Source organism: Populus euphratica, unplaced genomic scaffold (assembly GCF_000495115.2).
Source record: "Populus euphratica unplaced genomic scaffold, PopEup_1.0 scaffold15.1, whole genome shotgun sequence".
NCBI classification, from domain to species: Eukaryota; Viridiplantae; Streptophyta; class Magnoliopsida; order Malpighiales; family Salicaceae; genus Populus; species Populus euphratica.
In genome coordinates this window covers 1,546,843-1,617,730 of record NW_011499874.1, presented here as the reverse complement: position 1 = coordinate 1,617,730, position 70,888 = coordinate 1,546,843, and the positions used below count along the sequence as shown (strand labels likewise).

At 32.9% G+C, this 70,888-nt stretch overlaps 8 protein-coding genes and 2 long non-coding RNA genes across 13 annotated transcripts in view; 5 read left to right on the top strand and 5 right to left on the bottom strand.

The window, feature by feature from the left end:
• The first annotated feature begins 21,017 nt into the window (after positions 1-21,017).
• On the top strand, positions 21,018-28,309 carry LOC105128082 (uncharacterized). Its single transcript, XM_011029600.1, has 10 exons — positions 21,018-21,393; positions 21,512-21,688; positions 22,313-22,449; positions 22,586-22,638; positions 22,736-22,788; positions 22,883-23,035; positions 23,496-23,692; positions 24,966-25,031; positions 25,819-27,530; positions 27,615-28,309. The coding sequence occupies exons 1-10, from the start codon at positions 21,335-21,337 to the stop codon at positions 27,804-27,806; spliced, it is 2,799 nt and encodes a 932-aa protein (XP_011027902.1). The 5' UTR covers positions 21,018-21,334; the 3' UTR covers positions 27,807-28,309.
• Positions 28,310-30,547: 2,238 nt separating this feature from the next.
• On the bottom strand, positions 30,548-32,136 carry LOC105128078 (uncharacterized). The gene is made up of 3 exons (XR_842764.1): positions 32,049-32,136; positions 31,138-31,520; positions 30,548-31,049 (listed from the first exon to the last, which is right to left on the bottom strand). It is a non-coding gene; the product is annotated as an uncharacterized LOC105128078 (long non-coding RNA).
• On the top strand, positions 31,476-35,378 carry LOC105128080 (uncharacterized protein At4g04980-like). Its single transcript, XM_011029598.1, is given in 7 exon segments — positions 31,476-31,576; positions 31,675-31,804; positions 32,024-32,880; positions 32,883-33,409; positions 33,532-33,964; positions 34,058-34,210; positions 34,348-35,378. Coding segments are annotated over 7 exon segments (2,391 nt in total). The 5' UTR covers positions 31,476-31,486; the 3' UTR covers positions 34,549-35,378.
• On the bottom strand, positions 32,950-33,822 carry LOC105128079 (uncharacterized). Of its 2 annotated transcripts, XR_842766.1 has the most exons (4): positions 33,731-33,822; positions 33,272-33,612; positions 33,061-33,201; positions 32,950-32,964 (listed from the first exon to the last, which is right to left on the bottom strand). It is a non-coding gene; the product is annotated as an uncharacterized LOC105128079 (long non-coding RNA). The 2 variants fall into 2 exon arrangements; XR_842765.1 differs by lacking the exon at positions 32,950-32,964 and having other exon boundaries at positions 33,157-33,240; positions 33,320-33,612.
• On the bottom strand, positions 35,214-36,406 carry LOC105128081 (polyphenol oxidase, chloroplastic-like). The gene has a single exon (XM_011029599.1). The coding sequence runs from the start codon at positions 36,145-36,147 to the stop codon at positions 35,422-35,424; it is 726 nt and encodes a 241-aa protein (XP_011027901.1). The 5' UTR covers positions 36,148-36,406; the 3' UTR covers positions 35,214-35,421.
• A 2,167-nt stretch (positions 36,407-38,573) lies between these two features.
• Positions 38,574-41,953, top strand: LOC105128115 (uncharacterized). Its single transcript, XM_011029638.1, has 6 exons — positions 38,574-38,608; positions 38,864-38,996; positions 39,765-39,868; positions 40,150-40,321; positions 40,444-40,578; positions 40,700-41,953. The coding sequence occupies exons 1-6, from the start codon at positions 38,574-38,576 to the stop codon at positions 41,951-41,953; spliced, it is 1,833 nt and encodes a 610-aa protein (XP_011027940.1).
• A 2,079-nt stretch (positions 41,954-44,032) lies between these two features.
• On the top strand, positions 44,033-46,425 carry LOC105128077 (1,3-beta-glucan synthase component (DUF1218)). Its single transcript, XM_011029597.1, has 3 exons — positions 44,033-44,351; positions 45,512-45,711; positions 45,822-46,425. The coding sequence occupies exons 1-3, from the start codon at positions 44,259-44,261 to the stop codon at positions 46,066-46,068; spliced, it is 540 nt and encodes a 179-aa protein (XP_011027899.1). The 5' UTR covers positions 44,033-44,258; the 3' UTR covers positions 46,069-46,425.
• Positions 46,426-47,606: 1,181 nt separating this feature from the next.
• LOC105128076 (dof zinc finger protein DOF4.6-like) lies at positions 47,607-49,568 on the bottom strand. 2 transcript variants are annotated; one of them, XM_011029596.1, is made up of 3 exons: positions 49,209-49,568; positions 48,169-49,174; positions 47,607-47,894 (listed from the first exon to the last, which is right to left on the bottom strand). In XM_011029596.1, the coding sequence occupies exon 2, from the start codon at positions 49,086-49,088 to the stop codon at positions 48,174-48,176; it is 915 nt and encodes a 304-aa protein (XP_011027898.1). In that variant the 5' UTR covers positions 49,089-49,174; positions 49,209-49,568; the 3' UTR covers positions 47,607-47,894; positions 48,169-48,173. The 2 variants fall into 2 exon arrangements, with proteins under 2 accessions (XP_011027898.1, XP_011027896.1); XM_011029594.1 differs by having other exon boundaries at positions 47,619-49,174.
• Positions 49,569-60,340: 10,772 nt separating this feature from the next.
• On the bottom strand, positions 60,341-67,400 carry LOC105128075 (splicing factor 3B subunit 2-like). The gene is made up of 18 exons (XM_011029593.1): positions 67,056-67,400; positions 66,197-66,313; positions 65,952-66,077; positions 65,789-65,851; positions 65,567-65,674; positions 64,731-64,808; positions 63,637-63,729; positions 63,457-63,543; positions 62,761-62,862; positions 62,526-62,645; positions 62,353-62,415; positions 62,097-62,248; positions 61,700-61,781; positions 61,517-61,575; positions 61,364-61,409; positions 61,049-61,140; positions 60,897-60,966; positions 60,341-60,712 (listed from the first exon to the last, which is right to left on the bottom strand). Exons 1-18 carry the CDS (start codon positions 67,281-67,283, stop codon positions 60,641-60,643), a joined length of 1,758 nt encoding a protein of 585 aa, XP_011027895.1. The 5' UTR covers positions 67,284-67,400; the 3' UTR covers positions 60,341-60,640.
• A 3,446-nt stretch (positions 67,401-70,846) lies between these two features.
• The window catches only part of LOC105128073 (probable polyol transporter 4), a 2,951-nt gene continuing 2,909 nt past the window's right edge, over positions 70,847-70,888 (top strand). For both annotated transcript variants that reach the window (XM_011029592.1, XM_011029591.1), the window contains exon 1: positions 70,847-70,888. This exon is cut by the window's right edge. The gene's annotated coding sequence lies outside the window, so the exon portion shown is untranslated.

Here is a 70,888-nt window from a genome sequence, read left to right as displayed (position 1 = left end):
CATTATCAAAATGAAGTTGTTGAACTTTTGTATTGAATTGAATGTTAACATAATGAAAAAACTAACGGAGTAGAGTTTCTATCTCATTCTTATGACGTATTAAGAAAACTCATGTAAATCGAGAAAAATCATCCACAATAGTCAAGATATTAAAAGCATAAAAAAGATAAGGGGTTCTATAATGACCCCAAATATTATAATGAATAAGAAAAAAACACTTCGAAGTTGAAATTGAACCAGAAGGAAAAGTGAGTTATTTTTGCTAATGGAAAAGTATCATATTTATGACTGGAATCAAAATTGAATTTAAACAAATTATTAGCTAAAAATTGAACTAGAAGGAAAAGTGAGTTCTTTTTGCTAATAGAAAAGATGTCCTAATCGACGATACCAAAGATTGGATGAAATGATCAAATTTCAAGCAAAATGAGATGAAGAAGGAGTTTAAGCCAACGTCATAAGGTAAGATAGGTCGCCACGTCACTTACCTACACCAATCATCGTCTTCATAGCCAAGTGCTGCAGAATACACCAGGATGGAAAAAATATCACTAAGCAATGTAAATCATCGGCCATCTTTCCAACAAACATAACATCAACTTTAAAACTTGGCACACAGAAGATATTATTCATTTAAAAAGCATTGTTAAATTGAATTGAGCCAGTTATAGTAATTCTAGCCATGTCTATGCTAGGTAAGGAAACTAGTGTTAAAGAAGGATTCTTGTCAATATTTATTAATGATATATGAGAAAAAGAAATATGATAGGTTGCCCCACTATCGAGTATCCAATGATTGTGAGCAACAGGTAATAAACTTGAAGTATGTTTGAAGATTAAGCCAGCAGCGACATTAGCCTGTAGAGTGACGGGTTTGGGGTTCAAGGCATTAAGTATCTAAACGTATTAGTCCTCAATCAAGTTAGGTAGAGAGACCTGAAGTATCCAATGATTGAAATCCAATTGATTTATAGAAGGTTTACCAGAAGTTGAGTTTGAGTTATGTTTTGTCATGGCCTTAACATTGGTGTTATGCCTTTTATATACTCTTGGGATGACTAGAAGGGTAGCGAATTAACTTGTAGCAGATTGCCTTCCTATGATACATATCACCATAATAAGTGCACTAAAAAGGCTTCTTATTGCGTGAATTGTTGGATTGATTCCCATGAACTTGATTATTTTACTGATCCCTAAGCGTATTATAATTTTTACACACAATTATGGTTGCTGTATTTGATGGCATGGTGATAGTAGATCCTAACTCTCGTTGTTTTTCTTCTTGCACAATATATGTATAAGCTTGACAAATTGAGGATAAAGGATTCATTAGTAAAATCTAACCTCTTGCACTTGAATATAACTCATTGAGTCCCATAAGAAACTGTATAAACTTAGTGTGATCATTCTGCATACCACAAATATATGTTATTGAATTAAAGGATGCAAGGTCATCCTATAAACCCTTTAATTTTGTGTAATACGCCGCTACAGACATCTGAACTTGCTCAATCTTGTAGATGTCCTACTGAACCTAGAATATAAGAGGAGCGTTCCCCAAAGAAAACCTTTCATGAAGATCTTCCTAAATGGCATGAGACAGAATCAGCTAGTTCTAGTTCAAGAGAATTTAGGATCCAAGAAAGCACCATGTCATTGCAACGCTGCCAAAGAACATGTTTTTCAGGATTTGAAGCCTCATGGGGTTCTTTGATTTTACTAGTAATGAAACCTGTGTTATTCTTAGCACTTAAAGAAATCTTCATAACATAGTGCCAAGAGTTGTAGTTATCACCGTTTAATTGTTTCTAAACAAGGAGCAAACCAGGATGATTTGAGTGATGGAGGAATAAAAAGGAACCAAAAAGGCTGGAAAAAACAGAGGATGAATCCCTAAAATTGGAGAACTCAATATTTTTTTCAGCCATGATGTTAAAAGGAAAACAATCAAAGGCAATGTAAAAAGGCAACAGATAATAGATGTGTTGAAGAAATAGGGTTAGAACATAACCTACTCTGATACCATATAAAAAAAGATATTCAAGCGGAATGCATCGTTGTATTGATTATGTTCATTATATACACAGGGTACCTTAGGGTTCTCCTATAAATCAGGAGACTAATAAGGAATGATAGTTAATTGAATGTAAATTGATACAGTATATTCTAACCTATCTTTTCTAATTATATTAAAATACAACTTTCCTAAATATATCAAGATACGTTGTTAATATGAATTCCAACATATTTAGCTAAACATGTGGCCAAAAAGATGGAGTCCAGCCAAATATAGGAATAGCCTCTAGATGGACTGGGTAGCCTCCTACTAGCTAATTCTATATATGAGCATTGTGTTTCTTAGAGTATAGTTCTTCTGTTGAATTTTTAGTTGTAACAAAAAAAAATTATCAGTCACTTTGATAGTTGTGTTCATTAATTAGCGATGATTATACATAATAATCACAAAGACATATTCCAATAATATATATAAACATGGAAGATTCAGAGCCAAAAGGAATTATTTGTTAGTTACTTGAAATTAGTTGTTGAAAATAAGCTAATAATTTCTCCTAGAACATTTTATTCACCTTGAAAAATCAATTAAATTTCATTGACCAAAAACATTTAAATAGGAAATGACTATAATATAAACATAATAAATTAATAAAGAGAGATTAAAATCTCCACTCGTTTAGAAAGAATTATATGCATTCATTAAAAGAGGAAATAAAATATAATTTTTTAAGGGTCCGTGCAAGACCAATCCCTAGTGGCATGTACATGTATTGTGCACAATGAATTTTATAGGATAAGAACCAGGTTCCCTCCCCTTCTTCTTCATTTATGAACCAAAGATAAGTAATCAATGGAAGCCAATTTTAGTTACTTTGTCCTCCAAGCTTTTGTTTGAATACTTGGCTCATGGAGTTGACAACAAGTAGGTTATAATGGCCACTTATTGCCTTCCTAGAGGACTACAAAATTAATGAATTTACAGTTTATATTTAAGGGCCAATATTAATGATGTTTAATAACTATTTGTTAATTGAGAATTAGGATTACAACTTGATTATCAAAAACAAGAATATTCAAACTTTATGGGTGCCTCAAACTCCTTACTATGAATTTAAAGGTTTGTAGTGGTCAAATGCATAGTCTTTCAAAGATAAGTAACCAAAAAGGAATTGCATGAATTTTAGCAATTATATTAAGACTATTAATTGCATGTATATCATAATTTTCAATTTTATTTAATTTCTTCCTCATTTATTTTGGTTCAATAACACTATATGCACATATGAGATTATTTATGAAATAGACATCCTAATAAGTATTAAATGATGACTTTGGTTTACTATAGACATCGAGATCTTGTTTTAGCTCGGTAGAAACAAAATGCTTTTCCTAAGGATTCTTTCAAATAGAAATTGGGAACGAAGTAACTAGAAAGATTATTTGAATTCTCCGCCCCCGTCTAGAGGGATCATCTAGAAAGTATGTTGTTTTGAATGCATTAAGACAAAAAAAAAAGGTTGACATAGATGCTATGAGTTATTTTTTTTTTTCTGACATCTTATAGCTGAAATTTTTTTCATATTTAACAAAGGAGCCGAATGAAACCAAAGTTTCATGTTCGATTTTGAAATATATATGAGTTGGTCAGTTGTAAAGTAGGAGTCAAGCCATCCATGATGAAGTTATTTCTTTCATGATTATCTAACCATTTTTTCTTCTTTTTTTTCTAAATTTAAAACCAATAGAAAACATGGCATGTATCCCTCTTTTAGTGAAAAAAATTAAAATTAATAATAATAAAAAAGTATCTTGATCATAGATAAAAAGACTCATAATATCTAATGGACCAAACTATTTACTCAATTGTTCAAATGTCCAAATTAAAATGATATAAGTGTCTTTACTTAAAATAAATCATTCAAGAACAATTGATATAATTAAACCTATTAATTATTTGCTTATTACTTATTACTTATTAATGTTAATAATACATTTTATGATAAAGTTGAATGATTTACAAGATAACATGAGGAATTTGATATTTTATTTTTTATAGTAATAGTTTTAGAGGCCTAATATATAATTATTCTTATTAATTACTAGGACTTGGATCATAGGCAGAAGTTCAGGCCACTGTCAAATTACTGAGTGTGGTTATCTTAAATTATATAAGCAACTTTTCATATAAATTATACATGTGGTATCTACAAAGTAATTAAAGGACAAATCACTTAACAATAGTTGCTTAATAATAAATAAAATGATCTATGAGTAGAAAATCACATAATGGTTTTGATGAAGTTGTAAAAACCCCTAAGATAGAAATTAAGTTAAGCTTTTTTATTTCTGTTGTGTATTAGGTTTGTAGAGTAATAATATGGGTTTTCTTGAAAAACCAATACTTTGTTGAAATAAGATACCCTATAATACTTAAATAAATATGGGAAGAGAAAGTGATATATATGAAGATAAAAATAAAATAAATTTGTAAAGAGTGTGTATCTAGGTGTGATGGTCTGGAAAATTATATGACCTAACCTAATTCAGCTCTGACTTTATATGGTTGTGAATGCTTTGGCTTTGTATGGCTAAACTGATTATGTATGGCCAAGTATGGATTTGGACTTATATTTGTATTATGTACCAAAAACTTGTTGGGCTTAGCTTGATTTGGCTTTATACATATATAGACAAGGATGAACTTGTATATTGCTAGCTTTGTGTGTAGCTTTGGCTTGTTTTTTTATGATTGTCCATGCTCAAGAGTTGTTACATGGTGAATGAGTGTATATATGTACCTAAACTTTGAACTTGCTTCATAGAGAAACAGACAGATCATTGGTGAAGACATTAGTGTTATAGAGTTGGCAATCCAGTGAGAAAAAACATAATTATCAGTGTTGTTGTAAAATAATTTTGGCTCGTTGGTTTTTAATTTAATTTTTACAGGGTTTAATATATAAAATTAAAATATCAGAGATTTACTTCGATGAAAAATATAATTTATCAGCTTGCACGGAAACTAGAGACTATAATATGCTTTTGTCATTCTATCCTTATTTTCAAGATAATGCTTACCTTTAAGATAATAATAGTTGTTTGCTTTTGAATTCAATTTTAATTTGAACATAAAAGAAAAATAAAAGAGAATGAGTTTGATTTAGATTTTGCTTCTTGCAAACAATGAGACTCTTGTACTATAAATACTTATCTCACTGTATGCAAAAAACAGGGACAATCAAAAGAAACTTGGAGAGAGGCCATTAGGAAGAAAAAAAAACCTAAGAGGAGGTTATCATTAAAAAAAAAAACCCTAAGAAAAGACAAGATAAAAAGAATCCTATAGGGGGTAAACATAAAAAATCCCAAGATGAGGCTATTACAAGAGAACCAAAAAAAGAAAAGAGAAAAGAACAAAGGGAGGAGAGACTAAAGTGAGGAGGAAAGCATTCTCTAGTTGGTGCCTGCACTATTACCTTCTCCTTCAGCTTCACGGGGTAAAGTCTTCTTCTTCTCCTCTTTGTTTCTATGTAATTATTGCAAGAAAACAGTGCGAAGATAATTAGTGGGTCGGATCTGGGCTTTAGGCCTAGCCGACCCAAATTATGTGTTATTAAGGGTGTGTTTGGCAAAACACACCCTTATGCTTTGACTATAATTTTTATGTTCATTTTAGTTTGATATTTGGCCAAGCAAGCACCTTTTCAATATCAAAAAATTCTAAAAATATTTAGGGATCTTTGTTGATTTACTTGTGGGCCCCTTGCACTTTGATTTATTTTTTCTTTGGGTTTTGTAATTTTTTTAAGTTATGTGCTCAATCTGTGGCCTATTATTGTTAAATATGAATTTTTCGTGCAATGTTTTTTTTATTTCCATTGAAAAAGTACAAATAATAATAAAGGATAAACAATAAAAAAATAATATAGAAAATTTCTTCTTTAAATTTATTTTTTGCTAAAATATTTAATGATGCTAGAGTTAGGAGTGTCACACCTAGGGGTGTTCAAAAAAACTGAGTAACAAAAAAAATCAAGAAAACCGATGGAAAATTAATCGAAAAAACCGAACCGAGATAAAAAACCGATTAAAGTTCAATTTCTGTTTTACCACCAAAACCAGTGAACCAAACCGGCCACCCATAAAAATAAAGTTAGAAACGAGTAAACGACCTAGTATAAATAGTACAATAAACCTAAACCTAAATGACATTATAATTTACTTCTGAAGTCGCCGCTCACACCAAACGAGCCTTCTTCCTTTCCCCTTCAATTTTCATCCTCTCTATCTCTTGCCCCCTACATCTGTCTCTTCTATAGCCGATCAATAAGTAAATAATCCATAGCTCACACCAGACCAATCTCTCTCTTATGTCCTTACAGAAATTTAGAAAATCAAACCTCACTAGATCAAAGTAATTAGTCTCTAGGTATCGTTGACAGGTAATATTGTTTTTATTTTTTCTCTCTCGTCCTTCACTTTCTTGTTATGATTCTTGTATCTTGAGAGACAATTGATTAGATCAGGTTTGATTTTTACTTTTATCTGTTTTTTCTAGTTTGTTTTGTTGATTGATGTGAGTTTTATGCGTTGATTTTAAGTATGTATTCCAAATAACTAAAAAGTTGAATTTTTGTCTGCACTCTTCTTCTTATTCGTCTTTGTGTTATCCTTTGTTCTTCTTTATGTGTCTTTTCAGGAGTCGCTGCATCATTTTGCTTAGGTCTTGTTATGATTGTTTCTTTACAAGCGGACACCATAGATTACAAGAATGTGGTGATAGAGGGGAATGAATGTGAAGCAATAGCAGTACCAGCCTTCTAGGGGCAATCTCATTGACAATATTGATGTGGAGGATGGAGATGTTGTGGTTTTGGTTTTATATTCATATTAAATTTACAATTAGCTTAACATTAGTTTGCTTTAAAATTTAAAGCTTAATTTAATGTAAGGCTAAGCCAATTTAAAAAAAAAAAAACCAAAAACAAAACCCATGGGATTAGGCTTCCTGGTTTTTTCCTTAAAAAACCAGATTTAACCAAACCGGACCGGTTTGGTTTGAATCGGTTTCTGGTCCGGTTCGGTTAATTTTATACAAAAATACTATAATTCGGTTTGGTTGGTTTTTTTAGTCTAAACCGAACCAAACCGAACCGTTAACATCCCTAGTCACACCCGGATATCGCGACAGCCTTAAAAATATTATCGTGGAAAAAATAGATTTCTGGAAAGAACGGATTTATGGCATCTTGTTTTTTAATAGGAAATGGTCTTGTTTAAGGAGTCGCCATTTAGTATTATAATCACTAGGAACCCTGATTAGTCAGCAGAGATTCTATGGTATGAGACTGATTACGCAAAAAGAAAGATATTATCACCAACATCCTGCCTGAATCAGCCTGCATTGCTAATTCTGTCATAAATTGCTAATGTTTTGTTGTTTATGCTATGATAGTTTTCATATGATATTCCTGACTCTGACACCAGTAAATATTTAATTACGGATACTTCCAACTCTAGTATTGGTAAATATTATATAGTTATAAAACAAATTTAGATCAATATATTTATTCCTGACTCTAACACCAGTGAATAAACAAATAAAATAAATTTATTTTTATGCATGCATATATTTTTTTATTTTTCTAGCTAAATAGAAATAAAATACAATGAATAATATAAATTTAAACCGGTATTTTTATTTCTAACTATAACATCAATAAATAAACTAATAAATTTATATTATTTTTATTTATATATACATATTTTATTTATTTACTTTTTATTTTATTTTATTTTATTTTATTTTATTTTGTGTTAGACTGACCAGCCAATCACCCGACTGGGCAAGGGCACGCACAACGCGCGCGTGCTCAGTGAAGGGATAATTAAATTTACGGCAACAGTGATTGCAGAATGGGAAAGGATAGACTTACCTGGTCTGGTGTGCTTGACAACGAAGACGAAGCTGCGGGTGATTAGTGCACTGGTTAGGCAACGCCTCGTTCCTTCCTTCTACCTTCCTTCTGCCTTCCTTTGCTTTTTCTCCTGGTTCTGGAAACGCCGAGGGCAGTAGCAACGGTGACTTTCCTCAGCTTGTGTTCTTTTTTGCTAGATTTCATCTTTATTTTTTTTCTCTGTTTTTCTCCCTAACTGCTGAGGCCTTTCTCTGACCCTCCTTCTTCGCCCCCCCTCTATTTTCTGGGTTTTTCCTCTGGGTTATGCGTGCGTTTTTCTCCCCCTGGTTTTCGGTCCAATCCCCCCTGTTTTCTTCTCTGGTTCCTGGCCTCCCCCGCTTTTTCACCGAGGCCTTTCTCTGGCTTTTATAATGCCAGAGAAGGTCTTCTATCTCTGCCTCCAGAAACGGCGGGCATTGTGGAGGCAAGAGATCATGGGTATCGTGGGTATAGTGGCTGTGATTGCTGGATTTTCCCTGTTAAACCGGCTTCATCCGCGCACAGCGTAGGAGACGGTGAACAATGCTTCCAAAACGGCGCCGTTGTGTCCTTGGGCATGACTTTTTTTTTAATTTGGTCCCTAAGCAGTTTAAACTTAACAATTGGAATCCTAATCAGTAATAATTGATTTCTAATTGTGCCCTTGGATTAAACTTAATTGAATCCCGAGTTATATCACCATTTACACAACAGTTTTGGGTTCTTGGGCTATTCAATTTAGCTCTTTAATTTTAATTTTCTAGTAATTTTTTTTTGAATGAGCTCTAAATTTTAGTGTTTTTTTAATTAAACCCCTTATTCCTTTAATTAATTAAATTAAAGTTTAATTAAGCCCTTAAACTTATCAATTTTTTAAATTAAGTTTCTGATTTTATTAATTAAACTAATCTAAATTTTAATTAAAGTTTCCAACTTATTAATTCTTCAATTATTATTATTTATTTAAAAATTAGGTTATGACAAGGAGTATCATATTTTTTAGATTTGTGCGATATTTATCAATACCAGAGTTAGAAATATTCGTAAGAATTGTTCATTGACACTAGAGTTAGGAACATGAAAGGAAGAATAAAAAAAGAAAAAAAGGATAATAAATTCTTAGTAATTTTAAACAAAATCAGCAATGCAGTCTGTCTTAGGTTGGACGCTTAAGGGGTGATAACATCTTTTCTTTTGTATAACAAGTCTCGTACCATAGAATCTCAATCAACCAATTAGGGTTCCTAATGACTATAATACCAGGTGGCGACTCCTTGAACAAGATTTTTTTTTCCTAAAAGGACAAGATATCATATATCTATTCTTTTATTAATTGAAATATTTTTTAATTAGTTGTCGCGATATCCAGGTATGGCAAGTGTTATTTAATTCTTTTTATGGAGAGAAAACCATTAACTAGCTATAATTGTGTATTGTGCACAAGCCTTTGAGGTGTGTGCCATGATGGAGATATTAGCTAGCCATCCATTAAAAGTAAGCATAAAAGACATGTCAGCATGCCAAGTAGTGTTACAATTGGCATATAAAGAGTTGCGTGAGCAAGAAAATTGATTCGTGTACAATCGTGGAAAATTAAAAAAATGTATTGAGGAGTATAAGGACCAGGATTGGACAGCCCAAGTTGAAGATGTCTAGGTTAGGTGCTAACACCGCAGGGATTAAAATAATCTATTCTTGGGTTGCCTTGGAAGGCACCTAAGCCAACCCAACATTGCTTAGCTCAAACATCAAATGCCTTTAATGCCCTAGTGCTTATGGGAGCCAAGACACAATGTCACACATGGGTATAATAATGTTATGATTGAGCTTACTGAAAGAAAAAAAGTTTTAGGTTTAATCATAAAATTATAATTAAGGTTTAAAAGTCGCTACCTAGTATTATAGTTACTAGAAAACTTATGGTCTGCAAAAGTCTGGTTAAGAGACTGGTTATGTAAGGGGAAGACACATTACTTTCAGTACACCCTATCTAAGGTAAGTTGTGTTGTTATTTGATTATTTATTTTTCTAAGTCAAGTTTATATTCATTGGTCTTTTCTAAGGTTCAAGACAAATCTTTTTTCGTGAGGGAGTCTTTATCTCATAGGGTGAAATCATAACTATTCTAAAATTTAAATTTTTAGCATCATATTTATTTTTCACTTTGTATTTTTAATATATGAGCATGTATTATATTGTGTAATTTACACCCTACAGATATTAAAGTCTACATCCAAACACTAATATAAAATGAACAAAATGATTGGTGAAAGGTTTTTGATATTTTAGTCAAATTTTAATAGATAATCATAAACTAGTTATGATATTTTTTCTATTTTTTCTTTTTAAAACATGAGAAAGATGCATTTTTTTTTGTTTTTTTAATGAAAATATGCTTTGAAAACCTTTTAGGATCTAGCCGTATGCATGAAAATAATTTTTTTTATAAAAGGGGAAATTATTTTAAAAATTTTGAGATTTTAAAAAAAATTAGAAATATTTTAGAGAAAATCGAGTATTTTAATATTGGATCTGTATCTTACAGTGTAAAAATACAACTCAATATTAAACAAAATTAGTAGAAAAAACACATGAGAAAATAAGAAATATTTTGAAATGATACTTGAAAGTTTTTGGAATTTCTTTGTTTTTTATATAATATATAATATTATATTATTATAATTACATTATTATTAAATTTTATTGGGTTAAGCCAGACCCAGCTGAGTTGGGCCGACTAGGGACCCAACAGGTTGGGCTACCATCGACCCACAGATCCGGGCTTCCTTTTTTCTTTTTTGTTTGGTCTGGGTCATACTTGGCGCGGAGATTTGGGCTAAGTTGACATAGGTCCAACCCAAACTTAAAGGGAGGTCCCGACGCCCTACATGTAGAATGAATATCATACTGCATACTGGACAAAGAGAGGATGAAGGAGAAGAAGGAGGTCCCGACGCCCTACATGTAGAATGAATATCATACTGCATACTGGACAAAGAGAGGATGAAGGAGAAGAAGGAGGTGGGAGGGGATTATTTAGCGTTGGGAAGCTGCTGGTGAACTGTCAAATATGCGGCTTGTGGTGATTTTGGTGGAGGAGTTAACGAACGTGGTCGATTGTTGGAGGAGGAGGAACAATGTTTGTAGAGGAGAGAGAAAGGAGCTCGATGGCACACTCATTATATGAGGTGGTTGGGCGGTTGCTTGTGGTAGAGACGGTGGTGGTCAAGCTAGTGGTAAAGGTGTTGGTGGCTGAAAACCGCGGTAAAGAGAGAGAGAGGAGAGAGAAAAGTTCGATTGGTAGTAGAAATGAGGGGGGTAGATTGATTTTTTTTATTATTGATTTTAGACCTAATTTTTCTCTCTCCTTAAGACATGATATCCTCATCTATTAATAGGGTTAGAAGAAGGACAATTGGTCTCCATTAGTGCTAAATCTTGGCCCTTGCTTTAACCCAGAAGAATCCCTATTGTTGGTTCAAAGTAGCCATCATGAACTGTCAGGTTTATTGTAGAAAAAGAGCTGACCGAATTGGCTATTTTAGGGTGATGCCCCCACCATTATGGTGTCAATTAGGCAAAATTGACCATATTGGGGCATAGTCATATGTCAAGAGATCATTTTTGCGTAAATTTTGTTCAATTTAGTAGATAATTGAAATGTCAAATGCTTTGAAAAGTAGATCACTCGAGTAGCTTTTTTGAATAATAAGATGAATAGTTGCAACAAAGCGATAATGTTTTGGCCAATTGCACTTTAGTCCTTTGATTTATGATTTATTCCTAATTACACTCCTGATTGGTTTTAAACTTTAAATTTTTTACAATTATACCCCTAATGGACTATCAAAATTTTAATTTTTCTCAATTTAACCCTTAATTTAAGCCAATTAGGACCCCATAATTTGGCAACTTTTGTAAAATGATTCTTGGTTGTAAATTTCTTTAATTTAGCTCTTAATTGACCCTAAAACTTTGATTTTTTTGCAATTTTATCTATGATTTCATCCAATTGACTTGGTAAAAATTAAATTTGATCTCTTAAAATTTCAATCTTCTTAATTAAACCCAAATTAGGTTTCTAAACTTAACTTTTCACCAATTAAGTCCCTAATAAAATTAATTTGACTCATTTAAAATATAATTAAGTCCTTACACCTAATTAATTACTTCAATTAGACCCAATTAATTCTCAAACATAATTAAACTTTAATTTGGCCATCATTAAATTAAAGTTGCCTATTAAAAATCTAATTATGTCCTTAGGCTTAATTTTAAGCAAATTTGTTCAATAATCATTTAATTTAAACTTGAATCTATATTGTCTCTCCATTTTAGGTCAAATGAGGTACAATTAAGCTTCTAATTTTATTTGAAATTGCAGCCTGATTTTTCTTGTTTTTGCTAAAACACTAGCCTTCCTACTATTATTTTCTCTTTTTTTTTTAAAGGGAGAAAAAAGAAGGTGAATTTGAAGAATAACCCTGAAATGGGTTATGACACACAAAGACCCCCCAAGTATTTTAAATAGTCACGTGTGTAAGATTTTGACTAGAAAAAGTAGGAGTAGAAAACTTGTTTTATACAGGGGATGTTATCTTTTGTTGTATTGTGAATGTGTTTGCATGAGAGAGTAACATTTTCTTATAAGAAAGATAAGGGTTTAATTATTCTACTTATTAAGAGAAACAATCTATATAAAAAAATATGTCTAAAATTAAATGATATAGTATATGTTTACATTAATGAACATTTTTTTTTATAGGGAAGTATGTTATAAGCAGTAATAGGGACTAGAGAAGGATACTTGATCTATTTGGACATAAGTGATTTGGAGGCTTGAAGAATTCAATGGAGACATAAACAACTTGATATGAAGATTTATTTGTAGATATGAAGACCATTATGGAGGAATTTCCAAGTGATGAGCCACGAAAAGAAAATTTTTGTGATGGATTGAAATGAATGAACTAGATCTTATTCAGGATTCCACAAATAGTGTCAATGATGAAGCCACGTAAAAACTTCAAACATAAATTAGGCCTTCCCTTATTGTATCTTGGGCTCGTGAAGCAATTGTCTAGCTTGATCTTGTAAAACTAGTCCTTTGTTAGGATAGGGAACCTTTAAAATTAGTAAATATAGGAGGAGCAAATAATGCATAGAAAAAAAATAAAATAAAGTTGTAAAGAGTATGTATTTGGGTGTAATGGCAGGGAAAATCATATGGCCTAACTTGGCATGATTTTGATTTTTTATGGTGATGAATTTTTGGGTTTAAATGGATAAAATGGGTATGTATGGCCAATGATGAATTTGGATTTGTATAGTATACCTAAAATTTTTTTTGTGGCTAGAACTTATATGGCTTAGTCTAGTTTGGTTAGTATGTATAAGATCAAGGACTGATTTGTATGTTGTTGACTCTATATATAGTTGTGCCTAGCTTTTTTATGGCTACCTATGATTTGGGTTGTTACATGATGATTGAGTGTATTTATACACCTAAATCTTGAACTTTTTCATGGAAGAAGAGATATATCATTAGTAAAAAAATTAGTGTTGTGGAGCTAGTAATTGATTGGAGAAAAAATAGTGAATATTAATGTTAGTCAATGTTTTTCATAAAGAGAACAATTAGTTAGCAATGATGGTGTGTTGTGCACATGCCTTTGAGGTGTGTGACATGCTTGGTAGATCCATTGGCTACCCATTCATAGAGAGTAGGTATAAAGCCATGTCAACACGCTAAATAATGTTATAATTGGTGAAAAAAACATATCTACTATACATATAAAAGTTGCATGCACATAAAAAATTATGTGCTACTTAATCCTAAAAAATGAATATGTGTATATGTGTGTGTGTGGTAGGATTAGACAGCATGAGATTAAGATGTTTGGGTTAGGTAATGGTGTTTGGCAGGTTAAAAATCCCTATATTTAGGCTGCTTAAAGTGTTATTTGGCCAGTATATTGGGCACCTACATGCGTTAGGCACCTCTAACACCTTGGCTGGCTTGGGCTTGACCCAAGCATAGATTGTTTATTATTATTATTATTATTATTATTATTATTATTATTATTATTATTATTAATAAATTGTGCACCATCATGTTAGAAAATGAAGAGAAAATGAGAAGTTTTTCTTTTTCTTATCTTTTTTGGTAAGTTAGAAAAATGAGTTGATATTCGTATAAATAGGATCATCGATAATATCTATAAATTGTGTTTCAATAAGCAATCACAAGAAAGATTGTCAATTCTGTTTCATTTCACCTGAAATGGCTAGAACATCTTGTACTAGTTCAAAAAATAAAACAAAATAGAATAATTTTCACTTGCTTAAAATCTGAGTCTATTCTAGACTTTCCAGCTAGATTGTTCCAATTACATTCTACATATTTTATTTCGAGTTTAAAACATTGTAAAATTAAAAAATCATTCAATCAAACTCAACCTGATTCAGTTTGATGGAACCACCCAAGTATACAAGACTAATTTTCTCTAAACTAATCCCCAATTTCTTTACCTCTCAATCCCCACCAAAACAATAACAATCACACTCTCTCATAACCTCCCCTCTTCAATCTTCTCTTTTGTTAGCTATAATATCCATTTTCATCCCTAACTCATATCTCTTCTCTCTATGGCGCAATCTCTTTTCTCTTCCTAAGTTCAAATTGAAAATGGACAAAGACTAAACCTGGTTTCTAGGATAATAGATGTACGAATAAATTTTTTTCTTTTTTTTAATAGTTTTTACTTTAAGCCCTACCTCTCATTTTATCATCTTTGACTTGTCTACTAAAGTGGGCTATATATAATTAATTAAATAAATATTTTTTCATTTAGTTATCCATATTCATGTATCATTATGTTATTATCACACTTGTTAACCAAAACAAGACAATTATAATCAATATTGAGTCATCCAATATTTTAATAAAATGCTTAGTTGTATTCAATTGAAATCACTTATCCTTCTACTATTGATTTTTTTCATAAGACTTTAGTGTTGTTGTTTTTAATGTTGTTGTTGTGTGTAGTTATCATGACTCCTATTATCATTTTGCATAATTAAATAGAATGTTGTAAAACAGAAGGACAATGAGTTCTATGAAAAATAAAAACATCATAAAGATAGAATTTGTCTTACCTGAATGTAGTTATATTTTTTATGATCATATTATTGTTTAGCTTTTATATACAAAGTTAGGCATACATGAATAGAATTTATAAAGATAAATTCTATTCATATTTTTTATATACAAAAACATATGTAGCTATATAAATTCTATTCATATTTCTATTCATAAAGATAGAATTTGTCTTACCTGAATGTAGCTATATTTTTTATGATCATATTATTGTTTAACTTTTATATACAAAGTTAGGCATATATGAATAGAATTTATAAGAATATCATGTTTGATAGTCTAGTTTGAGAAGTTTAAATTTCAATGATCAAATTTTATAAATAAAAAAATAATTAGAGAATGTTGGATCACTCAAAACATTGATTAACGATGAGTAGGCATATGGACATATATACATAACTCATTTCAAATCTAGTGAAGTGGATGACTATATATGAAATGAGTGAGTTCTTATACATGCACCTCATTCCATATCTAAGAAAGTATATGGCTGAATTTTTATTGCATTTTAATGTGCATTTAAAATAGATAGATTTACTTATTAACTCCTAACTAATTAATTGAATATAATTCCAGAAAAAAATAAATAAAATGAAGATCATATGTCACAATCGTAACACAACACAAATATTAGATGATAGGGGCTTGGGTGTATATTAACTTCTAATCATTGACAAATTATTAGTATTAATAATGAATAAGTTGTTGATATTATTACCATCTATTTTAGTTTAAAAAATTACATTGAATATTAATATAATAGCTAAAATTAATTGTATTTTTTTTCTTCAAATCAAATTACATGGCTTCAGCTACTATTTAAAGTTAAAGTTTATTTAATTTTGATATTTTATTTAAGTTGAGTTATTTTAAGTTAAAGTTTATTTAATTTTAACTATTTAAAAATATTTTGTGATTACATGACTATTTTTTTGTAAAAATTAACAAGTGGTATATGTTGATATGAGTTATTTTAAGTTAAAGTTTATTTAATCAAATTACATGACTATCTTTTTGCTATAATAGCTACTATTTTCTTTTACAATATTTTGATATTTTATTTAAGTTGAGTTATTTTAAGTTAAAGTTTATTTAATTTTAACTATTTAAAAATATTTTAAATTTTAAAATTATATTTTTTTGATATTGTATTTGTATTGTATAATTTAAAATTAATTTATTTTTAATTAGAATTATGTTTGTTAATTTAATATTTTGAATTATATATATCGGCATGCAGAAAGATTTTGGAATCAAAAAAACTATTCTAATTGACAAAAAAGAACGCTGGTTAGAATGGAATTGACGTCTTCTTTAGATTAATTTCATTTTACTACCTAAAGTATATGAGTTCTATCAATTTTTATCTAAATATTTGTTATTTACCACTTACCCCGCTCAAGTGTCAGCTATTTACCAATAAAATCCTCTGGTCCATCTTTGTTAGCAAAACTATTATATAAAATTCAATTTCCACCCCAAAAGCAATTAACATGATACATTTAAAGATACATAGACAAAGTTTTATTTTCAAAGTAAATTCACTATAAAAAATAAAAATAAAAAACTTGAAAAATATAATTAATTTTAAATTTTAATCAATAATAATAAACATAAAACACAAAATTCACAAAATATAATTAACTTGAAAAAGATAATTTGGTACAAAAGGTGGCTAAGAATAAATCACGTATGTATTCTTTTCTTTTTTGTGGTCTATTTCCAGCTTGCTGTCTCATGGCTGGCTTCGAGACCATCATTGTCGATAAGAAGTGTCCCTTTTTTTCTCCACCATTCCACGTGGGAATGGAGGGAGACCTCTCACCTCTCCTCACCATCTTTATCATAGTTTTAAAACTCGGTCTCCTCACCATCTTTATCATAGTTTTAAAATCCGGTCTAGCCCGACGGGCTAGAACCGGGCCGGATTGATGAAAAAATAAGATAAGTTATGCCACAGCGTGACCCGGCCGACCCGACAGGTTGACCCGAAAACTCGGACGACCCGGCAAAACCCGGTCAAAAATCTGGTGGTAACCCGTTGACTTTTATTTATTTTTTATTAAAACGACGTCGTTTTGAATTTTTTTTAAAATAGGAATTAGCCCGGCCGACCCGGTCAAAACCCGGAACCCGGGCCTTAGACCGGGTCAGCTACCAGACGGCCGACCCGGTCAAAACCCGGAACCCGGCCCTTAAACCGGGTCAGCTACCAGGCCGGATTTAAAAACTATGATCTTTATCTATAATTATAATTTAATTATTTAGATTTTAAATTTATTTTTTTAATAATTGTATGTTTGAATTTTTTTCAGAGTTATTAATCAAGATACACATAAATAAAATTTTTTTTTGAATACGGCTGAATTTGTAAATGGAACTCCGTTTTGAATCCAAATCAAGGTATAAGTAATGAGTTGTAAATAACAAATTAAACATGCAAGAATGAATTAAATGCATAAAAAGGAAGTTATCAAAACATTATTCTAACAAATAAATTCTCTTACAAATATGGAATTACCCTCTATATATATATATATATATATAACACTGAATGATTGTTGGGTTTTCTAAATCAATCATAGTAAGTTGGGAGACCGGAACTAGTATATAAGAACTTGAAGAGAAAAATAAATAATATTGCCTTCAATGAACGATGATCTGCTTGTACTTTATCTGATATAAATCAAATTGCTAGCTATTTCCTTTCAAAAAAAGAAAAAGACAAGAATACATACGTGATTAATTTATTACACACTTAGTGGAAAAATGTTTCAAATGAACTATTACACACTTAGGGCTGGCTAATAAGAATTTTTAGAACATGTTCGTCATTGTTAGTTGGTAATTTTGAATTTCAAGTGATTTCATGTTGTTTCTTCTTCTTCTTCTTTTTTTAATTGAAAATTTTGATTTTGTTACTGAACTATTTTTAAAAAAATTGTAAATAAGATAGACTATTATAGAAATAAAATTCAGTAATAAAAATTCTCAGTGTCTGAGACCTTTTGTCTTTGATTTTCTCGGCGGTGGCGTCACCATTGAAAGCATGGGAAAGAGCAAAAGTTTCGTAAATCGTCTTGTCTTTGTCGCCTATAGGTAAGAAAATGAAGTGCTAACCACTTTATAATGTACTCATTCAGGGTGTGTGTATAATCTCGATTTTTCATAAAAATTAGCATAGTTTAATATAAAAAATTATTGACAAACAAGCACAAGAAAAAATAATATTTAAAAAATAACATAATTTTGTTCAAGTCGTGATAGGAACAATGACTCTAACCAGAAAAGCCAAACCGCAAACTTATATTAACTTCAACCCCAAATATAAACTATAAGAGGCCACGAAGATCTGACCGAACAGTAAAGAAGACTTGAGTGCGAGCCATGGAAATGATGCAAGAATAAGTCATAGGAGACGTGGTCACTTTCTAATCCATTTAATGTTTGTTATTTACTTTCCTGTCATTTTCATTAGTTTGTTTCAGAGCGTGTCCTTCATTTTAGCATTGAATTTCTGGGTTGTTAGGCTTTATGCCTGTTTGTAATATATACTTACGATAAATAGGATATGAAACATTTTAGCTGATTACATTGTTGGCACAATTCTTACCGGTAGAAAATACAAATATTTTATGATATTTTTTTTTATTAATATGATTGTTTAAACAGTTTATATATATCATAATTAATTCTATAAATTCTAAAATTAACAATAATGTAAATTTATAGTAGCCATCATATTAACAGCCACATTGCTCAACTTTAAGATTAAAAAAAAATAAATGTTTTGATCTCAAATTCTTATTATTAAATCATTTACTTCTGGGATTTCTACCTAACTTTGATAACGAGCACATCAAATTCTAAACAATATAATAACTCTGGACCATAACTCTAAATCCATAAAAAAAAAACCTTTAAATACTAACCTTAACTCTAAAAACAAACAATAATCAATGACTTTAAAAACAAATCTTAACTAACATTAAACCAAATTCTAAACCCTGTGAACTATAAATTAACAATATTTAGAGTTAGTGAAGGTTTGTTTTAGAGCTAATAATTTTAATGTTAATGTTTAGTATTTATTTTTCAACAGAATTATGATTAATTTGGGGTTAGTTTAGGGTTATATTTTTTTGATCAAATCATTATTTACAATCATAATTTTTGGTCAAAATCATTGTTTTCAATCACAATTTTAATGAAGTTGTTATTTTCAATAATATTTCTATTAAAAAACTATGTTAGTTTATAAATATTTTTTTATTTATATTAATTTGTGAAAACTCTATTAGAAAGGTAGAACACCCAAATTTTCTTATATTTAGAATAGAAACAACTAATGATGGAAGAAATTTACGTACTGCAGCTCATGATCATCTAATTATTGAAAATCTAACTAACGTTTCCAGGGCACAAATTGTACTCCTCCGGCTGTGTAATATTTTTTTTTTTTTTTAGTAATTGAAAAAAATAAAGGATAAATCATTCGATCTATCAAAATTCCTTAAATAGCACAATCATACCAAAATAAGACGTTGATTTTCTAGTTATTGGACTTTTCGATTCTTCAACCTTATGATTCGAGATTTATTTTTTTAATAATAATGGATATTTTTATATTAACTTTGTATATAAAAAACTTATTTTTTAAGATCTAAAAAATGCACTGCTCACATTATCCTAAATACTTATTTTAAAATTAAAATTAATAAAATAAAAAAATAAGTATAAGAAGGATTTAATAACAATAAATATACCTACTTAATCAGCCAAAACAAAAAACTAGAAGGATTTGTTTTGTGCATTGTGATTATCATTTAGTGCACAGGGACCATGACAATCCAACATGAAATAACTTTATTGGGATAATTACCAAAATTCTAAATAAAAAAAATCATCCCAAAAAATCAATTAAAATATTTTTATATCTATCTAATCCAAAAATAATTTCTTCATAAAATAATTATCTCATTTTTTTTAGTAAATAAAAATTGAGAAAAGCAAACCTCAATCATCAAAATAAAAAAATAAAAAAAGTAAAATTGAAGAGACCATAAGATTATCATAATTCAAACATGAATAACATGTTGATGATACCTTGTCTCAACTCCAAATCTTATGGAAAATGATGATAATTACCACATTGTTACATTTGTTAACCTCAACATAAAGGTAGATTTAACACAAGGTTTATTTATTTTTATTTTTTTGAATTTTAAAAGTGTTTTTTTAAAATTTAAGTTTTATTTATTTATTTTTACTTTAATGTTCCAAGTGCAATTAAGACAAGTACTTTTATGATTTATGATTTATCCTTTTCTTTTCCTTCTTTCTAGGTTGACTGGACGAGGGTTTCACGTATATTTTTTTTCCTGGGTCTATGGTTCAATTAATCTTTATGTAACGAGGTAATTGTTTTTTGTTTTTTTTTTAATTTGTTCTTATATTCCTAATTAAGCAAGGTTTATTCTTAAAAACATGTTAAACTTTTAATCTACAATTCTAACATGATTTTCAGGCTCGTTCATCCAAATTAATAGAAAACCACGTTACTTAAAAAGTTAATGAATATTCAAATAAAAACTTAACACAAGGTTTATTTATTTTTATTTTTTTTAATTTTAAAAGTGTTTTTTAAAAATTTAAATTTTATTTATTTATTTTTACTTTAAATTAATTTTTTTATATTTTCAGATCTTTTTAATATAATAATATCAAAAATAAATTTTATTTTAATATATTTTTAAATAAAAAATATTTTAAAAAGCAATTATTATCACAAAACAAACTAATCTAAATTTCCGTGAAATTCTGAATTAATTTATGCTTTTAGCACCTAACACTGCTTAATCCGGTGGCCGGGCTAGGTTAATAATAGTGGTCTGGTCTGGATGCCCATTATTTGCGGGTTCTTCCCTCCATCGTCAGCCGAAAGATACTCCCTCCTCCAATCACTTTTGCATGTGCGAAGCTTCGTCATGTCTTGCTGTCACTCTCTTACATGATCATGTCCAGTTCAGCTTCGCCTAAGCTAAGCATATTCAAATTGCTATAGGCACGTTCAAGTTTCAACAACATGACTACCACTGTTCCTCTGCACTTACATTTCACAAATATTATACCAAGATTTGATTCAAAGAAAGCAACCTCTCTACCCTAACACCATTCTTTCTTTTGATCCAAGACGACCATGCATTCTTTTTGACTTTTCTCAATGGATTCTTCAACTCTTCTTGACTATGCTCTCTTTCAACTCACCCCAACTCGAACAAGGTACACTATCAACATCACTCTTTACTTTCACTCTCTTTTAACTCTCAATTCACTTAAAGTTGTTATCTTTGAGGCTAAAATCTTCTTCTTTCATATATTGTTGTTTTTGTGCGTGAAGGTGTGATCTGGTTCTCTTCTGTGGAGGCAAGAATGAGAAACTGGCTTCTGGGTTGTTTGAACCATTCATTTTACACCTTAAATTTATTAAAGATCAGATTTCCAAAGTTGGGTACTCCATCAAACTTTGCCCACCAAACAAAAATGCTCCGTGGTTCACCAAAGGTACTTTTGAGAGGTAATGAATCCGAGACTTAGCTCTCTTTTTTCTTATTGGGAAATTTAGACATGGGGCTTCAATTCCATTGAGCAATTTGATTGAGTTATTGGATATCATGGATTTGTTTTTGAATTTGAAAAAGGGGTTAAATTTAGTTGATTTTGTCGTAGTTGTTGCAAATTATTGTTTCCATGTATGTAAATAGTGTCAATGGTTGTAGATTGTTCATTGAATAAATGGAACTGGAATTTTGATTTCTAGTCAAATAGATAATTAATCTTGAATTGTGCTCAAAGTTTTTAAATTTACTACAATTTACAATGGGTTATATGCCATAAAATGGAAAAATTCTAATCTCTTGTTCATTTGCTGAGCAAATAAATTGCCTTGTCAAATTGGTTTGGTCTCTGTCATTTCTTGGCCGTGTTAAAAGTTAAAACATACTATAATTTGCTGTTGGCATTGAATGTAGCATATGTAATTATGCGTAAACTACGTAATGTCTGTGTAAATTTGGAACTTTACTGGTATTAAACCCTGGGTAGCGGGTATTATCAGAGAGCTGAGGAGCTCAACTGCTATTTTGTTTTTCTGTTTCTGCAGGGATGCCTGAAAAGATAATTCATCTCTTCTTTTGTGCAGATTTGTTCGTTTTGTTAGTACACCAGCTGTGCTTGAGAGATTTGTCAGCCTGGAAAGAGACATCTTGCAGATTGAGGAGAGTGCAGTTCATGCCAATGAATTATCAAACCCAAATGTAGCTGGACAACTGGAGGAAGGTATTATCATCGGGACTTAAATCATTATTGGCAATAGTTTCAACCCGTGTTGGATTTGCTTACTTTAATCAATTGTGTAATATGTACCACTTCAAAAAACTGCAACTTTGTGTACTGAATAGCTCTGTTTTACCAGGGAGTGGACTGGTTGCCAATACTATCACGAGGAAGTCAAGTGATTCCTCTAAGGTAGATCACATTTCCATGTATTTTGTTGATTAATTGTGATGCTTAGCTAGAAAATCATATCAATTCTTTGAATGTCTTCACTGGTATTTGTTCCCAGCTAAAAGATGAACTTGAGAAAAGTGATCACGCTTCAATGGAAGGAAATTCCAAGTAATCCTTCGTAGTTTTCTGAGCAAACTTGGTGTGTATGTGTGTGTTGTCTTTCCATCAGCATCATTCATCAATCATTTGTTGTGATATCTAGGATTCAGTTTCAACTGCTTCTGGAAGCACGGAAAACATTGCTTCGCAAAGAGCAAGCTATGGCTTATGCACGTGGCCTTGTTGTTGGATTTGAAGTGGAAAGCATGAATGATCTCATCTCCTTTGCAGATGCTTTTGGAGCTTCACGGTTAAGGTGTGACCTGAGACAAATTATAACTGTCATTCATTGTTTTGGGAACAATTTTCTGACCAGAAAACTAAGGAAAAAAAAAAGAAGCCAAAACCCTTTTCTGACCAGAAGACTGTGAAAATAAAATGCCAAAACCCTTTTTCTAGTATCTGTGTTTTTGTTATAATTAGTCAATTTGCACCCTGTGTTTTTTATTTGCTTAATTTAAATACAAAAAACCAGCCAAGATTTGAATTGTAAACATGAAGCACTTTTATTGGTTGAATTCTGTTGGCTGTAAATATTTGTTTACATGAAGAGAAAAGAACATTGTCAGAGTTATTTGAACTTTGGGATGCCTGCTGAAGGCGATTTCTTCCTTGGTTTTTGCCAAATATCGAATTCCACTGGAGTTATAAATTCCATTACAATTTCGTCTGATGTCAATCATGCAGCCTTGAAATCTACTGGTGTTTATATGCAGGGAAGCATGCAACAATTTCAAGGAATTATGTAAGAAAAAGCATGGGGATGGTCTCTGGATGGAGGAATTAGCAGCAATGGAGACATGTCCTCCATCAGAGCTGTCATTTTTGGGAACATCAGGAATTGTACTTGCAAATGAAATTAGTTCCCTTAATCAGAATGTCATGCTAAATTTGACAAACAATGGGGTATCTGGTGATTTTATGCCCAATGGATCTACAGATGCATCAAGATCTGATTCAACTGCAGACAGCAGAAAGGGTATTGTATATTCTTTCCTTGCTCACCCTCTCTTTATTATGCATTGCGTCGAAGGAGCATCTATGTTGGTTTGTTTATGGTTAGATTACTAGATTAGAACCAGGGCTACATTCAATTTGTCACACATTAGTGTTGTTTTCAATCTTCTTGTTTTCCCTCCTGTTACTTGCAGAGTGAATTTTTCACAAACCTGAGGTCCTGCACATTTTTTGGCAAAAAATATAAAGCAATTTCTTGTCTTTCGAGACTGTGTTTGGTAGTGTGTTTACACTGCATGTTAAAGTGTTTTTCGAAGCACATGTGGAGTGAAAAGGCATTGATGCCTTTTCAGGTGCTTTTGGATGGTTTCATTAGGCTGATGCTGAATATATCAAAAAGCACCTGGAAAACATCAAATTGGTGTGTTTTTTCAGTCAAAACACACTTTTGCAAAAGCAACTGCAACACATTACCAAACGCATACTGAATATGGTAAAATCAGTAGTGCTCGTTGTATGGTTAATGCACTTCATGTATGATTTAGCAAGCACAACCAATGACCCCTATTTTGATGCCCAAGCAACAGAAAATGAGTTCGACAATTACTTGCTGATTGTAATTTTTTTAGAATTATGTTGTCCAGATTAACATGATCTGATTTCTTCTTCCTCCTCCTCCTCTTGTTTTGTTGCTGTTTCTGATGAATTAACAGGATTGGATTCTTGCTTGTGCAGAAGGCAAAATGTCTCCATACTCCTTTCGGATGAACAATTTACTGTTTTCTGATGTCAAATACATTAAAATGCAGATGGTAGCATGGGAACATCTGACCAGATAGCATCATCTGGTGCCAAAGTTCAAGTACCAATGCAGTGGCCAAACCATATACCTCAATACGTGTACAATTTCCAAGGCCCTATTCCTCAGTTTCCTCCATATCAAGGATATCCTTTCCCTACCATGCAGCCTATCCCTCCTCATTATCCAAGAAATATGCAGTGGCCTTCTAGCATGAAAGAATTTAGTCAAGGAAAAAGGGATAAGTCCCTGAACAAAAAGGGATATAAATATTCAGGAGAAGACAGACAAACAGACTCCAGCGACTCTGAAGGAAGGAGTGATTCAGATTCCCATATAGATCAGGACAAAAAGAACTCCGCTATAGATGTTCCATACAGGAAAAAACACAGGAAGAAGTCCTCTAAGACTGTTGTCATCAGAAATACTGGTGATTTTATGCCCAATGGATCTACAGATGCATCAAGATCTGATTCAACTGCAGACAGCAGAAAGGGTATTGTATATTCTTTCCTTGCTCACCCTCTCTTTATTATGCATTGCGTCGAAGGAGCATCTATGTTGGTTTGTTTATGGTTAGATTACTAGATTAGAACCAGGGCTACATTCAATTTGTCACACATTAGTGTTGTTTTCAATCTTCTTGTTTTCCCTCCTGTTACTTGCAGAGTGAATTTTTCACAAACCTGAGGTCCTGCACATTTTTTGGCAAAAAATATAAAGCAATTTCTTGTCTTTCGAGACTGTGTTTGGTAGTGTGTTTACACTGCATGTTAAAGTGTTTTTCGAAGCACATGTGGAGTGAAAAGGCATTGATGCCTTTTCAGGTGCTTTTGGATGGTTTCATTAGGCTGATGCTGAATATATCAAAAAGCACCTGGAAAACATCAAATTGGTGTGTTTTTTCAGTCAAAACACACTTTTGCAAAAGCAACTGCAACACATTACCAAACACATACTGAATACGGTAAAATCAGTAGTGCTCGTTGTATGGTTAATGCACTTCATGTATGATTTAGCTAGCACAACCAATGACCCCTATTTTGATGCCCAAGCAACAGAAAATGAGTTCGACAATTACTTGCTGATTGTAATTTTTTTAGAATTATGTTGTCCAGATTAACATGATCTGATTTCTTCTTCTTCCTCCTCCTCTTGTTTTGTTGCTGTTTCTGATGAATTAACAGGATTGGATTCTTGCTTGTGCAGAAGGCAAAATGTCTCCATACTCCTTTCGGATGAACAATTTACTGTTTTCTGATGTCAAATACATTAAAATGCAGATGGTAGCATGGGAACATCTGACCAGATAGCATCATCTGGTGCCAAAGTTCAAGTACCAATGCAGTGGCCAAACCATATACCTCAATACGTGTACAATTTCCAAGGCCCTATTCCTCAGTTTCCTCCATATCAAGGATATCCTTTCCCTACCATGCAGCCTATCCCTCCTCATTATCCAAGAAATATGCAGTGGCCTTCTAGCATGAAAGAATTTAGTCAAGGAAAAAGGGATAAGTCCCTGAACAAAAAGGGATATAAATATTCAGGAGAAGACAGACAAACAGACTCCAGCGACTCTGAAGGAAGGAGTGATTCAGATTCCCATATAGATCAGGACAAAAAGAACTCCGCTATAGATGTTCCATACAGGAAAAAACACAGGAAGAAGTCCTCTAAGACTGTTGTCATCAGAAATATTAACTACATCACCCCCAAGAGAAGAAATGAAGGAAGTGATAGTTTTTCTGATGAAACTTCTTCAGATGAGGATGAGTACATTGGTGAAGATACCATCAAAAAGAAGGTAGATGATGCAGTTGGATCATTGGAAAAATTGTGCAAGTCAAATTCAAGTACACAGAAAAGAAAAGGCTCAAACAAGAGCAACCACAAGTCAAATGGATCAAGTGATGCTCCTGACCAAGATTTTGACGATGGCCTTGTTTCAAATGCATCAAGGGGAGGAAGGACTAGCGAGAACTGGGATGCTTTCCAGAGCCTTCTGATGAAAGATGATGACACAGTTAATGGGGTAGAAAAGTTGCAACCAGTGGATGTTCAGGAAGAGCATTTCATAGTCAAAAGCTCTGGAGATGGAACTTCATTAAGGAGCAATCGTGCTATGGACTTGGGACCAGAGAAATTACTGAACAGAAGGATGGTGACAGGTGATTCTTTTATTGTGACTCCGAGGGATGGGGAACACGAAGATAGAGTTAGGCTGGAAGATATAGAAAATGCAGAGAGTTTTCGACCAATCATGAAGAGAAGGAACTTAACAGATGAGGATATGGTAATTTCACAAAGATTAGAAGATTCAGGAAGTGGTTTCAGGGGTATCCTATCTCGTTCCACTGAGCCATCCATAATCAAGCCTGGTAAAGGAGATGATTGGTTTGTTATCAATCACTCAGGGAAACCAGAAAACCAGGATACAGCCAATTACATGCTATCACTAGAGGGTGATTCTTCAAATGTGAAGTCGAGTAGAAGAGATGTACTTGTTGACGATTCTTTCATGATTCATGCTCGATCTGCTGTGGATGATTTATATGGTTCTCAATGGAAAACTGACATAAGCATGGCTATGGATCTAACTTTATCTTCCCAGGCAGAAAATGGCATTACAGAACATAATCATGAAGTTATGGATGCCTATGAACCGAATGACCTCTGTGTGGTCCTTGAACGAGATTCTGGATTCGAATCTAAAAGGGATTCCTGGGTTACAGACCAGGGAATTGACATATCATCCATGGAAGCTCATAGGAGCTCAAATGCTGAATCTGGTGATCAAACTGAGAAGAAGCTTCCTTCAAACAGTGACCAGACCACTGTCAAGAAAAATGGAATTAATGGGAGAAAAGCTCCAGAAGTGAGGACTAAAATCGTGCAAGGATCCCCCAGTAAGAACATAACTGCGAGGATGTCTAAAAGCAAGAAATTATCAGGTGGTAGTAGGCCCACAGTTCAGAAGAGCAAGCAAGAAAAGGTATTTATTAAGTTGCTTATTCAAGTTGTTTTTCATTTTGTTTCCCCAACTTTTCACCTTCTTACGAAACATGCTTGTGAACAGGAAGAAGAGATTAGGAAGAAAATGGAAGAGTTAGCAATTCAACGCCAAAAAAGAATTGCTGAAAGAACCGCAGCAGCCGGTGGTGCTCCGGCAGCAACCAAGAGGGCATCATTGGAGAGCAAATCAGTCAAAGGTTCAGCCAAGTCTGACAAAAATAAAATCATTCCTAGACCTGAGAGACAAACAAGATAGGTTACCATCAAAATCAGGCAGCTTAAGAAAGAAAGTTCAGAAGGTGAATGTTTAGATCCTTAGTTGCTGATCTCAATGAGTTGCCCGCTCGTTTTGATAGAGTTGGATGGGACAGACAGTATGTTGCTATCTACAATAAATGATACTAATACACTTGCCATAAAGTGCCTTAATCCACTTCAGCAGATACCTGCCAAGCTCTCAAAATTTTCCTTTGTGTGCAAATATCTCCACGGGTTGCTTATATAGTTATAAGATTTCATATAATGAGCCATGATGTGAATATAGTTCTCATGAGCTATTCTTGAGACTTCGCCTGCACAAATTCTTTCACATTATTGTGCTTGAAAATAACCTCCAGCTTGTTTATTGGACTTCACCGGTATGTAATTTGTTTCTTGTAAAACTACATTAATGGGAAAAAGGTTTCATCTGTAGCAATTCTATTTCTGCAACACTTTTGTTTAATTCGTTGCAAATTGTATCCAGTTTCATTCAATCCATGTTCAAGGCTTGCAGCGCGTTTGGGAGGACTAAGAAACAACACGAAAATGGGATGAATTTTTTTGAGGATCATGAGTAACAAATACTCCAATTTACTTTGAAAATCTCATGTACAAATACATTAAGTCACTTCTGATTGAGATTCTTCATGTTTCTCATCCTAAAAGTGATAGTAAAAGTGACAGCAAAATGAAAGAAATGAGCCCAGCAGCAATCCTGCCTGTACTAAGAACTTCATTACTGACATGACATCTGCAGACACTATCCAGTATTGATAGTAACAAATTGCCAGAACTGATGTTACCAAAATTGCAGGAATAGCTGTTGTTACCAAAATTGCAGGAATTGCTGCTGTTGCTATTGCAGGAAGGCAGGTAGGCAGGCAACTTGGACATTATACAGAGGCATGTCCTCTCTATTTTTATTGTTTTTTAGATGTTAACTTATCAATTTAGTTTATAAGTGTCAATACAACCTTACTATCGTGGCTTGAGGGTATAAATTCAATCCCGTGAACTCTAAATTAAGGTGCCAGCTTGTAGTAATTTCTTCCTGCAGACAGTGTATTTAGTTGAAATTACAATAAAATACAATATTTTTCATTTAGAAATATATTAAAATAATATTTTTTTAAAAAAGATATTTTTGATATAAATACATAAAAAATCCAAAAAAATTAAAAAAATAAAAATTAAATTTTCATAAAACACAATTTCACCAATATCTCTAAAAACGTAATTATAATTTGACAGTTTTACTTAACTGCATACAAAGCCAATACTTGGTCATAGCTCACTCTCTCTCTCTCTCTCTCTCACACACACACACACACATACTTGTATGACTAAACAAACTGTGTTGACACTTACATAGAATGTTGACATTTGATGTTTTTTTCTTTTAATTAATTTGAGTGGGATGCCTTAAATTTATCTAAACTAATCCGGCCACTAATTATTTGGAAGATTAATTAAATTTAAACGAGGTCATCGCCCTCCAATGGAACAACATGGAGGCTGGCACACGCTTTTGGTTTTCAACTGCTAAGTGGACAAAATCAAATCTAAGTATTATATTAGTAATATGGTATTCAATTGGTATGGTTTAAAAGGTTAAATTTTAAAGTTTTTTTTAAATTACTAATTTGATTTTATAAATTTTTAGAACTAGTAAAAATTTATATAAATGTTAATTTTAGAATTCATAAAATTAAATAAGAGACTCGCTTGGATATTTATATTAATAAAAAAAAAAAACAAACATGATATTGGTATAAAAAATCCAAATGCTAATTAATATTACTTTGGATACTGTAAAATGTATGAACCCCAAGGTCATACGAGACATATATACATATGGAGCAAAACTTTATGTGCTTTTATCATCAATGAAGTAAGTTTTAGAATTTTCTGTTGGGGGTGCATGCATGCCTAAGGACGTAGCTTATAAGCTCCAAAGAGCTCTCCAATTTATTTATTTTTCAAAAATAGTAATTAAAATACCACAATTAATTTGAAGAAAATCAAAGATGGAATTGCAAATTAAAGCATCCGAGAAAGAGATTCTTGCTGCATAATAACTTGAGTGAAAGGAAGAAAAGAAAAGGCTCAAAATCACCAATGCCATATAGTTAATTATCTTAGATCTAATATTGTTGATTAAATAAATGGAAAATTTAGAATGTTTCAAGAAATACAAGGGGGATTTAAGTAAATTAAGTTTTCTTTTTTCTTTTCTCTATTTCCAGTAAAAACAATCTTAGTTGGCAAGGTCCAAAATTAGCCCTATAATAGCTAACCATCGTAGCAGAGCCCCATGATCCTGAAAACTGATCACGAGACAGTGACCTAAAAGAGTGGCACACGCAATTTAGGAGAGGAAGCCTACGTTATGAATACAAAGGCCAGCAACTCATCCATTTCTCCTTGGATTTCTCTTTGAGAAAAGTTTCAGAGAGATCATTTTCATTTTTTTTCCCCATCTGGAACCTTTATGGGCTGCACGTTAATGTTTCATGTTTAAACTCTCTTTGTACTTTGAATATTTCTTCTGTGTTTACACACCAGGAATTTAATTAAAATATTCCCTTAGTCAATTTCTTGATTGCTAATATGATTCTCGAGACGTTTTGCGCAAGTTAATTCAGGGGCTGACAGAAAAGCTATGTCTACTGGTATATTCTGTCGCATTAAGCCCTTGCTTTTTGGAGGCAGGACTTCTAGATTTGAGGTATAAAAGTTTTCCAGTTTTTCTTTTTTATGTTTTTCACTTGCTATCTCGATAATATGCTGGTAATTATGATTCATAATGTAGAGAAAATATTTGTTCCAAAGTGAGAGAATGCTTTAGCCACAGGCTAATACCATGAGTTCTCCACTAAATTTTATGTACATCTTGTCAACTATATTCTGCGTAGTCATATGTGTTTTCATGCCAGGAAGGTTTATGTTCCTCTGATAACCATTTCATGGCACTTCCCTGCTCCTTGACTAAGTCCCTATCATTTTTGTTTTTTCATTCCTATAGACTTTCTAATGTTAGCTTTGGTTTCTTTTTCCTCGAATTCATCTAAATTTGCAGAATTGAAATAGTTTTTGTATCAGAATCTTAATAATCTAGCTTCAAGAGTTTGTATCTCGAAACCTTTATTCCATCTAATAAAATTAATACAATCACGCATGGGATATATGATTCTGTGGAATTTTTAATGTTTTTCGCTCATGTCAACTTGATTTTAATGTATGATAAATTAGGAACATCTGGTTTCTTATCAATGTTGACAGAAACAAGAGTATTATTGCAGGTAGTGAAAAGAGCTGATTTTAATGTATGATAAATTAGGAACATCCGGTAACAACATTGGCTTATCAATGCTGACAGAAACAAGAGTACTATTGCAGGTAGTGAAAAGAGCCCACTTGGTCAAGGATAAGAAGAAGGAATCAGAAGAACAGAAGATGGAATGTTCACATTCACGTGGATCTTCAGGCAACTTCATTTTGATGATGGAGCTTAGGAAGAAAATCATTACCTTTAGAGACATCATTGACCTACCACCTTTCGATGCTTCTCTGAGCATAAACGAGGTACCATAGAACTTCATCGTCTGTTGAATGAAGTTAGAACACGGGACCATGCCTTGAATCTCTGAACATTTATCTGTGTTGCAGCTGGTGATGGGAACAATGAGAGATCTGCACAAGTTCTACCCTGAAATCATACCCAGTAGTCAACTGTATGAAATTAAGGGATCATCTATCGATAAGGTTTTCTACTTAGTCCTATCATGACCACTCCATGGCAGTTGTTGGATGCAATTCTTTTAAGATTTCGAAGCTGATCATCTAAATGCATGCTCAAACAGGTTCTGAAATATTTTTGTGAGGCTTTGAGATCAACTGGGGATTCATGGATGATGAATCAAGAGTGGATGGACAAAGCTACATACAACATGTACAATAACAGTGATCAAAGGATCAGTTCGGAACAAGCAGGTATGATACAACTTTTCCAGAATTTCGTCAGCAGTATATTTTTATCCACGTTGAAAAAAAAATGGAACAAGTTGATTGAAAGAATTTTGGAAAGTGTGCGTTGTACTGAAGAGCTTGGTTTTTTCCATTTAATATCTCCTTGTACAACTAGTCTGAAGTTTCATGATTGAAGGTGATTACTTCTCTATCTTTCTTTCTTTTTTTTTTCTGAATTTTTAGTTGAAATTGCTTCCGCAACACTCACCTGCATGATTAAGATAGCAAGAGAAATGTTTGATGTGATGGATGAATATGAGCCAAATAAAGACATTCAACGATCCAACGCCTTCAGCAAAATCTTGATGGAATCCTCTTCAGACAACAACATCTATAGCCCATGTGCTTCTCCAGAGACTCCTACATCAGTGCTTCCCGAGTTTACGGGTTCTCCTGCTTCTGGAGAATTTTCAAATTTTTATAGCTCTTCTCCTCTTCTCAGATCTCTGAGAGTTCAAGCACTTGAAAAATTGAACCCCATGGACATAAAACGTCTCTCATTCCACATGCCTTCAAACCTGGAAATTCTAGACGGCAGCAGTTTGAAACGAAAGGACAGAGTGGATGATGAAACAATGACAGAAGTGGAAGCAAAGCGCAAGCCATTGTTCGAAAGGAGCAATTCAGAAGAAAGCAGCAATTGTGAGGAACTGATGTTTGAAATAGAAGCAAGCAATCATTATGATGTGAAAAAAGCTGCTGACCTTGAGGATCACAGCGATTACAGCTTCAAACGTGGAATGCCACAGATTGCAGCAGCTGAGACCAATCCAGTGATAGCTGAAGCCATAACGCCACCAGCTGCATTGTCAGTCAATGCATCACCAGTTCCACCAGCGCAGCCTCACATATCCTCACCCATGATGGTAGACGTTGTGGCCACACCATCACTACCATCTACTCCTCCACCAATGAAGCTGCAACCAGATGTAGCAACCACACAGCCACCACCTCCAACTCCACCTCCACCTCCTCCTCCACCACCACCATTCGTGCTGCAGCCAGCGACTTTTACAGTGGCTAACGTACCACCTCCACCACCCCCCCCCCCCCACCGCCACCACCTACTATGTCAAGAACTGTAACAGCACCCCCGCTACCACCTCCACCACCACCACCACCACCTATGGCATCTGGAACTGCAGCAGCAGCACCCCCACTGCCACCCCCACCCCCACGTATGTTATCAGGAACTGGAACAGCAGCATCAATGCTGCCACCACCACCACCTCAAACATCAACTGCAAGAAACGCACCACCTCCTCCACCACCACTCATGATGTCTTCAAAAGGAATGATGCCATTGCCACCGCCACCACCTATGCCTCTCGGAAATGGAGCTGCTCCACCACCTCCTCCACCTGGTGCAGCAAGATCATTACGCCCCAAGAAAGCACAGACTAAATTGAAGAGATCAAGTCAGATGGGTACTTTGTATCGAGCGCTTAAGGGGAAGGTGGAAGGAGGAAATCAGCTTACTAAATCACCTACTGGAAGAAAGGGTCCAGCTTCGAGCAGTGCTGGCGGAAAGCAGGGAATGGCTGATGCACTAGCAGAGATTACAAAGAGGTACGTATTGCTTTCTAAAGAAATCTAACATCAAGAAATAATCTGTTTGGTTAACCTTTATTTGAAGGGAATGGAAAAGGTCATAAATTAGAACCAAATGAGTTTCTTTCTTTGTGCCTCAGATCAGCATACTTCCAACAAATTGAAGAAGATGTTCAAAAGTATTCAAAGGTAATCACAGAGCTGAAGGCTGCCATCAGTACCTTCAAAACAAAGGACATGACAGAATTGATCAAGTTCCACAAGCATGTCGAATCAATTCTTGAGAAATTAACCGATGAAACACAGGTTAATATAACAGAAAAAGTTTGTTATTTTCACCACTCTTCAACGTCCACATGTCCTGTTCAATTTCTATATCATCATGACCTGTATTTCCTTGCATTACAGGTGCTTGCAAGGTTTGAAGGTTTCCCTCAAAGAAAGCTGGAAGCATTAAGGACAGCAGCTGCCCTAGGCTCAAAGTTGAATGGCGTAGTGTCTGAACTGAAAAATTGGAAGGCAGAGCCCCCATTAGGCCAGCTTCTTGACAAGACAGAACGTTACTTCAACAAGGTAACTTTGTCATAGTCCTGAACCTCATTGTAAGACAATCTTCATTATTTGCAAGATTTTTTACATGCAGCTAAAAGAATTAATAACATGCAGATCAAAGGAGACCTTGACGCCTTGGAGAGGACAAAAGATGAAGAATCCAAGAAATTTCAAAGTCACAACATCGACTTCGACTTCCATATTCTTGTACAAATCAAGGAATCAATGGTGGATGTTTCTTCGAGCTGCATGGAATTCGCACTCAAGGTAGATTCGCCTATGAATTAACATTTTGTTTCAAACTAGAAGCTCAATTCACACAACTTGAGGATCATTTCCAGAAGATGATTTGACTTTGAAGAGGATTTTTTTTACCATTTTCTTCTGCTTTTGAATATATTCAGGAGAGGAGGCAAACAAAAGCAGCAGAGACAGCAGTACCTGGAACCAAAACAGAACCTAGAAGTGCTGGTGCTAAGATGCTTTGGAGGGCTTTCCAATTCGCATTCCGGGTTTATAGCTTTGCTGGTGGACATGATGATCGAGCTGACATGCTGACAAGAGAATTGGCCCATGAAATAGAGACTGATCCTCATCATCAATGAATGATTAAAAACTACTAAAAGAAAAGAAAAAACCCTCTAGAGTATACACATATGTTTATATTCTATATTGCATTGATTGACGGCGATGGAACATCTTCAGATACAACTTTTGCTTGCTATTTTGATGAACTAGGACTTAGCACTGCTTCAAGTTTCTATGCTACGATATTCTTTATGGAACTTTGAGTCACAACTCTAGCTATTCTACTCCCATTTGTAATATGTAATTCTTGAGGTGCATGTTCTTAAGGGATTGATTCTTTGCCCCCTTTTTTTCCGATAAATCATTTGATGGTTGAGGGATTTGGAGGTGTACTAGAACCTCATTTTTGAAAAAGAAAAAATGTGGCTACCAATTATGCTATGATGCCTTGGCACGGCCATGTATTTTATTATTATTTCTACTTTATATTTTTCATTTGTAGCTTCAAATTTCAATGTCCTTTTCTTATCTTTCGATTTGATGTTGTTGAATAACACCTCAAGTTCTTGTTGGAAAATATCTGTCGTTTTCATTTTAATTCATGAGGACCTATCATTGAAATTTTGCTTCATTTGATTGAAGACTTTCGAAATTTTATAAGCATGATCAGCATTTTAGGCTATCTCAAATATAAGCTTGTTTGCACAGAACTGCAATGAAGATTAATTCGCATAAAAAGAAATTGCAATGAAGGTAACATTTCTGTTCTTTATCATTTTATTTTATTTTTTATCTTGAAGACAACATTTCTTTGCTTGATTAATCCAGATCAGTACATGGATCAGAAGAACAAAAGGTAACCACGTATCTCTTAATCAGCAAGCTAAAAGAGAAGCAAAATACATACTTATACGTATCTCTTAATCTTGATGACGATATCTTTAGAGTGATCATTCTTTTGTATACTCAATCTTGACGCCACCAATATTAACAGGGTTCTTACCAGACCTAGGCACCAAAGTCACCACCAAGCTATCATCACCTTCAGCTTCCAAATTGTCCAGCAATTCGTTAATCGCCAGTGTCAAACGAGCCTTCCTTTCGGTCCTCCTCCTATGAGGCACATTCACAAAGCTCCCAGCAAACTCAGCCTTGTCTGGTCCTCTGAGTGATTGATCACCCTCATCGTTAACATAAACATCAAACTTCACAAACTCCCCTCTCTCAAAATCAACTCCTTCTATCACTAAAACTTCCTCTTCATCTTCTTTCTCCTTCTTACTTCTTGATTTCTTTGGCCTCGAAACCTCAGTACTTATCACTTTATCTAAATCTAAAGGGAATGAACTGATTGGTGTTAGCACCATATTCTTTGTTTCAGCTGCTTGTGCTACCTTGCCGTGATCAAAATCCCTTACCCCTCCTCTGATTTTCTCTACAGCTGAGACTGGCTTAGCATCATTGACATAAGCATCACTAAGAATACTGCTTGCACAATAAAGGCCCCCTAAACCAAGGATGACATCTCTTCTTGTGGTAGGGTTTCGAGGATCATGATCATTAGTAGCTTTTCTTGAAACAGCACAAGGGGTTGAATGGTTGGATACTTTTGGGGAGGAGGGGCAGAAGGAGGAGGTCCTAGAAGTCGATGGGGAGAACGCTAAGGTATGAGCCATGGTTCCCTTTGTTTTTGTGGCCAGACATAGGATAACGCTCCATGTTTATTTATTTATTCAGGATAAAGGAGAACAAGACATCAAAATAATTGCCGTCGCTAGATATATAATCAACTGTAGAGATGCGTCAGCAATGATGTTCGAGCCTTAAGGTGCCGTGCTACGCATCGACTGTAAATTTCTCAGGTGGTAGATGAAATATAGAAGAAAGTCGTGTGGAAATTCCATTTCCATGCTTTCCATGGCATTGACATGTTGTGTAAACATGGGATTTTTGGTTTCACTAGATAAGATGACTCATTTCAACTTCCAACTTTGAGTGCCATTTGGTTTGAATTTTTGCAGTTCTTTACTTCCTTCCTTTCGATTTTATTTTAAAAACAAAATAGGGAAACAAAAGATAAATTGGTAAGGTGGAAAATTTCAGAAACTTCTTTTATAAAAATGGGATTTTTTATTTAAAAAACCATCAATTTTTTATTAGGTTGATTTGAGAATTAAATAATTTTTATCTCATTAAAAAAAGGTAAATTCTCATAAAAAAAATTTATAAAAATAAAAATGTTGATTAGAGGTGAACATCGGTTTAAATAGTTGGGTCTAAATCAAAAATTCAACTAAACTATATTTTTTAAAATTTAATCAAATAAATGAATAAAAACTTTCGGTTGAATTCAATTAAGTTTAATTTTATATTTTTAATAATCAAATAAGTTCAGATGAAATTTCTAGTAGAGTAATCTTTACTGGCTTAAATCTTTAATAGGCTTTTAGTTTATAAAATATTTTTCAGTTTAATTCATTATTTTTTGTTTTTGAAACTAGATAGGACTGAATTTTCTAAAAAGTCTTATAATTAAAAATATAAAAAAAATAATTAAAATGTTATTCAATTAGATTAATTTGAGTTAATTTTTACTAGTATTTAAGATAATTAGTTATTTTATATTTTGATTAATATTAATATTCAGATCAGTTTGTACATGTATAAATTGATCTTATGAGTTTTGAAATAAACAATTATATAAATTTTTAATAATTCTAAAATGATTTATAGGATTCCAACCAATGAACTTTAAAAAATAAATATAAAACTTAACTAATTAAATTATATATTTTAAAATTAAATAAGTAATTACTTGATATAACATTACTTAAATAATTAAGTAATTTGGCATGAGAAAATGTTGGTGTTAAACGATGGTGGCACCATCTTATTAACCGTTGACAATGGAAATCTATATTAACGAAAAAAACCGAGGCCAGTGTATTTTCAGAAGGTAGGTTACATATTTTCGGGCTCGCTTACATAAATGTATAGATAAATATATATTAAATCTATCTCTTAAGTTCAATTAAACATTAGTTAATTACATTGGAATTTGAAAAATCAAAATGAAATGCATATTTGTAGTTGACTCTAGCGATATGTTTGTCAAAGGAATGGAAGAATGGATGGACGATAGCAGAGAAAAGAGGGGGATTGCCTTGAAAGTATTTTTATACTGAAAAAAAATATTAAATTAATATTTATTTTGTATTTTTGATGTATTAATATTAGAAATTAAAAAATTAAAAAAAAAATCAATAAGGTATCAATTCATATTTTCTTCCTTGTTTATATCCTTGCATAAAAAAAAAATCAATAAGGTATCAATTCAGATTTTCTTCCTTATTTATATCCTTGCACTATATATTTTATCCATTTTTCTTTCTACATTTGCTCTTCTTGACAAGCATAACCTAAATTAATATGTAAGGATTATAAACACTTCCAACCACGCTATTACTAATCTTCTTGACAATTTTTAATTGCAAGTTCCATTAAGGTATTCTATGTTTATGAGTGAAACCTCGTATGAAATCTAGATGTCGAGAAAAGCCATACTACATATATATAATATATAATATGGGATAAATACATTTAGTCACCTAGCTATCATCTAATCATCGATCTTTGCATGTGCTTGATATCCTCTTTTTTAAAATTTTTATCGTGAATATCTAAATTAGTTTAGATATATTTTAATTAATTTTTTAAGATATTAAAGTTAATAATTAAATAAACATCCAGTTATTTTGAAATTTATAGATATTTTAATTAATTTTTTAAGATATTAAAGTTAATAATTAAATAAACATCCAGTTATTTTGAAATTTATAGCATTTAAATTAATAATCTTTCAAAAATAAATTCAAAACCTTATTAGTTTAGCTCACCTAACTCAATATGTTTTTTTTAATACGAACCAATTGTTGATTTGCTTAATTTTTTTTTAGAACTTGCCACTGTAATTAATTCCTCGATGAGTCCACTTTGAAGAGAGGAATGGGCCACTAGCAAGTGGAGCAGTTTCTTGAGAGGGAAAACTGTCACCCTCTCCCTCCATGATCCTCAGTAGAAACTAAATTAATTGGTTACGAAAATGAGTTTCCATGGAGGTAACTACCCTTATACTGCGTACTTTCTCCAGCCACCACAAATAGTATGATCAGGTCACACCAAGTCTGGTCACAGATACTAGTATACTTCCAATATGTTTGATGTTTTCTTTGGATGGAGAAGAGCTTCAAAGTGGTAATTTTAGTCAGCCAATGTTATCCATAATCCATAGTTAATTTCATTGTTGTGTGCTTAATTATGTTCTTATTAGTCATCTGGACTTAGTTTTTTCTTTTCTTATGATTAGAGAACATGCATGTTGTCATTTTGCAGCGAGAAATCAATTAAGCGACTTCATTGCCGCCTTAATTTACTGAAGAGAAAGAGACACTCAATTGTAAGGCAGTTACGCGAGGACATTGCTCAGCTTCTCAAGATTGGTCAAAATGAGGCTGCTTTTGCCAGGGTAGTCCTTCTCCTGCTCTTTGAATTCATCACTTGAGAATTTTTTTCCTCTTCTTTTTGCTTGCTTCGAATTGGAAAATAATGTTGTTGGACCACTAATGAAGTGCTAATAGTTATTGGATTTTCCCGTTGTAGCTTCCAGAGTTTGAGATGAATAGGAAAATCAAATAACAGCAACTTCATTGCAGTTATTTTACCTCTGAAAGATTATGCAGGCAAAACTCTGAGGATTCAGGATAGATTATTTACAATGGCTCAGGCTTGTTGAAAGGGGCCTGAAATATTACTCTTCCTGTAATTATAATTATCATACAACTTTTCAGAACCCTTATGAGTTTCACTTTAATCCCACATTGATAATTAAGTTGCTGTGTTGAATCAACTGTGTCGGAAACATGCATTCATTTTGATCGTTAAGCTTATATAAGCAAGGAGAAAGCTAAGAAAACTGAATAATCACTAGAGTAATCCTGTATTAGAACCTTCCCTTAACTTGAACAAAGCACTGTAAAAAATCTTATAATTCTGGTGAATACAGTTTCATATTGATTGCTGACGTAGCTTTAGCAAGCTTGCAATAAGGCCATTTGTAAATGAATCACGATTGAATTTATTTGCCTTTTGATTGTAATGATCATTGACATTTAAATATTACACATGTTTGGCAAAATGTCATGCTTTCGTTTTCCTTGAAATCTTGTTCATTCCACGAGAATTTGATTTGTTGCTGTTGCTATTCCGCGAAGTTAATTTTCCTTGCATTTCTCAGGTTGAACAGCTTCTTAAGGACCGGAGCTTATTGGATGCATATGATCTGGTGGACCACTACTGTGAATTTATCATTCTTCACTTTCCATACATTCGAAGACATAAGTATGATTTCAGTTATAAAGCTACTCTTTGTAGAGTTAGATCAACTATACAATCAAAACCCAGGCATATAACTCTAATGCATTGCTAGAATTGTTAAATTTTCTGCACGTAAAGATCAAGTGGCAACTGAAATCCTAAGGTTCTTCTGTTAGACATTTAGTGCTCTTGCGTTGTTGTGTGTCTGTACTGTATAAAATATTAAGTTGATGCGTGACTTCAGCTTTTCTACTTTAATGTGGAAGATGATCATTTTGAATATAAGTTCTTAATCTTGATTTCAGGGACCGTCCGAAAGATATCAATGAAGCAGTTTCAACGTTGATATTTGCTGCTGCATGGTTTGGGGATCTGCCAGAGCTCCGAGCGATCAGAAAGCTTTTTGGAAAGCGCTACGGGCAGAAATTCATTAAGGATGTAGCTGCATTGCAGTCTGGAAACCTTGTCAATCATGAGGTTGGCAATTGTCAAAGTTTGAGCCAACATGTCTTCCTCAATTCTTCTTACGTGGAATTTCATCCCTTCAAGCTTTGTTTTCGATGTTGTCACTCTTAATAAGCATTGCATTTATGTCACAGATTATGGAGAAACTACGTTTAAAGCTCATCAGTGATAGTGTGAAATTAAAATTGATCAATGAAATAGCCATGGATTATGGCCTCCAGCTGTGGTACTTCGGGAGTGATAACAGGCCCAAACAACATCTTTTGCAGGTAGGCTTACCCCACAATTCATTTTTCTGAATTATGGCCCTATACCAAGTCTTTTTATTTAGACTTTTTGATGAGAAACTCTAGAATTTAGTTTAAAATCTTTGGTATCATCCAATTGCAGATGCCTGGAGACACAGATCATCAACTGGAGAGGTTTGTTTTCGAGGAAGATGCTGGTGTCAGTTATAACAGCACCAGTGGGGCAATAGTGCTAGCTTCATATGCTAAGCATAGCCCTGATATTCCATCTGAATTAACCATCCATCCTCCGGACAAGGCTCCTATGCACAAAAAAGCAGTCCATACAGAGAATCATTCTCAATACAAGTATATGTATGAACTACCTGATCAAAGTGATTTCGGAAGTTCTGGCTCAAACAACATGTCCGCAGACTCTTTCAAAGGCATTGCTGATATTGCAAGAACAGCAACTCGAGAGATTTCATTTCAGTATCACAAGAGAACTGTCTATGTTGATGAGGTGGAGGAATTTGAGTTTAATGGTAAGGACAAAAGCTTATTTTTGTTTAATGCATCCCCCCGTCCCTTGATTGACAACTATGGTGTTGATGGATCAACACTGTTGGCTTTATCCCACCATGGTTATAGTGAAGGCAATTGCAACGGACCTGAACCTGAGGATAAGATAACATTGTCGAGGAAAACTCATAAAAGGATCAGGAACTCGTATGGTCACAGGTTGGAAAGGAGAGTTGATACCAAGACCAATCGTAAGTGCGAATCTTTTCTGACACCAGTAAACAAGAAAGACAACGATTGCGTGGTCTTCAACGGTCAATTTTGCAACTTTTCACCATGTCAGAAACAGTTCTATCATCGAGTTTTTCATTTTCAAAATAAGCAGAGGACAACGATGCCAGCCAAAGAACGCAGGATTGCCTCATTGGTATGCTATGATAAGGTTTCGTCCAAACCAGTGAAAGGGTATGTTCAGTCCTGTAAAAGCCCTGAAAAGAAGTTTAGATGCTGCTTGGAGAAATCATGCTATAAATGTGATGGTCAGGTAAATGGTACTCAAACTCAAGACAACAAGAAATTAATGGAAACTGAAGAATCATCAGATTGTCCAGCAAGATATGCCTCTTCTTATAATTCCTCTTCGCAGGGGCCTAGTCCTGGTTCAAGAAAAAAGACAATCCCACCAAAAAGGCTAAAGGGCATGACCGTCCCTGATAATGATAACCAGTCAATTTCTTCTCATCTTGAGCTTTCAAAAGGAAGCACAGCCTCATCTTGTAGCCATGTACATCCAAAGCTCCCGGACTACGATGAAATAGCAGCTAAATTCATAGCTCTCAAGAAGGAGCATCAACTAAGAACCAACGCAGCTAGGCATGGCTTGAATATCGCATGAGACCAACTGCATAAGCATGCACCATGTATACAGACTGTAGATATGGTCCTCCCACTCCTTAGTCTGGTGATTTTCAAGTCATTCATACATATTCACGCACCATTTTTTTTATCCATTAATATTTTGCTCCATTCGCTCATTACTTGATTTTTTATCCATTAATATTTTGCTCCATTCTTGCCTTTGTATTTGAGGTCTTCATGACATCATCCATCCTAATTTGCTCATTACTTGTCCTGTCGTCTTTCTATAGAATCAAAAGGGAACTTATCTTCAATCTTTTAGCTTATGATCCTTTCTATGCTGAATCGATATAATATTTTTATGCTCCATTATTGGCAAGAGATTCCACAAATAACATATTATTTTGTGGGAGAGATGCCTAATGATGTGATTAAATACTACGATGGTACATCATGAGATAGTGCACATGAAGTTGGATTGCATTTGGTTAAAAGAGAGGTTGTTGTTTATGACTGTCTTTCATATGATTCTTGTCATTGGTCACGGTGTGGAATCCACTTTACATAGAGGTGCTATCTTTTTGGTCTCTTTTCTTCACATGATTCGTGCACGTTGCAAATATATATAGGGAAACCATCAAGATTATTTTTTAGATAATCATTTAAAAAAAATGATATAAAATCTAGGATTGTTTAACTATATTTTAACGTCAATAGATTCAATAATATCACACTTAGTTAGCTAACTATTCGAAATTTATTATTATTATTAAACCAAACTTAATTTGATATTTTTCCTAGTCCAAATTGAATATCTAAACAAAATTGAGCTATTGTTGACACAGTTAACTTAATAAATTAATTCATTATTTCATTAATCCAGTTAGAATTAAGTATCTAAAAAAAATCAAGTTATTATTAAGTTAGTTGACTCAATAGATTAATCTATTATTATTTTATTGATCCAGTTAAAATTCAAGTTAACATTAAAAAAAAAACTTAAATGATATATTTTACTTTAAAAATAATAATTTAATAACTCAAGTTAATTTACCTGATTTCTATACCAAACTAAGTCTTAAACTGAATAAATTCTTGAGTTGGGTTTAATAAATATAGTATTTTTTTTCTTTTTCTTTTTTTTTTCAATTTTTTCTCACGGTTGTATCTTATATTTCCCTTCCAAACTCCTATACATTTGATATGACGAAAAAAAACCGATGGTATGGAATTGTAATTAAGAGTAATTAAATTTTGACGTTATAAACTTTGTAAATAAAATCTATGCATAATAAAAATATAATTAAATATTGACAGAGTTAAAATCAAGACGTTCTTATTAAGATAAGATCATGGAAGTTGTCGTAGCTAGCTAAATAATTATTGAAAGATGGTCTCCATCGTTACTGTCACGTCTAGCCTAACATCAATCATCTCAATTGGCACTCATCTTTCATCGTATAGTTAAAAAAATTTTGATATCATCCTTTGAGTTCCACAGAATTTCAATCTTACACCTAACCATTAATTAGCTTTTATTTAATTAGGTTTTTGAGCTTTTTTTTTTCTCCTGAGGACTTTACATGTTTTCATGAGATAAGTGGGGCTTTGAGAGGGAAAATGGGAGAAAAGTAACAAAAAAAAATTTAGTTTTATAATATTTATTTAGCTAATTTTTATTTTAAGTTTCTCAACCTGTTTTCTGGGAAAAAAATAGATTAAAAGACATTATTTTTCATATTTCTTCGACGTTTATAAAAAAATACAAGTTAAGATAAATAAGGTTAAAATTCTATTTAAAATTATAGTACTGGTGATATTTAAAATATTTTTATTTAAAAATATATTAAAATAAATTTTTTTATTTTAAAAAATTATTTTTAACAATTAAATATTAAAATATTTTATTTGAAATAAAAAAAATTGCAAAATTTTATCCACAGTAGGAAAGGGCAACGTTGAAAATCTTAAGAAGTAAAGAAAATGAGAGATTCTGAACTACTGGGATAGAAGAAAAACATTGATGAACCTATAACGACAAAAACTTTTCAACAAAGCGTTCATCTATTTTTGAGGATTTACTTGTCTTAATTAACCCATGTCAAGAAGAAAAACCACCCGTTCTAATAGGCTTGTTTATAGCTGAATTTATTATAATAATAACGATAACGTTTATTATATAGTATTTATTAACTTAAGACATACATTATTCAGTATTAAATAGTTGTTGCGTATAGATCGCTTTGGCGCCCCCGTTCCTTCTTTTGTATGTTTGTGTTTGCATTGAGAGAGGGAAGATAGAGAAGGAAGAGACTTTTTCTCTTTTTCTGGGATTTTGAAAGATGGGTTCTTCAACACTGTTACTGTTAGTGGTTTTTGTGTTTGATCTCGTTGCTTTTGCTCTTGCTGTTGCTGCTGAACAGAGAAGGAATACTGTAAGTTATTTTTTTTCTTTTTTTGTGAAGTTTTTAGCTGCCGCTGTTGTTATTAACTTATTATAGTGGTGGTGGTGGTGGTTTTTTATGCCTTTTGCTTTGTGGGTTGTAGAGATAAGAGGGTTTTTGTTAAACTGCTTGTGCAAAAATTAGAAAGATGTTGACTTTTCTACTTTTGGGCTTCTTTGAATGCCTAGTTGGTTCTGGTTTACTTTTCTTGTTCTTCAAGTATAGTTGGTTTTGCTTGAAAGTTGTTGATACATGATGTGGTGATTTCTAGTCAGTGTTTGGTCTGTGAAATTTGTTAGCTTTGTGCAACCAAAAACTTTGAAGGGGGGGGTAAGGGAAGAGAATAAGGAATTTGTTTCAACTATTTGTAGAATTCTTTACTAGATTTGGTTTTTAAGTTCTTTGTTGGTGTTATATGTTTGTTGTGAATATGTGTGATCTTAAGATAGAGAAAAGGCTTGACATTTTCCACACTGATCTGGAGAAGTTTAAAGAATTTATTTTCAAGTTCCATATGCTGTGGTCGATGCCTTGTTGTGGCTTATGTTGAGTGTTTTCTTATTCCTAAGGTCTACACTGCCTGTTGATTTTCCTGTTAGGTTAAGAATGCTACTGAAAGCATATGAAGATGGAATTTACCTAGTGAACTTATTAAAACTGTAACTGGATGCCCAAGTTTAATATTTGCTATATAGCCAGCTTGTTACCGGCGAGTCATTAAACGTAGTTGGCTTTGAATTGAACTTAGGTGGATGTGGAGACCTTGGTCTATTCACTATTGCATGGATTTAATCTCTGGAATGCTTTTAAGAGCATTGGTTAAATGGTCCTTGAATTCTGTACATCACGGTTGGATACTGAGCAGGAAGAAAAACTTAGTATCCTGCATGTGACCTGCTGTAATTGGGTTGTTCTGTGCATTTTATAGAGTTGTAGATTCAATATCTAAGTTTCTTTTAATGATATCACACCAAGGATATAACCAAATAACTAAATCCCTTGTTGATTGAGGAAATTAATTAGTAACTTTTTCCTTTCCCTTTTCGTTTCTGCCAAAATCTGCCACCAGAGAAAATGAGCAATTGCAGACCACACCAGTTTCCTGTATCTCTGATGGACCAATTTCAACTTATCCTTGTCTTCTTTTGCAGGCACAAATTGAAAAGGTGGGAAATGATAGCTATTGTCGTTATGATTCAGACATTGCAACTGGATTAGGAGTCGGTTCACTCCTCCTCCTTATGGCTAGTCAACTCCTAATAATGGTAGCTAGTCGATGTTTGTGTTGTGGGAAGGCTATGAGACCTAGTGGTTCTAGAGCATGGGCGATCGTCCTGTTCATCACCTGTTGGTATGTGCACAAGCAAACTTTCCAAACCATGTTAAAGAAGAGAGAGAGAGGGAGGGAGGGAGATGATATTTTCCATTTTCGCTAATCTGCTCATTGCATCCTTGTACCAGGGTATTCTTCTTTATTGCTGAGATCTGCTTGCTCGTGGCTTCTGTTCGTAATGGTTACCACACCAAGTACTTATCAGATCCTTCTCACTCTTGCCAGAAAGTGAGAAAGGGAATTTTTGGAGCTGGAGCTGCATTTGTTGTCCTGACAGGCATAGTATCTGAGCTTTACTATGTTAGCTATTCCAAGGCTAATGATGAACAACCTTCTTATGACAGAGACACTGGTATAAGAATGGGGAATCTATAACCTGAGCTGATTTGGATTGAGGAGGAAGAAAGTATTGACTCTGTAACCCCGTTTAGTTGACCTGCATATCGTGATTGTGATCTTGTTTTATATTGCATAGGTCTCTTATGAGTTGTAATTAATACTGCTCTTGGCCATCATTTTTTTAGCCTTTTGATACCCTAGGATTTACCATCTATATTTTTAAGAAATAGCTGAAAGTTTGCAACCAGAGCATCGCTTCAACCAATTAAAATTATCATAGGCCCTGTATATTTGAACTGGATTTGATAGTGTTTCTTGGAGATCATGTGTATTTTCCCTTCATTGTATGACACTTACTGGTCATATGCCAGAAATCAGCAGTTCTCTTCTCTTTCTTCAGGCGAAGACAGAAGCCTTTTTTCATGGTTTTTTCAGGTGAAGACTAGCATCATCTTCAGTTAAAACTCACTAGTAGACATTTGAAATGAATTTTGTCCAAATAATGGATTCCTGGAAGCTAAATTTCTTATAGGTTTATTAGTCACCGGTCCATTCTTTCATTCAAAATGTGGTGGTTGCCGTCCCATATCAGTTTCTGCCCCCATGGTATTTGGCCTCTTGCTTTGTAATGGACCCAAAAATTGGACATAACGCATGTAGAACATGTGCACAGCCAATAAACACATTTGATCATTGCAACCAGTGTAAACCCCACAAGGAAGAAGAAACAATAACCTGTCACTGAGACATCTCTTCTGTTTCTAGCCATAGAAAGTGCTTGGCATAATTTCCCAGAAAGATCAAGTTTGTGATTGAACAAGTTGAATCGGCCTTTCCTTTTCCTACTTGTAGCATCAATAACACCACTTGAGAAGAGGCTACAATGTAATATCTGATTAGAGGCATTGTCGGCTTGTCCGGGGAAGGACCCTCCAGAATCAGAATATATAAAATAATTTCATTAGATGAATAATCCATCATTAAATAAACTTATTTTCAAAGACCATACATTTAAAAGATCCTTATATTTTACTTGGAGAAGGACTGTAGCCAGGTGGATTTGAATGTTCAAGAGGCGTGCCAGTACTTAACCAAAACTTTCTGGCTCGCTGGTCATCAATTCAGACATTTTTTTATAGCAGGTCACTGAAGGAGCCCACAATTGACCTGAATTGACCCACAATCAACAGCATGCTTTGCCCGTAAAGAAAAAGGAAAACAAGCCCTGTGATTACATTTTTCAAGTCTCCGGTTTATGTTTTTATGTTTCAATTACATATTTAAAAGTATTTAGTTAATTCAACCGTTATTTTGCATTTTTGCATTTTTGCATTGATGGCACTGAAACTGTCTTAAAATCTTGGTTAAAAAAAAGCTATTATTTCTAGTTTTTTTAACCGTTAACACACAAATTATACTATCACAATGTCAAACACTTAAGCTTGTTCTGCTCAACTGCAGTACTGAGGGGATAAGAACAAACATTCTGGAAAAATTTATAATTACATTAATATATAGTAAAAGCCATCAAGTGCCTAGTTAGGTTTCAAGAGAATCAAGAAGAACTCGTAATCAGAATTCTAAAATGCTCAAGAATTTTTGCAGAAACTACTTTACAGCAAGAATATGTGTCAGGGCTAGAAAAAGAGAATGATTCTGAGCAAGTGGTGAGAAAACAAGTCCATGAAATGTTATTATTTGAGATTTCCAAAAAATTATACATATCCACAGGAACCTTCCATCACATCTACTAATACCCCAGCTTAGCTGGAGAAGACCCCATCACTGCAGTCTCAACTTAGATACCCTTCTCTAGCACAACGTGAACCCTAACCCCTTAGCTTACTTCACATGAAATACTTCTGCATTGGAATTGAAACATTTGTGAGTAGGATAAGGAAAGAAAAAAACTACACAAATGGACACGTTATATTATAGCCTGAAGCTGAAACTGAGGGGGAAAAAAAAAGGACAGCTTCAAACAGGATACATCTAACTAGCTATAATAGTTAAAGACACATTAATATATGACTGTGATATTACAAATGAGACTGACCATTCACACAAAAACACTCAATTACTAGGAAAAAGAAAGAAAGCGGATTTATCCACACTTCTAATAAGGTTAATAAAGAACTTAGTTATGGTTTGATTTCAGAATCATCCCATGTGACATTGAGATCAGTAGAGACATAATTCTCTATATCATCCCAATTCCAGTAATTTGTTATGTCCATTCCACTGCTTGTATTTGGCACTTGCCATGGTTGAGCGATAGTGCTACTTGTGGAAGGCATGATGGTGGTGATGGTTGAGTCCTCCGTGGATTCTCCCGAGTAGTTATAAACATTTAAGGGCTGAAAGGAGCTGGTGCAAATTGAAGATGGGTTTGTGTCGAAAGAACTTGGACAAGGAAAGAGTGAGCCTTGAATTTGAGGTAGAGACAAAGATGAACCCAAAAGGACACCATTGTTGTCGGTGTTGAAACTTTTGGTATCCAAGTTGTTGCAGCTGATTGAATTCTGTTGCAGAACTGAAGATGGTGGATTGATCATTGCTTGATACAGAATTCCAGATAAATTCTTTTGATCACCAAGTACAAGATCAGGAAGATTCTGCTTTTGTTGCTGAGCTTGAATTGGCAGCTGGGGGTTAACCCTATTGATCATATTGTTGCTATTATTGGTTCTTGGAGCAGCGGTGCTTGCTGTGTTTGTGGAGGTGGTGGTGTCAGCACTTGTTTTTGATGTTTTCGGCCTCTTGTTTTTCCGGCCACCACCAACAGGAACATTTCGGAGAGTACCACCTTTAGTCCAGTGTCTCTTGCAAGTCTTGCAAAAATGCCTAGGCTGTGACTTGTTGTAGTTGTTGTAGTAACAAAACTTTGTGTTTGTTGACTCACACCTTGGACACTTCAAGGACTCGGATTGCAGCTGGTTTTGTTGCTGTTGCCTCCTTATTGCAGGAGGTTTAGGCAGCTCCAAAGTCCGTTCCTGCAATAGGGTCTGGCTCCAATCTAACCCGCTACTGCTAACCTGCTTAGAACTCAACCCCATCTTATACAACACCCAAAACAACTAAGAAAATCAACCACGAGATCAGTGACAAGAAGCAAATGTTTCTCTCTGTATTCAGACAAAACCAAAGCAAACAGATTCTCTGTATTCAGACAAAACCAAAGCAAACAAATTCTAGCTAGCCTTTGGACCTTGGAGCAAGAAGAGAAATCAAAATGAAGAATAACAAGAGGATGAGGTTGTTCCTTGTGAGCCAAACAGTGAGGAAATAGTGCTCAAGGGAAATCGGTGATACGATGGTGGCAAATGTTGCTTGGAGAAGGGTAGGAAGGTGATGAGAAGGGAGCATGTCTATTTTAGTCTCACATCTACCTTGCTCTAGTCTCTCTATATACCTATCTACTAAACTATCTGTTTAAAGGGAAAAATTAATGATGATCATAAGAATTTAAGAGATCATGATTACTCAAACTAGCTTCCTTATGGTCCGTGAAAGCTTTGAGTGATTTACTTGGCTAATGGAGGTTTGTGATTTTGGTAAAACATGTGGTACCAATTACTTGGAGAAGAGGGACGTTATTTACTTGCTGTTACCGGCCCCGCAGCTTGACCCGCAAATAGGTCTCCGAGTAATATCTGAGTTTATATAAATATATATATATATATAACATTAATTTACTTTATTTTATTTCTTAATGTAAAATTTTTAATTTCTATTCACATAAATTATTTTTTATTTTATTTTATATATATATATATATATCAAGTTTATAATTAATCTAGTTGAATCTGGATAACTTCCTAAGTAAATATAAAATCAAAGTGATCTATATTACTCAAAGAAAACCTTGAATTTTTATATTTTTTTAATAAATTTAAAAAATTATAAATTAATTTATTTTATTTTATTTAGCTTAATGTATTTTTTTTATAATCTATCTTTACATGAATTTTTTTAACTTTTCTACTTGTGAGAGCATGAATTTTTTTAACTTTTCTACTTGTGAGCGCTATATATATATATATTAAAAAATTTTATTTTTTTGACTCCTTTACTGAAGTAAACCCTTTGTGGGGTTTAATAACTATGCATTTTCTTAGCCTTAAGGTCGTGACGGGTTTCTTACACATGGATGTCTTGGTCCTTAAGGTGGTGGCGAGTTTCTTACACGTGGATGTTCAGCCACCCTAGATCGGGGCGACCTACGAATGCATGAGGTGTAAAGAGGACGTCGTTTCATGGTACCATGTACTAGACGCTATTCCTTAATTAAGAAGTCTTCGCGGGCGGGTAAACTAAGCTAAGGCACAGTAATAGTGTTGGTAAAATTGAATGGAAAGGGATGACAAGACACTGCTGTTGTGCGGTCTTTTAGTATTCAATTTGTCACCATTTGATTTTGTGTTTAGAATTTTATTAAAATATTTTTAGTTTAACAAAATATTAAATTAATTTTTTATTATTTTAACTTATTTTTAAATAAAAAAAATTTTAATAAAAAAATTTCCACCACCATAAAAAAAATTATTTTTTGTTACAATATCATTTTATTCTACAATTTTATAATATCAAACTATTAACATTTCACTGTAATAATAACACTTAAGTACGTTTGTCTTTTATAATTTGATATTTTTATTTTTTAATATTAGATTTAATAGGTATGAATTTCATATTTTTTTTTATTTTTTATAGAATTATCTTGATCTTATAACTCGGGTTTAACAAGTTAACCCGAATTAATTTATGGATTTTTTATTATTTTTTAATTGACTTTTTTTAATTTCATTCTTCAAAGTTGGATTGATTAAAATTTTGATTTTATTTTTTTAATTAATGTCTATAAGGTTATACGCTCTTATGATTTGGATCGCGATTTTTATAGGTCAGCTAAGTTGGCTAGATTTTTTTTATTATCTTTTTTAATTTTATCCTTCAATATTGAATTGATTAGGTGATTGATTAAGAATTGACTTCATTTTTTTTTCATGGATTTATCACGATCTTATAATCTGAGTTTGATAAGTTAACATAGGTTTACTCGAGATATTTATTTATTTATTTATTTATTCAATTCAACCATTCAATATTAGTTTAATTAAAAATTATGCTTTATAATTTTTTTTATTTAGCCTAATTGCCGCAAGGTTTTTTTGTTTTTTTTTTATTTTTTTAGTTTTTTTACTTTCATCTTTTAATATTGGGTTAATTGAAAATTAGGTTTCATAATTTATTTTGGTTGGTTTTCTATAGGGCTATTTCGATCTTATGAAACGGGCACGAGTTTGATTGATTGACTCGAGTGGTTTTTTCATGTGTTTTTTAATTGATTTTTTTTATTTTATCTTTTAATATTGGATTTAATGAGAATTGAGCTTCATAATTTATTTTAATTTTCTTTCTATGTGATTATCTAGATCTTATGACTCGGGATTAGTAGGTTAACCCGATTGACTCAACATATATTTATAATTAAATTTTATTTTTAATTTCATCCTTGAATATTTGGTTAATTGAGAATTGAGCTTAATAAAAAAAATTATTTATTTTCTATAGTGTTATCAGGGTCTCATGTCTTGGGTTAGAGATTTGACAGGTTAATATAAGCCTATCCGAGTAAATCTAGTGGATCCAATATGTTGTCATTTCAATATTTTAAAAAACATATCATCTTGATTTTATTTTTACTTTCATCAATCTATAGCATGCAATCTTTTTGCATATCACATAAAATTGTATTGTGTAAATCCTTTGTTAACGAGATTAATAATAGTCGTGAGATTTTCATGTATTTGTTGTGTACTTTAAGATTATTTACTTCTTTTGATTATTTGCTTACAAAAAAGCAATTGTTAAAACTTCTTTATATGAGTGAAACACAAAGTCTAGTAGGGATTAAACTACCATATAAGACTAAATTTTGAATTTTAGGGTGAAAAATTTAACCTTATAACAAGTAGTATCAAAGTATGGTTCATTTTAAGATTGTGCAACCAAAAGTCATGAAAGCTATTCGAGAAGTGTCTTGAAACTTTGATAAGGTTAGAGGAAGAAGTGTGAAGAATGCTCTATCATTGATAAATTGAAGGAAACTATGGAAAGCATTGAAAAGGATAAAAGTTTGTATATTTCTCTTATAGCAGAATCTAGTGAACAATTGAAAGCTACCAAAGAAACTATCGTCATTTTGAAACGGACAATAGCAAACACTTATAGTGTGATAAGTACATCTACACTTAAAGTGTTTGAACCGAAATCTTTCAGTAGGGCAACAAGTTACAATGAACTTGAAAAATTTTTTATGGGACATGAAGCAATACTTTAGTGTTGTAAAGATTAGCGTGACTGAAAAAATAAATCTTATTGTGATGTATCTTAGAGGTGATGCTAAACTTTGATAAAGAATAAGAACCAAAGAGGACTCAAGTGTTGGACGTCCCAAGATTGAGACATGGTATCGTCTTAAGTAAGAGCTGAAGGAGCAGTTCTTTTTAAACAACACATCTTAGATTGCATAGGAGGAATTGAAAAGGCTCAAACATTAAAAGTCAGTTCATAAAAATATTAAATCTTTCAGTTCTTTGATTTTCGATATTGAGAATATATTCGAGGAGGATAAGTTATTCAACTCCATGTCTAGACTTCAACCTTGGGTGCAAGCAGAACTAAGACAACAGAAAATAAAAGATATATCTTCTGCTATTGTTGTTTATATACCTGGTCAATTTTAAATTGATTACTAGAAAGAACTATGTGACCAATTATTAGAGTTGTTTTTTTAACTTGGATAGTTGACTATGTCACATCAGGTCATTTTTCATATAATTTAATTTTTTTTTACTAAAAATCATGTTAATAGCACCTCCAAATTATATAAAATTTTACTCAAACAAACCATAATTAAAGTTATTGATATATTTATAAGAAGTTTTTATAATTTCTTTTTGAATTTAAATCCAAAATGATACAAGTATTAAAAAATCTAGATCGGGGCGACCTACGAATGCATGAGGTGTAAAGAGGACGTCGTTTCATGGTACCATGTACTAGACGCTATTCCTTAATTAAGAAGTCTTCGCGGGCGGGTAAACTAAGCTAAGGCACAGTAATAGTGTTGGTAAAATTGAATGGAAAGGGATGACAAGACACTGCTGTTGTGCGGTCTTTTAGTATTCAATTTGTCACCATTTGATTTTGTGTTTAGAATTTTATTAAAATATTTTTAGTTTAACAAAATATTAAATTAATTTTTTATTATTTTAACTTATTTTTAAATAAAAAAAATTTTAATAAAACAATTTCCACCACTGTAAAAAAAAAAAAAAATTATAATACCACTTTATTCTATAGTTTTATGATATCAAACTATTAACATTTCACTGTAATAATAACACTCAAGTACGTTTGTCTTTTATAATTTGATATTTTTAATTTTTTTAATTTTATTTTTTAATATTAGGTTTAATAGGTATTGGATTTCATAATTTTTTTTTATTTTTTATGAAATTATCTTGATTTTATAACTCAGATTTAATAAGTTAACCCGGATTAATTCATGGCTTTATTATTATTTTTTTAATTGATTTTTTTAATTTCATCATTCAACGTTGGATTGATTAAAATTTTCATTTTATTTTTTTAATTACTTTCTATAAGGTTATACGCTCTTATAATTTGGATCACGATTTTTATAAGTTGGCTAGGTTTTTTTTTATCTTTTTTAATTTTATTCTTCAATATTAAATTGATTAGGTGATTAATTGAGAATTGACTTCATATTTTTTTCATGTTCTTTCATGGATTTATCATGATCTTATAATCTGAGTTTGATAAGTTAACATAGGTTTACTCGAGATATTTATTTATTTATTTATTTAATTCAACCATTCAATATTAGTTTGATTAAAAATTATGCTTCATAATCTTTTTTATTTAGCCTAATTGCCTCAAGGTTTTTTTGTTCTTTTTTTATTTTTTATTTGTTTTTACTTTCATCCTTTAATATTGGGTTAATTGAGAATTAGGCTTTATAATTTATTTTGGTTGGTTTTCTATAGGGCTATTTCGATCTCATGAAACGGGCCACGAGTTTGGTTGATTGACTCGAGTGGTTTTTTCATGTGTTTTTTAATTTATTTTTTTTATTTTATCTTTCAATATTGGATTCAATATTGGATTCAATGATTAGTAGGCTAACCCGATTGACTCAACATATATTTATAATTAAATTTTATTTTTAATTTCATCCTTGAATATTTGGTTAATTGAGAATTGAGCTTAATAAAAAAAATTATTCATTTTCTATAGTGTTATCAGGGTCTCATGTCTTGGGTTAGAGATTTGGCAGGTTAATATAAGTCTATCCGAGTAAATCTAGTGGATCCAATATGTTGTCATTTCAATATTTTAAAAAACATATCATCTTGATTTTATTTTTACTTTCATCAATCTATAGCATGCAATCTCCTTTGTTAACGAGATTAATAATGGTCGGGAGATTTTCATGTATTTGTTGTGTACTTTAAGATTATTTACTTCTGCTGATTATTTGCTTACAAAAAGGCCGTTGTTAAAACTTCTTTATATGAGTAAAACACAAAGTCTAGTAGGGACTAAACTACCATATGAGACTAAATTTTGAATTTTAGGGTGAAAAATTTAACCTTGTGACAAGTAGTATCAAAGTATGGTTCATTCTAAGATTGTGCAACCAAAAGTCATGAAAGCTATTCGAGAAGTGTCTTGAGACTTTGATAGGGTTAGAGGAAGAAGTGTGAAGAATGCTCTATCATTGATAAATTGAAGGAAACTATGGAAAGCATTGAAAAGCATTGAAAAGGATAAAAGTTTGTACATTTCTCTTATAGCATAATCTAGTGAACAATTGAAAGCTACTAAAGAAACTATCGTCATTTTGAAACGGACAATAGCAAACACTTCTAGTGTGATAAGTATATCTACACTTAAAATGTTTGAACCGAAATCTTTTAGTAGGGCAACACGTTACAATGAACTTGAAAAAAATTTTATAGGACATGAAGCAATACTTTAGTGTTATAAAGATTAGCGTGACTAAAACAGTAAATTTTACTGTGATGTATCTTAGAAATGATGCTAAACTTTGGTAGAGAACGAGAACCAAAGAGGACTCAAGTGCTGGACGTCCCAAGATTGAGACGTGGTATCGTCTTAAGTAAGAGCTGAAAGAGCAGTTCTTTTTAAACAACACATCCTAAATTGCACAGGAGGAATTAAAAAGACTCAAACATTAAAAGTTAGTTCATAAAAATATTAAATCTTTTATTTCTTTGATTCTCGATATTAAGAATATATCCGATGAGGATAAGTTATTCAACTCCATGTCTAGACTTCAACCTTGGGTGCAAGCAGAACTAAGACAACAGAAAATAAAAGATATATCCTCTATTATTGTTGTTGCATATGCTTGGTCAATTTTAAATTGATTACTAGAAAGAACTATGTCACCAATTATTAGAGTTGTTTTTTAACTTGGATAATTGACTATGTCACATTAGGTCAGCTTTCATATAATTTAATTTTTTTTTTACTAGAAAACATGTTAATAGCACCTCAAAATTATATAAATTTTTGCTCGAACAAACCATAATTAAAGTTATTCATATATTTATAAGAAGTTTTTATAATTTTCTTTTGAATTTAAATCCAAAATGATACAAGTATTAAAAAAAAATAGACATCAAGTCATCAAGTCATAAATAGAGATAATAATTGACTATACAAGTTTAGAGATGGCCCATAAAACATACAATTCGTATCAAAGAACCATCATACCTAAAAATTTAAGCTGTTAGATGAGGTTTCAGGATATGATTTATATTATTCTCTAACACACCCTTTCAAGTGAAAGCCCTTTGGACTTGAAATTTATACAGATCCACATTATCTTATACTTAATATTTTTTATCAAATAAATAGGGATGGTGAGATTCGAACTCGTGACCATTTGGTCATCAAGACTCTGATATCATATCAAAAAACTATCTCATCTAAAAATTTAAGCTGTTAAATAAGGTTCTAGGATATGATTTTTATTATTTTCTAACAATTCAATCAAGTCTATAATTTTTAAATTTAGTTAGTTTTATAATGTTTAAGAAATATTTAAATATAATAAAGTTATTAAGTAGAAAAATCAAGTTAATAATGACGATAATGTATATTAAGATTAAGATTTTCTTCACAGATAAGATAAATATTATTACTTGAGTAAGGCCGATTATTGGAGGGACTGGTGGCGTAAAATACAAACCGGGCACACGTGATTTCCGGTGGGAGACCACCTCAAAGAAGTTGTCGATGGGCCTCCCAATGCATGTGATTACTCCATGTTATACGTTGGTGTTTGTGGTGGCTAGCTTCATATGCACGTGTAGCCTGCCCCCATGTGTGTTTTCTGCTTGACTCTCCCCTCTCTTTTCTCATGGCTTCCAGGAGGAGGAGGAGGAGCTTAATTTCTTCTTGCTTTTACAATGTTCCTTGCCAAAATCAGGGAGGTTGCAATCAGACAAGTACTTTTCATGTTTTACACCAACATGAGCCATGCTCTAATTAGCCAATAGATAGAGCTAGCTAGATTGATGTAGTAAGGATAGGACAGAGACATCATAACATGCAGCTGGTAATCATGATGAAGAACACCAGTTAGCACTTACTAGTCATGATCGAGTTGTTGGATCAATCCATACAAGAAAATTTATAGCTTAATTTGGAAATTGACTTGTTACGGCAGGACGAGTTATAGCCCCATTAATCTAAAAGAACCGAAAGTTCATTGACCATGATTTGCTTGAATCAAGATTTTATAATTTCACGCCAAGTAGTGTTTCTTAACCTATTTTTCTATCTTTTGAATCTGATAAAAAGAATTAATGGTCGGTTAATGTATGGATTTTATTTTTATTGGAGTTTTTCCAATCAAATAGTCTCATGGAAATAGAATTTCAATGATGCTTTTGGGAGATGAAGATGTTTTTTTAAATGAATATAGAGGATGTGTGGCAAAGGAAATGAGAGGGTTATTTCTAGCTAGTTGGCTCTCGCATACAAATTAGGACCACGAGAGCTAGCTAGGCACATGTATATGATTGAGCCACGAACAGTGCATAAATTATTAGTAAGTTTAAGCTTAAACAATTTAAATCAAATCTTAATTATTAAGGGAATGTGAAGATACAGAAATCAAACATGGTCGGTTGGTTAGGTAAAGTGACTTTGTATGGGCATTTTCACATTATCATAAAGGACAAAACCGAATGTCTGTCGAACTCAGAAAGCGACACTCATTAGCTAGCTTCATAAGTAATCATAGTCAATATGAGTCTACTGAAAACTATTATAACACATTTAGTCTCCTGTTTAGTTTAATTATCAATTACTACTAGCTCATTTTGACTAATCATACCAAGAACTCATCACAATTTGAAGTGTTAAACTACCTGCCCTTGAGAGGCTTGACGTGAATATTATGCTAATTTGGTGTCGTTCAAAGTATGAATTCTAAGGGATTTCACGATAAAGAAGTTATTCTGTGATTGCATCAACGTTTATTGTGAATAGCTTAATTATTACGAATTTAGTTAAAGATTTAATCTTGATGTATGAAAGCGAATTCGAACGAGAAATACTTTGATGATGAAAAATCTATATTATATCTATCACCATCGCGTGCAAATGCTCGGTGGCTCTAACATTAAGAAATGGATTCGTATCATTGTCATTAACAAATTTAATATATGAGAGTGTTGATGTGAAATCTGATGATCCAAAGGTTGTAATTGGACGTGTTGCTGCGGCATTGAGGGGGGGTGATGAGGGGCCTTCACGCTTGGACCACTCGTGCTATTCCAGGTTGGAGCATGGATTCTCAAGGTTGGTGTGTTTGAATATTCAATTCGCTTAGCTTCATTTTTTGGAATTATAAAATCTTGATGTTACATCATGGGTTATGACCCATCATCCTATACAATCATGGAAAGTAGTGCATGCATGATTATAAGTGCTAATTTGACAGTCAGGTGTGACATTATGGTTAAGGTCTGTTAAGTAGCATGGTCAGGTGGGGCGGGGGGGGAGTTTGAAACCACGTTTTGTCACAATCATAATTCTGAAAATGCCTAGTTTCAAAAACTAGCATTAGCGTCTTACATTCATCAGCTGATCAATGATAATGTCTGTACACGATTTGTACAAAACGGGTCATATATAATGATCATAAGATGTAAGATGAAAAATCCATGGTTAAAGAACTGATATGGAGTGCTGCAACTTTGAAAGAACAAGTCAACAAAGGTTCTCATGATGAATAAAAGAAAACATGAACCAAATTGATATGCAATTGTCTTTATACATGCATGCATTCCTTGAACTATGTGCTGCTGTAGTCAGTTATGAAGTTTTTGATTGCTTCCATAGAAGAACCAACTAATCCATAAAATCCAAAAGTAGCTAACAGCCACAACAGCTCTAACCTCATCAGAATTCCTAAATGTATGTGTTTTGTTAAGCTTTTCCCATTCTAGATTAACTTTGAACATGATAATTCAGTTGATGATAATGAATTCTATCTCGCCAATGATTAATTCTTAGTGGGGGTATTTGGCAGGACTGAAGGTTTTATCAGAAAGCAGGAGTTGCTGAGAAACAACTCAAGATGAATAGAGAATATCCATCAACTTTATGAAGAATATTGGACTATTCTAAGTTATTTGCGATAGAAACCTAACCAAGGTATTGACAAGTAGCATTTTAGTTCTTACGGGGGCGGTGTAAGTATCAATCCTTAGTTACTTGCACACCCAGAAGTTAGGTCATGCTGCAGGGTGATTTCTTTCCATACATAGGTCACCATCGTATCCAGAAGCTAGCAAATTGACAACTTGAATTAAAAGGAATATTCACTGCAACATTTGGAACATTCAGATCAAGTTAAAGAGCAGAATCCAATTATTTGAGCTCAACCATTAACAAGTCTTTGCAAGCTGATGAAGATAAGAAAGAAAGACGGAAGCTCAAAAATCCATCAAACTTGTGTCAAGAAAGATGCTTCAAATCAAGGGTTCCACCTACAAAAACAAAAATCAGAAAATGACCAGTTTTAGTGGAAAGCACACGAGGACCCTGTTGTCCTCAAAATATCCTTACATAGAATCACCCTGGCGACTGAGATGCATGATTCTTGTTCATGAAATTGCTAGCCAGTCATCTCGTTCCAAATGTGGGCTATGAATTGCTGTGGTGGCGGTGGGTCCATGTTCGTCAGCCTAGAGGGGGGGCGAGAAAAGGAATATTATTAACGAGCGAGCAGCCATGTCGCATGCACGTCTAGCTAAGAGATTAGATTTTTGTGACACTGGACAAGCACCCAATAATAGATTATTTGATCACAGAGAATACTTAGTGTCAAAGCAGGTGGGTCCCGTACTTGCTGTCGCTATTTTCCTCTTGTATGAAGTGTCAAATATTAGGTATAGCCACAAGGCTATATGTAGTACAATGTTTATCATTCACACACACACACACACCTTCTTCGTCTTTCCCTGAATCATGGATTTTATGACATTTCAAATTCCTTACATGGGATTGTGTCCCAAGTCAAGTGGTGCCTGAGGAAGAAACCAAAAATATCTAGGTAGATTTCCTTTTGGACATCGAGCTAAACTTTCTTCCCAATTACTTAGAATACGTATCCATGATCTATATCAGTAGAGCTGACGACTATGACATTTTAGCACAGTCATTGAATTAAAACCACATTATTTGATAGCTGGTCCAATTAATTCATCCACCTGACAAGTCAATCTATAACATGATACCTGACTATGAAAACCATTGTTGACTTTTTTAAAATATTTAAAACAACATTTTTATTTTAATTAACTTGGATGCCACCGACTGCGACCCGGGCCTCGAGCCACTATGCTATTTTAGAATCCGAGAGGCGTTTGAGTTCCATGAATTTATTTATAAATTTGACGAACGAAATGAACGTGAAAAAGCCCTGCCCCCTCGTTGCTTACTCGGGAAGTAGCTAACAGCTATCATGGAGGATGACGACGTGGATCACGCTATAAACTTTGACTCGGTCACTATAGCACGGAAACCTTTTTCCTTGCGTGAAGACAACAATCAAATCCCAAATCTCGGATCGCTTGTTCCCCTGGTTTTGGCCCCCGAAGCTCTTCCATTTGTCCTCTCCTCTTAAGAGATTCCATGGAAAAAGCCACTTGATTCTGCAATAAGAAACTCAATGCCACACGAAATGTTGCAGTTTCATTTAGAGAGATTCCTGTTTACTGACATGTCTCGAGCAATTTTAATTGAGAAATGCTAATGCACCTCCAGAACCTAGACACGGCACACGACAAAAACTGATAGCTTTGGAAAACCAGAGCCGCTGCTGGCACTTAATATTTTATTGTTTTCAAGACCATACAACAAAGCTATGCACAGAATTCGTGAAATCATTCGTCATTCAAGAATTAACAACAAAATGCTGTAATTCTATAGAGACTCTTGACCTCCATTTCTAATAGCCTTGGACATGACCACCTTAGAATTTGAAGTCCTTTTTCTTCGATTTCCCATCCTTGTCCTGCATCTTCCGCTTCCTCTTCTTCTCATTCTGCAAAGAGAATAAACAGTAAAGATTTCAATGTCAGAATTCATTAATGGGGCGGTGCCCTTTGGCATGCCTGGAATGAGAGGTCTCGCCGGCCAACTCCAATACGTCATATCTTGGTTATCCAAAACTTAAAAAAAAAAAAAAATACCATATCATTAATTTGATAAACAAGTAAAATGAGCACCTCTGCAACCATGTCACTGAAATACTTTCGCTGACTACGCAGCTTCTCCTCCTCTCTTGCTTCCTCGTATCTATCAAATTAACCAAAGTAAGAAAACGATTTTGCAGTCCATTCATGAATAGATGACAAGCATTTACACTGGGTCCACTTACTTCGAAGGTAAAACATTATCCATAACTTCCAATTCTTCGGGTAGTAGAGTGACATCAACTCTATCTGTTTTCTGACCTCTAAGCAGATCAACCTGCATAAATAATATTGACAAGATTGATACATGTTAATTCTTACTTTTGTGCAAAGAAAACAAAAATCATTGATTAGGTTACAGAAATAAGATTTCTCAGCTTAGATGCATAATCAAAACAGATTCTTTAAAGCCTGGTTTTTTTTATTTGAACATTTTATGTCGCTAAATTTAAGTGGCTTCAAATAGAAAAGGCCAACACAATCCCAGGTGTATTTTTTACCCTTTTGGCTGCTGCCTTGTCCTGGGTGCCCGTGTTAACCACGTATCTGAAAGCAGAATCAAGTTGAAGAATGAGAACATTGAACAAGATGACAGACTCTCAAAAAGAAAGGAAAAAAAAAAAGACGAGTTTTCCAAGTAGCAGATTGCATACGTGTGTGTTGTTCCAAGTAAAGTCCCAGCAGCAATCTTCTCTTGCTTTTCTTCAAGGACCTTGAAGATAGGCAAAAACAGAATAGCGGTAGTAATAATATCAGAACACAATAGGCAAAATGCTAAAAATACATTGAGGTATAAACTCGATGAAACCAGTGCAATTTTGAATGGTGGGACTTACTTGATATAGAGGCCTCTCAGGTTCCTTTCTCTGTTGCTTACGAAGGTCGATAACATCAGGAGTCTCGACTCCAGTTGGCGTGCTGCATAATGGAAAACAAAGTCTATTCACTTAACAAAATCATGTATAGCTATGTGGACTTTAACAAAACTGTGCACTTAAAAGGAATGTTCAGCCATAGGATTGCAAAGGCACACAGTCTCCAAGTCTTGATCAACAAACTAAACAACAACACATGTAAAAGGAACAACTACGTGCTAAAAGGAACAATTACACACATACAAGGAATCAATGGCAGAATCATGCTTAAGGACACAATAACCTTGATTAACAATGGACATGATTGCAAGATGCATGCACTAATAAACATCGAGAAGTGAAGAATTCAATCCAATACCTTGAAAGGCTATCAACAGATTGAGCACCATCCTCCCCCTCCTCTTCATCAAGCTGCTCCTCCTCTTCCTCCTCCTCATCCTCCTCCTCCTCCTCTTCTTCTTCCTCTTCCTCCAAATCACCCCAATGCTTGGTCTTGTCAACTGGCTCCTCCTGAATTGGAGATCCAATAGATATTATAAACAGTAACAAATCATACACTAGAAGAAATGCATGATGATCCAAATTACAAAGGAGACCCTAATTATAGAAAGTACCTCATAGTTGGGCTGATCTTGTATCTGGACCCCAAAAACATCTCCATATAAAGGGCGTCCATACTATTCACAATACACAAGTAAATGCGTTACGCATTGAAATAATATCAGGGTGCGACAGAAAAGAACATAATATGAAAGATTTACATGTTTTAACCAGACAAACAGCTTACTTCATCAACAGGAGGCTTGCCCCAGCCACCAGCATGATATCCAAAGCTAGCTCCAGGAGGAATAGGAGCATTAAGTCCAGGAATTTTTAGATGTGGATACGATGGAGGGGGGCCATATCTCTAGAAGAGAAATCACCATCAATATAAAATTAAAAATATGGGTAAAGAGTGATGAGTACAACTACAAAGAAGCAGTGGACTTCAACAACAAGTACAAGATGTCAGCCAATCTGACCTGCATATTAATAAGCCAGGGAGGAGGAGCACCCTCTGGCATACCAAGAGATTCTTTAAGCTCTTGAGAAAGACTGCCAGGCTTCATCTCCCTAAGTTTTACCTGCACATCAGAAGAAAATTTGGAATCACAAGTGGAATATATTATATAAATGCCACCCCAAACATTTTCATTATTTTGGAGCAACCTTAAGCCCATAAAATGATGAAATTTTATCATGTCTTCTCACTTTTTCTTCTAAGATAACAACTATAACTGCTGCATCGAAACAAGAAGGTTGAATTTTAGCCAAGATATGGCCCCTGGATAGCTGCACTTCTTCTGTAAGCAATGAGTTATTAATGATTGACACCCCCCCCCTCTCAAAAAAACAAAAACAAAAACAAAAACAAAAGGAAAAAGAAATCTATCAAATTTTATTGTTTATGCACGAAGTTCTTCAAAAGCCAAATTCATATAACCTAGAAAAACTTTCATTCTGCAGATATATCAACAGCAAGAAGTGGTTATAGAGCTTCATAACATTTCCTTCATCTACTTGAAGTAGAAGATTCTCTTCCTGTAGTTTAACATTTAACATCTCTAGTATCAACAAAAAAAAAATATTAAGTATATAGAGATCTGATTTTTTAACATGGAAAAGAAACATGCAAGTGTAAAAGAAGCATGGTAACAACAAAAAATAAAAAACCATACCTCAAATTCTTTCCCCTCGTGATATAGGTCACCATGTGTGGTCAGCTTTGGCTTTGTTTGATACTTGAAAAAGGCATCGTGGAGAACCTAACAAACAAAAGTATAAACAAAATAAAAAAGATGGGCAGAGAAACATTGCAAGCTCCTAAAATGAAAAGGAAACATATAAATGCAATAAACCTGATAGTCAATATCCATTTTCCCCATCTTTGGTTGCATACGCTCACGTTGCTTTTGTTTTAACTTCTTACTGTCTTCCTTTTCAATGTAAGCCTGCACAAAAAAGAAAGGTGATTAACAATTGCTGTAGAATGAGAAGAGGGATTAAGAACCTAAAATCCAGCAGGGCAAACCCTTGAAGTCCACGAGGGATTCTTCTTGACTCCACAAGAAACTAGGGCTCTTCAAATCCACGACAATGAGATAAAATAGGAAAGAAATGAAAATTCAATAGCAATAATGTTCAAAGATGGCATATTCAATAGATTCCCTCTGCAATAATTAAAATTCCAAAATTCATGTAATTGCAGAATTCTCTGTTAGTCCTGCATTAAGTGGCTCAACTTCTATTTTACATGAATATTACTAAGCTATTAATCAATAGCAAGAGTTAATTTGGAAATAATATTGTCATGTATTCTATTTGAAAAACAGACAGTGAAATCAGGAAATCTCAAAGGCAGCAAGAAATATCAAAATCAAATCAACACTACCCATGGCTGGCATCACTCACGCCATTCAACAAGATGAGCAATAATACATCAGTTGATAAAATTGAATATTCTTGTTTAATCTCCAATGGAATATTCTTGTTCAATATCCAATGGACACAAGTGAAAAAAATAAAGATAAAAAATTAGAGCGGGAGAGGGTGAAAATACCATTGATTTGCTGAATATCTTTTTAATTGTTAAATTTGAGTGAAAAAAATATATATCAAAACACTATCGTGGTATTATGGAACACCCAGGTATAACTTGAACAAGCATTGGTGATCAAAATTCCAAAGAAAGAATTCTTTTTTCTGACAATAAAACAAGTAAATGAGCAGAAAAGCAAGCAGCAATGATTATTCGTCATCATGACAAGCATGATCAAGTGAAAAACTCATAGCATCAAAAGACCATCCCGGTATTATGCAAAAAACAGATCATTTGAACAAGCATTAAGAGGAAATCAGAGAGCCAATGAAAGAATTCTGTCATGACAAGCATGAGCATGTGAAATTTAACTGCAGAATTATGATTGTGAAGAGCTCATAGCAATGAAGTTACCTGTCTGATTTTCTCAATTCCTGTTGCAGCAATAAAATCAGGAAGCTGAAAAGGTTGCTTCTCAATACCACGCTTACCCTGCAAAACAAATAGAAACTCGATGAGATACCAGCTTCAGAAAAATAAGTTCTATCAGCATAATTTGACATCCAGTTCAAGTCACTTCAAGCTAAAAACTAAATAAATTAAATATATTTGATTAAATGAATCTAACACCAGCATTAAGCACAATGGAAAGGCAACTGAAAATTCAAAATATATGAATTAGAACCTCATTAGTTATTAAAAAAAAAAAAACCATTGTGTAGCATACAAAAGTAAAATTTTACAAGAAAAATAAAGTTTCCCAACACAAGCAACATACAAACAATCATATTATGTTGCAGATCAAGCAGCAGGAGCACTCCCTTTGGTTATTATGTGTTATGAGTTTCCAGTGACATAAAGGAGCAACCAGTTGGTTGATAAAAAATTAAAAGGAGTTCAAATTTTAAAATCGAGGTTTGAAGGAAAGAAAGCTTGACCAAACTGAGAATCAGGAATGTCCTGCTGCCTGGTCTTGCAAGAAATTACAGTTCATATAATATCTAACTCCCCATTCACACTAGAAAATATGTTAAAGAGATAACACTTAAGGGTCCCCTTTGCCAAACACATACAAGTCTGGGCTCCATGATTGTCACAGCCGCTCCCCTGCAAGAACCACATATATACAAATAAGAGAAGCCTCATCGAGTGTTATCTTTCCTCACCCCATCCCTAAACCTCTCATGATACTATGCCCTTTTATCATGCATATTTTAACCCATAGAGTTCTTTTTACAAGATCCACTAACCTGCAAAAACTTCCTTTTCTGGCACCAATGTCTAGGGACAGGAACAGTATTTCTGTATGACTTCAAAAACACTAAAAGCTTCGGGTCTGCAGAAGTTGCATCCCAGACCTGTAAACCAAATAATTTAATGAATAACCAAGCATTAATGATGGCATATATTATATGATAACCAAACACAAGATGAAAAATAATAAACCACTGAAACATTAAACACCAATGTACCTCTACAACATCTGGCCTGGAGCATATCTGTTTCAAATTGGCAATTTTCATCCGTCGTTGAAGCTGAAAATCAAAACACCATTCAGTAGTGGAACAGCCATTATTCATTCTATCAATGCAATAATACCAACGACAATAATAAAGCACCATGAGAAAAGCAAACCTTTTTCTTCTTGTTCGACACGCCTTTCTCCTTTTGTTCATTTTCTTGTTCTTCCTCTTCTGAATCTGAGTCAGCTTTCTTTTTGGCTTCCACATTTTGGACTGATTCATCCTTTTTATCATTCTCCTATTTAAAATAAAAGTACATGGGATTCAAAAAACTGCTTAAGGGGAAAAATGAAACAGTAATGCACAGATTTGTCAAGCAAAAAGAAAATAAAATAAAATAAAAACTAATCCTTTTACCTCAGAACCAGCACTTTGAAGGAGATTGAACTTCTCAAAGATATTCCTGAACTCATCCATGCCTTCTTCTAACTCTGCCTTTTCTGGGACATACTCAATTACAACTTGGTCAACGATCTGCAAGTTTGGACGACATAAGAAGTTGCCAAGTTAAAATCTATACAATATAACTTGCATTTTTTGCAATTAAATCAACACAAAAACACATAGAATCACTACAAATTCAAATCTAATTCTTCTCTAAATTAACTGAGCAATCACAAAGATGACATTTATACAAAGAAAGTCCATCTAATTATACAAAGAACAGCCAAACAAACAATGAAGTGAACCTCAGAGTGCAACTTGATTACACTTCTAAGTACAAGAAGCAATCAAGAGAAAGAAAAGGCAGCACAGGAACAGATTATAAACTCCAATTTTTCTCCCAATTGATTAAATTGGTATTTACTGTTTTCAAGGAACATCAAAATCAGTTTCACACATTCTATCGTCGATTATTTACCGAAAACACCACAAACAGTGCTATAAATTCCTAATAATTACTAGCAGGGTTTTCCCTCTGATAAATGTATGCTCAAAAAAACTAATACAAAGAGAGCAGCATCACCGGTACATCATGCCAACATAGGATATAAAACCCTAGCTTAAAATCAACTAAAGTACCAAAAGCTAAACCCTAAAGTCTCATCTCAATTATTGAGTGCAAAACCCTAATTTCACAAATTTAGACAGCAATAACAACCAATTCACACCACAAAATCAACTAAACTACCTCAAATTATCCAATTACTCAAACAAATAGAGCGCCACAATAGCATTATCAACAAAAGAAAAACCCTACAACTAGACTACGAACCTGTTGAGGATCGGCGTTCTCCTTGGCATCATCGCCATCATCATTGGCGGTGTCGCTGTCGTATCCGTTGGCGGAAGCATCAGCAGCGTGGGACTTATTCTTCTTCTGCTTGCGTCTGCGACGACGACGTTCGTTCACTTTGGATTTCTTTGTAGAGTTAGGGTTAGCGGAGGCTAGATCTCCGTTGGAGACGACGCCGTTTTGGTACGGCAGAGCCTCTACGGTCATGATTGGTGAGGTTCTTGAACTCGAGAAGAACACCTAGAACAGATTATGCTTAATGGCGGGGTTTTTTTTTTTTTTTTGGGTGGGGATGGTGGGTCGAAAAGGAGTGAGGGAGTGAGGAGATTTAAGGATAGGGAAGGTGTATAAAGGACCGAGCCTGGAATGGTTGGATCACAGAGCTTTTGGACCGGGCCTTGACCTTTTAATAACGCAGTGGCACCATTTCGGGAAGATGATATCCATGAAAACTCCGAAGAGTATACGTGTTAGTTTCTCCTTTGAATAGAATTCAATTCCGAATATTAAATTGTGTTTGAAATTTTATTAAATTTAAAATATATTAATTTAAATTTAAAATGAAATTCAAATAATAAAAAATCAGTAAAAACAAATTGAAAAGAAAAACCTTCTGATTTACTAATATAGTTCCAAATAAAAATTATTATTCAGCTTATTATGATAATTTTTATGAACTTTTCAATAAGGAAAAGATGCTAACTTGTGAATAGTTTTTCCTCGACATTACGCATATTATATTATATTGTAATCAATAAGAAAAATTTTTGTTTTTACATTTTAAAAGTATTTAAAAAAATATTTTATATTTTAAATTATTTTTTTATATTTTAAATTATTTTGATATTATGATATTAAAAATAATTTTTTTAAAAAAAAAAATATTATGTTAATATATTTCTAAAAAACTTGAAAAAATAATCTTTACAATTTTCTGATTAAAACTTGAAAAAAATAATCTTTACAATTTTCTGATTACATCCTCGGTTAATCAACAAGATGCTGGTAGAGAAGTTTCCACACGAAGCTTATAGTTTTTGTCACATTTAAAAAATGTCAAATTAGTGGCTTTTGTCTCCCGTAAGCTAGTATTGGATCATCGTTCCTCTTTTCTTTGTTTTGATTGAAACAAACAAGGTAGTTATGATTTATTAAAAAGGTATTTAAGAGTGATAATAATTATAATTAAAAGTATTTTTTATTTAAAAAATATAAAAATAATATTTTTTATTTTAAAAAAATTATTTTTTATAACCTCTAAAAAATATAAAAAATAAATTATTAAAAAATATAATATTATTATATTTCTAAACACTATTTAAATATATTGTTCAACAACTACCATGGTTATGAAAAGTTGAGCAAATTTCTCTACATGTTTAGGGGTTTGTTATGATAATGGTAATAGTTTAAATTATTTTTTATTTAAAAATATATTAAAATAAAATTATTTTATTTTTAAAAAATTATTTTTAACATTAATATATTATAACAATCTAAAAAAATTATTAAATTTTTTTAAAAAAAATATCAAAAATTTTGAGAATCCCAAGCACTCCTCCCTAAGACTACCATCGTCCCTACTCCGTGTATGGTTCCTTTGACTGCAAAACACCACATTGAGGTTCGTTACCATAATTTTACCAAAATAATTTTTGGATTCTGTTTTTATATTAGTAAAGGAAATTTTTTTAACAAAAAAAACTATAAATTAAAGGTAAAATAATTAAGATTGTTAATTTAATTTAATTTAATTTTACAAGTATTTTAAATAATATAATTTAATATAATTTTATGATTTAGTATTTTATTTTAAATATAAAAATTATAATAAATTATAAATTGAATTCCATATATGATTTGATTGTTATGAATCCGATTTAGTGTCTAATTCAAAAGGAATTCTATCATTGAGTCATTACATCAAAATTCAAAGGTAACTAAACCAACATAAATCATTTTTTTTTAAAAGGTGAGTTGATTGTTTTATTCCCAATTAATTTGATAATAACAAATAAACTCTGTCAAAAAATCATTCCAATATAAATAGATAGTCCATTGGTTTTACAAAGGATAAAAAAAATCATTAATCTGCACTAATCCATAATATAATAAATTTGAATCAACAATAAAATATTTATTTGTTTATTTATTTTATTTATTTACTGGGAAATTACTTAAAAAAAGTTATTCCAAAAGTGGAAAAAAACACTTCTAAAACCTCACATATTACCTATGGAAAAACAATTAAAAATAAAACGTTATTTTCATCCATGCAGGTGAAAAGAAGTTTCATTTTTAATCCTCTTTTGACCTCCTTTTCTATAATCAAACACCAATTAAACAATATTTTTACCTAATCAAGCTTATATTCTTTAAAATCGGATCTTTTTTTTTTTCAATCATAAACCCAACAAGTCAGCAAGGCAAACAAAAACAAAAAAGCTTTTTTCTTCTAAAAACATATTATTAGCATAATCATTTTTAATAATTATAGTTTTACTAGGACATCAATTTTCAAAAAAACTCTGTCAAAAAATCATTCCACTCTAAATAGATGGTTCATTGGCTTTTACCCAGGATTAAAAAAAAAAAATTCTCTATACTAATCCATAATATAATAAATTTTAATCAACAATAAATTTAAAAAAGTTATTCCAAAAGTGGAAAAAAACACTTCTAAAACCTCACATATTACCTATGGAAAAACAATTAAAAATAAAACGTTATTTTCATCCATGCAGGTGAAAAGAAGTTTCATTTTTAATCCTCTTTTGACCTCCTTTTCTATAATCAAACACCAATTAAACAATATTTTTACCACGTCAAGCTTATATTCATAAATATCGTATCGTTTTTTTTTATCCATCATAAACCCAACAAGTCAGCAAGGCAAAATAAACCAATGGTATCCTTCCAACTTGAAACTCACTAATTTCTTCTAATTCTTGGAAAATTGATTTGCATACAATAATTCCAAATGATGCGAGCACTCCCCCGTAAAACCTACCACGGAGAATAATCAAATCTCCTACCGACGGTGGACACGGCTTAAATATTGAAAATTCTCCGTTGGCCAGTCAATTTGCTAGTCCGGGCAGTTCTATTGACTCCACGTGTCATTAGATCGCTGGCTGCTTACGACTAGAAGAGGACTTTCGGGCAAGAAAGAAGTTCAACTCATCTGTCTTTTTTGGATTGCCTCGACGTTGCTTGCAATGGAAAAAACAGGCAAAATAGGGCCCTCAGTTTGACAACAATCTTCCACATTGAATCTTATACTATGAAAATACACACTCAAATCCCTAGATCTTAGCAACCCTTGGGAGGCATAGCAGTTGATTGAGATTTGCCCGGGTGTTGAATTTGAAACTTGTTCATGGATTGAGGTTGTTTGAAATTGTGGTATAAGTTATTTTTTTATGGTTTTTGTTGCTTGGAAATACTTTAAAATAATATATATTTTTTTATTTTTAATATTAGTATGTTAAAACAATAAAAAAAACCAAAAAACTAATTTAAAAATGAAAAAACTTCAAATATTTTAAAAATTCAGCTGGACCGTAAAAACAAACGAGTATAATCTAGGTTAATGATTATCAAAGATTATCATCTTATATTAGCAAGGAAATGACATGGAAAAAGTAATGAATAATAAATTTCTTGTAAGGATCAATATGGAATAAGTGTCAAAGTACGGGGATGAGAAATTGGCATCGAACCCTTGACATTCACCTAAAGTGATATACGACCAAGACAAACATAGGACCCCACATGTTGCCTTCTCTTTGTCTTCGCAAACATGGTTCCTT

What these genes read in the sequence shown, in the direction of transcription:
- LOC105128082 (XM_011029600.1), top strand. Translation starts at nt 21,335, where the DNA reads ATGGATTCTTCAACTCTTCTTGACTATGCTCTCTTTCAACTCACCCCA. An exon ending in CTCACCCCAACTCGAACAAG is followed by an intron (nt 21,394 to 21,511) that starts GTACACTATCAA and finishes TTGTGCGTGAAG; the next exon opens with GTGTGATCTGGTTCTCTTCT. An exon ending in AGCTGGACAACTGGAGGAAG is followed by an intron (nt 22,450 to 22,585) that starts GTATTATCATCG and finishes CTGTTTTACCAG; the next exon opens with GGAGTGGACTGGTTGCCAAT.
- LOC105128081 (XM_011029599.1), bottom strand. Translation starts at nt 36,147, where the DNA reads ATGGCTCATACCTTAGCGTTCTCCCCATCGACTTCTAGGACCTCCTCC.
- LOC105128115 (XM_011029638.1), top strand. Translation starts at nt 38,574, where the DNA reads ATGAGTTTCCATGGAGGTAACTACCCTTATACTGC. An exon ending in GAAACCTTGTCAATCATGAG is followed by an intron (nt 40,322 to 40,443) that starts GTTGGCAATTGT and finishes TTTATGTCACAG; the next exon opens with ATTATGGAGAAACTACGTTT. An exon ending in CCAAACAACATCTTTTGCAG is followed by an intron (nt 40,579 to 40,699) that starts GTAGGCTTACCC and finishes ATCCAATTGCAG; the next exon opens with ATGCCTGGAGACACAGATCA.
- LOC105128077 (XM_011029597.1), top strand. Translation starts at nt 44,259, where the DNA reads ATGGGTTCTTCAACACTGTTACTGTTAGTGGTTTTTGTGTTTGATCTC. An exon ending in CTGAACAGAGAAGGAATACT is followed by an intron (nt 44,352 to 45,511) that starts GTAAGTTATTTT and finishes CTTCTTTTGCAG; the next exon opens with GCACAAATTGAAAAGGTGGG. An exon ending in GTCCTGTTCATCACCTGTTG is followed by an intron (nt 45,712 to 45,821) that starts GTATGTGCACAA and finishes TCCTTGTACCAG; the next exon opens with GGTATTCTTCTTTATTGCTG.
- LOC105128076 (XM_011029596.1), bottom strand. Translation starts at nt 49,088, where the DNA reads ATGGGGTTGAGTTCTAAGCAGGTTAGCAGTAGCGGGTTAGATTGGAGC.
- LOC105128075 (XM_011029593.1), bottom strand. Translation starts at nt 67,283, where the DNA reads ATGACCGTAGAGGCTCTGCCGTACCAAAACGGCGTCGTCTCCAACGGA. An exon ending in AGAACGCCGATCCTCAACAG is followed by an intron (nt 66,314 to 67,055) that starts GTTCGTAGTCTA and finishes CCAAACTTGCAG; the next exon opens with ATCGTTGACCAAGTTGTAAT. An exon ending in CCTGGCTTATTAATATGCAG is followed by an intron (nt 62,646 to 62,760) that starts GTCAGATTGGCT and finishes TTTCTCTTCTAG; the next exon opens with AGATATGGCCCCCCTCCATC.